The 72,089-nt window shown below is 39.2% G+C and overlaps 2 protein-coding genes and 2 long non-coding RNA genes across 5 annotated transcripts; 3 read left to right on the forward strand and 1 right to left on the reverse strand.

Annotated features, from left to right (window-relative positions):
• The first annotated feature begins 17,547 nt into the window (after nucleotides 1–17,547).
• Nucleotides 17,548–24,617, forward strand: LOC122030164 (chaperone protein ClpC1, chloroplastic-like). The gene is made up of 10 exons (XM_042589333.1): nucleotides 17,548–17,731; nucleotides 19,248–19,817; nucleotides 20,689–20,804; nucleotides 20,882–21,004; nucleotides 21,087–21,272; nucleotides 21,408–21,623; nucleotides 21,702–21,919; nucleotides 22,712–22,787; nucleotides 22,853–22,942; nucleotides 23,163–24,617. The coding sequence occupies exons 1-10, from the start codon at nucleotides 17,563–17,565 to the stop codon at nucleotides 24,339–24,341; spliced, it is 2,943 nt and encodes a 980-aa protein (XP_042445267.1). The 5' UTR covers nucleotides 17,548–17,562; the 3' UTR covers nucleotides 24,342–24,617.
• Nucleotides 24,618–27,024: 2,407 nt separating this feature from the next.
• On the forward strand, nucleotides 27,025–27,555 carry LOC122030059. Its single transcript, XR_006125298.1, has 2 exons — nucleotides 27,025–27,086; nucleotides 27,334–27,555. It is a non-coding gene; the product is annotated as an uncharacterized LOC122030059 (long non-coding RNA).
• A 1,326-nt stretch (nucleotides 27,556–28,881) lies between these two features.
• Nucleotides 28,882–33,204, reverse strand: LOC122030057 (glutamate-1-semialdehyde 2,1-aminomutase, chloroplastic). 2 transcript variants are annotated; one of them, XM_042589212.1, is made up of 4 exons: nucleotides 32,934–33,072; nucleotides 32,239–32,339; nucleotides 30,710–30,883; nucleotides 28,882–30,086 (listed from the first exon to the last, which is right to left on the reverse strand). In XM_042589212.1, the coding sequence occupies exons 3-4, from the start codon at nucleotides 30,875–30,877 to the stop codon at nucleotides 29,019–29,021; spliced, it is 1,236 nt and encodes a 411-aa protein (XP_042445146.1). In that variant the 5' UTR covers nucleotides 30,878–30,883; nucleotides 32,239–32,339; nucleotides 32,934–33,072; the 3' UTR covers nucleotides 28,882–29,018. The 2 variants fall into 2 exon arrangements, with proteins under 2 accessions (XP_042445146.1, XP_042445145.1); XM_042589211.1 differs by lacking the exon at nucleotides 32,239–32,339 and having other exon boundaries at nucleotides 32,934–33,204.
• A 444-nt stretch (nucleotides 33,205–33,648) lies between these two features.
• Nucleotides 33,649–37,135, forward strand: LOC122030058. The gene is made up of 2 exons (XR_006125297.1): nucleotides 33,649–36,535; nucleotides 36,620–37,135. It is a non-coding gene; the product is annotated as an uncharacterized LOC122030058 (long non-coding RNA).
• Nucleotides 37,136–72,089: the final 34,954 nt, after the last annotated feature.

The raw sequence follows: 72,089 nt of genomic DNA on the forward strand, positions 1-72,089 counted from the left end.
TATGTAAAGGTACGAGGTCTTACAGGGTATATAATATATCATCGGATGATTAATACATATGTTGAACAATAGTAATAACTCACCTGGATATAACTTAGGTTCAAGTCTGTCCTAGACAAATCATAGTATAATATCGGGCTGTCTATAATTTAGTAAAGAGAGGGCAGTAAATATACCTCGATATAACATGTAAGACAGGGCGAGAACAAATATTTCAAGAATATTCATAAATAGCCTAATGAAGATATCTATAGTATGTGATTGTATAACAGGTTTGCTAATTTGACGGGAAGAATGTTTTTAGACTCTTCTGCAGGCACTAGGCGACAGAGAAGGTACATCTGGGGTACAAAAAAGATTCCTTAAAAGTTATTTTCTGCAAGTACATGGCTAAGGTCATCTCATTGTTAGCTAGAGCCCTAGAGCCAATCATTTGATGATTGTATTATGGACTTGTTGTATCATATTCTATATAAATAAAGGCATTTGGTTTTTGGTTATTATACTTACTTGTATTGGTGCCAAATAAACTAAGTATAATAACGTCCTTGAGTAGAAGGTTCTTAGCTATATCAATCGATTGGTTGAATCGATAGTGAGATGATATAGGGAACACTACTCTTAATCATTCCTAGTCGAGTATTAACATTCAGGGACAATGTTAATGCAATAAGACTAGCATGTAGGTCAACTCGATGACTTGATCTCACAAGTCATGGATATAGAGATATCAAGTTGACACATGGGTATGCATTGGAGAATGTATACTTAATGACCCGCCATGAGAAAGTATCATGGATCGTTATATGAGTGTCATATACTTTCTCATGTGGCTATTAGTATGACTACTAGTCCTTAGACCTGAAGTCACCATGGTTCCCTACATAAGGAGTTATGTACTTTGGTTTCGTCAAACGTCACCCGTAACTGGGTGGACTATAAAGGCGATTATTGGGTATGTAACAAATTATGCGGAGGGATGTGAGTGATGTAGATGAGATCTATCCCTCCTATATGATGGGAGCGACATCGATATTCTTGATAGAGTGAGACCACGAAGTGCATGGCCATGCCCAAATGAGTCAATATGAGATATTGAGCTCATTTGATTGAGTGAGTCTACTTAGAGTTCCAGATTTAGATTGATTAGAGGATGAGACGGTCTATGCCTCACATTGATCAATCTAGAAGTCTAGGATAGGAGGACACTTATCATATTTTGTGAGGAGTCACAATTAGTAGTCACAAGGTGATGTTGGATCTCAACATTCTTGTAACTTGGGTAGTAATGATGTATTGCTAGATACCGCTCATTACTTATGGTCCTAAATGAGTTTAGGGGCATTGCCAATGTTACAAGAACCTATTGGGTCACACACAAAGAACAAGTGGATGGAGATTAGGTTCATATGATGAACCAAGAGGATTAGATTCATGTGATGAATCAAATTGGATTAAGAGTAATCCTAATTGGGCTAATTGAGTTGGACTCAAGTTGATTCATGTGTTCAATGAGTCTAATTTAGATTATGACTCATTGAATCAATTTAATTAAATGAATTAGATTCATTATATTAAATTGGCTTGAATTAAATGGTTGGATTAGATCAACCATGAGAGATTAATTCATGTTTGACTTGACTTGAGAGGAAGAGGAAGAGTCAAGTTTGACTTGACTATTTGCCACATCATTAGTGATATGGCATTAGGAGGACTAATGATGATGTGCCACATCATCAAAGTGTGCCACCTCATGGGGGTTACAAATCTATTCTCTTTAATGGCCACATTTAATGAGAATGGGGGTTACCTTTTTGGTTTTGAATAAGAATGAATTTTTCATTCACTCACATTCACATCATCTTCTTCCTCAAGCTCTCTTTTTGCTCCTTCTCTTCTCTTGGTCGTGGGTTTCAAGCAAGGGAGAAGAAAGGAGAGTGAGTCTAATCCAAGAAGAAAGGTTAGTGAAAGTCACATAGAGATTTTTTAGAGGAGTGTGTTCTCTTCTTTTCCTTTCTTCTTCTTCCAATCCCATCTGAGAGCATCAAGAATTGCTAGCACACTTGTGGTGTTCTCTTCTCCATCCTTGTGTGTTAGAGAACACATCTTGTTCGTGTGGATACTTCTAGAGGATTGTCTACGTTGACAATCTTGAGATCCGGCACTTCCTTGGACGAGCGGGATTCGAAAAGGGCACGCATCAAGGATAATTTTCTAAACATATAGATCTAAGAGTAGATCTAGTTAGTAAACTCGTATATGTAAATTTTGTTTTATACTCTTCGCACGGATCCGTTGGCTAGGGACTTTCGGGGTTTTCGCGACGCGAAAAAAGCGATTTTCGCGGCCTGAAAAACCCAACACTCATAACAAACTCTAACAAATCGGGGTCCACTTCATGACTACGGAGGTTATATGAAGTGGTATAAAAAGGGAAATCCTCTTCGTTGGCCAGGTATGCTCACGCTCACCACACGCACAGCGATCCACTACAAACCCTAATTTCAATCACTGTTCATCTTCTTCCTTCCTTCCACACCAAGAGAGATCACTGACTTGAGCGTCGGAGGGCCTAGCCAGGGACTCCCACCCCGGTCTTAGGTCACTGACGATAGTGTTGGTTGGTCTCTTGTGCGCAGGAAGCCGGGAAAGCTCCAAATCTCAGTGTTCTTCGGTGGATCCCTCCTTCCACCCGGGAGTCTTCGCATCAGGAGGGTATTCGATGACTTTATCCTTCCGAATCCGCTTTGGTTTTTTCGGATCGGAAGTTCTCAGGTGTTCTTCTCCCTCAACAGTAAGTTCTCTCCCCAGCTTTCCGTTTTGTCAAGCTTCTCAGACAGGATCAATCAGCATTACTCTCGGCTTATATATTCGTCAATCAGCTTTATTTGTCATATACTTGGTTTTAGAGCTACCGCTCAACCGGTATTTGTTGTAGACTCAAGTTTATAGTCACCACTCAACTGTTGATGAAGACTAGGGTTTATAGTTGCAGCTCGACTATTGACGTGGATAGGGGTTTACAGTCGTCGCTAGACTGTTGGCGTAAACAAGGATTTATAGTCACCGCTCGACTATTGACGTAGATAGGAGTTTATAATTGTCACTCAACTGTTGGTAAATACTAGGGCTTATAGTCACCGCTCGGCTTTTAACTTGGTCGATCGGCACAAGAGTTTTAGATACTTGTGAATTTTATTCATCATTCACCTACATTTATATGACATACTCTGATGCAATATTTTTAGATTTAACCACGCACCTCTCACTTGACCCTTTAAGGCTGGAGATGGTTTGTGCTCTAGGATCGATCGAGCTTTCTTCCTTCCTCGTCCTGCAGGTAGTAGGCTCCCGAGTGGAGCTTCTGCATAACTTTAAAATATCCTCCCCATGGAGCCTCCAATTTGGAGACATCACCGACTAACTTCACTCTTCTCCACACTAGGTCACTAACCTGGAATGACCTCGGAATCACCCTCCGGTTGTAATTCTGCTTCATGCACTGCCAGTACACCATGAGCCGGATGACAGCCTTCTCCCGCACCTCGTCTACCAAGTCGAGTTCCATGAGTCTCTACTCGGAGTTTCTATCATCATAGAGTTACACCTGGTTAGATTCTACTCCAACTTCCACTGGAACCACCGCTTCACCCCCCATACACCAGTTGAAATGGTGAGATGTCGGTCGCCTCCCTTGGTGTAGTACGATGAGCCCACAAGACACTAGGGAGTTCATCAACCCGGCTACCTCCAGCATTAAGCCGAGCCCATAAACCTCCGAGGATCTCCCAGTTAGTAACTTTCGCTTTTTCGTTGCTATGGGGGTAGGCCACTTGTAAGTACCCCAGGGTTATTTTAATGTGATCAACCAAGTTAAGGTATGTTCTGTGTATTTGATCTTTATGTCTAATTATGCAGGAGCTTAGGAACACAAAAAGTCGAGCGGAAGACATAGCTAGCGAGAAGGATGATGGTACGGTAAAGGCAATAGCGGGCTCAGTGCATCCGAGGGACAAGGTGTTACGGAAGAGTACACCGGTGGATGAGAATAACGTGCACGGCGTTCGAGGGACGAGAAGACGAGGAGGAAGCCTGCTCTAGGAGAATGTCGAAAGATGGGTCCCAGTGAGCCTAATTCCGGATGGACGAAATTACCTAAGCGATCAAAGCAGCGAAAGAAGCAAGTGGGAGCTGCTAGAGGCTCCTTCAACCTGGTTGAAGGCGCCTCTGAGCCTCTCTGTGGAAGGCGACTTCCATGGCTGGAAGGCGCCTTCGATGAAGAGTATGAAGGCGCCTTCCAGCCCTTGAAGGCGCCTTCGCTAGCCGTTGGCCGAGGATAATATTTTATCCTTGGCAAATAAAATCTATCCAATGGAAGGCGCCTTGGACATTTTTGGAGGCACCTTTAAGCTATGGATAAGATTTTCTAGAGACTATAAAAAGAGCCCTGGACATAGAAAATAAAGAACAACTTGAATTACAACTCTTGTACTATTTCCTAGTCTATTTCTTGAGCTGTCAACGTCTGTAAGAGACTTCTCTGCCTATAACGAAGGAGATTTTTTTAGCGTTGTTCATTGCCTTGGATTAACAACTATCTAGGTTGTAACCAAGTAAACCTCTGGTCCTCTTACTTCTTTCTTTAAGTTGTTTAGTTCAATTTTATTATTATTGTTTTAATAGTGCTACTAATCAAGTCCAAAATCGAGAAGGGGTTTTGTTTTTTTTCTTACAGGCAATTCACCCCCTCTTGTCGGTCTTGTTGCACCAACAAGTAGTAACAGATCCCAACCACTTCAGAAGGACTAACCGCCGACTGAAGTGTAAAGACGATGGCCGGACCTAGCATCAATCCCCCAATATTTGAGAGGGAGTTCAAGTTCTGGAAATACAAAATGAAGGTCTTCTTTAAAACAGACTTTGACAACATTTTAAGTATCAAAAACGATTTTGAAGTATCCAAAACAACAGACAAAAAAGAACTCGAGGAATATCAATGAAGCAAACAACAAAGAAATGAATTCATGGCCAATGGTAAGGCTGAATTTCATTTACTTAATGTTCTACTTGTGTAGGAACTCGAAAAAATTGGTGACTATACATGTGAAAAAGAACTTTAGGAAAAGTTCTTGGAACACCATGAAGCGTCAAGAAAAGAAGAAGTCAACCCTTCGATGGACATCGCTTCAGAGGAATTTGAGACCGAAGAGAACAATAACATAGAGCTAATATCATATACCAACCTAAAAACGATGATGAAATTAGCTTAGAGATAAGCATAGATGAAGGGGGAGAATCTTCAGATGAAAGTTGCAATGAAGGGGGAGTATTAGACCACGAGGTAAGTAAGATACACACGCTTTCACCTGAAAAATCTTTCCAATTTATTAAAATGCTTTCAAAGAATATAGTACAATTAGAAAAAGAAAATAATAAGAATTAAACTTAACAAATTCATGCCCATTAGAAATATTTGATAACTTGAAATAAGAAAAAGATAAACTAGAAGAACAAATAAAATCTTTGAAAAAACACTATGCATGCCTAAGTTCAAATATCTTTCAAAAATTAATGTTTAGAAATTATGGTAGGCTAAATTGGTATATTAGACATCATCAGGGGCAAATTAGAAAATTTTCAAAAATTCATGTACCCCCAAATTTTTAATAAATCTAGTAGGTAGGAACCTATATTAGGTTCCAAAATCCTTTTTAGATTAAATTCTAAAAATTTTCATAGAAATTGTCTAAATTAGAAATGTCAAGTTGGAATCTTTTTCTATGCAAATTTTTTTTTGAAAATGGCTGAAAACTATTTCTGAAAAATATTGTCCTACTAGTAATGCTTGTAGTGTACCTTTAGAAATTTCTTTTCAAAACTGTTTAACTGTCTATTATATTTTTTTTTCCTTTTTTTTATGTGATCAAAGAGAGAGAAATAAGTACAAGTTAAGAGGAGAAAGGGGGAGTTAGATAAGTTTCAAATTATTTTTTCCATTTTAAACAAATTGCATCATTTTAGTTATATTATTACATTTTTTACCTTAATTTAACTTGGATTAATGCACATCAAAAAGGGAGAGATTTTAAGTACCCCAGGGTTGTTTTAATGTAATCAACCAAGTTAAGGTAGGTCCTGTGTATTTGATCCTTGTGTCTAAGTATGCAGGAGCTTAGGAACACAAGAAGTCGAGCGGAAGGCACAACTAGCAAGAAGGGTGGCACGGGAAAGGAGCCGACGGGCTCGGTGCATCCGATGGATGAGGTGCTGTGGAAGAGTACACTGGTGGATGAGAAGAACGTGCATAGCGTTCGAGGGACGAGAAGCCAGGGAGGAAGCCTACTCGAGGAGAAGGTCGAAAGATGGGTCCCAGTGAGCCCAATTCTGGATGGATGAAATCACTCAGGTGATTGAAGCAGTGGAAGAAGCAAGTGGGAGCTGCTGAGCTGCTAGAGGCGCCTTCAATAGGGTTGAAGGCACATCCGTGCCTTTCTGTGGAAGGCACCTTCGATGAATAGTACGAAGGCGCCTTCTAGCCCTTGAAGGCGTCTTCGCTAGCTGTTGGCCAAGGATAATGTTTTATCCTCGGCAGATAAAATTCTATCCAATGGAAGGCGCCTTGGACCTCTTTGGAGGCACCTTCAAGCTACGTATAAGATTTTATAGAGGCTATAAAAAGAGCCCTGGACCTAGGAAATAAAGAACAACTTGAACTACAACTCTTGTACTATTACCTAGTCTAATTCTTGAGCTGTCAACATCTGTAAGAGGCTTCTCCACTTATAACGAAGGAGATTTTTTTAGTGATGTTCACTGCCTTAGATTAACAACCATGTAGGTTGTAATCAAGTAAACCTCTGATCCAAGTAAACCTCTGGTCTTCTTACTTCTTTTTTTAAGTTGTTTAGTTCAATTTTATTATTTTTGTTTTAATAGTGCTACTAATCAAGTCCAAAGATCATGAAGGAGTTTTGTTTTCTTCTTACAGGCAATTCACCCCTCTTGCTGGTCCCGCTGCACCAACACCACTGAGGTGAAGGTTTGCTCGATGTCATATCCTTCACACCACTCCTTGAGCCTCCGTCTGGCAAACTCCCTCTAGTTGTTCGAGACGAGCCGGCGAGGGATGCCGAACCGGCACAAGATATTCTGTCATATAAACTTGATGACCATGTGTGCAGTTATCTTATCTAGCAGCTCGACCTCCATCCACTTCGAAAAATAATCTATGGTGACAAGTAGAAATCAACGCTGACCAGTTGCCATTGGGAATGGTCCAACTATATCCATGCCACATTAGTCGAACGGACAAGCCACCGTGGATGCCTTCATCTTCTCAGTCGGTCGGTGCTGGATGTTGTGATATTTTTGACACAACAGGTAGGTGGCTACTGTCTGAGTGACATCATCTTGCAGCGTGGGCTAAAAATATACCATTAATAGGATCTTTCGAGCCAGCGATCAGCTGCCCGGATAACTTCCGCAAGAGCCCTGATGAACTTCTTGAAGGATGTATCCCACATCCTCTAGTCAGATACACTTGAGCAGCAGCCTTGAGAAAGCTCTTTTGTATAACTAGTCTCTAATTAGAGTGAACTATCTGGCCCTCATTTTCAACAGGCAAGTTTCTTCCTGGTCAGCTAGAGTACTACCCGATCAAAGGAACTTTATTAATGGGGTCCTCCGGTCGCTTGGAAAGGTTATCCTATCCATCCTGTCGATGTGCGCCACCAGTGAAACTTGCTCGATTGGCTGCTCTATCACAATCAGCCACAATGAATGGGCTAATTTAGTCAACTCATCCACGACCAAGTTGTCCGCTCGGGGGATCTTCTATATAAAGACTTCTTGGAAACAAACTTTCAACTTCTTGAAGTTTTAGCGTACATCTTGAGTCAAGAGTTGCTATTTCGAACGTCCCCAAGAGCTCTGGGCCGCTAGCTGAGAATCCGAATGGATGAGTACTCTAGTGGCCCCTACATGTTGAGCTGCTTGTAAGCTGGTTACCAAGGCTTCATATTCAGCTTCATTATTTATCACCCGATAGTCTAGCTGTATGGGCAACTGCATCTTGTTCTCTCGAGGCGAAATCAAGAGAATGCTGATTTCGCTACCTTGATGAGTGGATGAATCATCTACATATATTTTCTAAGTTGTGTCTGGTTCGACATTCTGGACCTCGGTTACGAAATTAGCTAAGGCCTGAGCCTTGATCACCATTCGAGATTGATATTATATGTCGAATTCACTCAGCTTGATTGTCCATTTAATTAGTCGTTTGGAAGCCTTTGGGTTAAGAAGGACTCTTCCCAAGGTGTTGTTGGTCAACACAACAATTGGATGTAAAAGGAAGTACGGACAGAGTCTCCGAGCTGCGAGTACTAACGCATATGCTAATTTTTCGAGATAGGTGTAACAAGACTCTATATCTTTTAATATATGACTTAGAAAATATACAGGTTGTTACTCATGGTCATTCTACCTTATCAATGTCGAGCCAACCGCATACTCGGTGGATGACAAGTAGATCCAGAGTGGCTTGCAAGCGCTTGGCTTGGCCAATACAGGCAAGGAGTTAAGGTACTCCTTGAGCTCCTTCAGTGTCTTGTTGCACTCTGAGTCCCATTGGAATTTTATCGCTCGGTGCTGCACCTTAAAGAATGGATGACTTCGGTCGGATGACTTAGAGATGAACCTTGACAGCACGGTGATCCGTCTGATCAGCCATTGGGCCTCCTTCAAGCTGCGAGGTGGGGGCATGTCTTGTAGCACCTTTACCTTGCTCGGATTCACCTTAATCCCCCCACTCAGTGATGATGTATCCGAGGAAGTGGTAGCTCTTCGCTCCAAACATACACTTGCTTGGGTTCAGCTTTATCCCATATGCCCTTAAAGTTTAGCATGTTTTTCGATATCTACACAAAGATCAGTAGCTCAGAAGGATTTTATTAATATGTCATCGACATATACCTCCATGTTACAGTCGATCTATCGACAGAACACCTTATTCATCAGCCTCTGGCAAGTGGCGTCGACATTCTTCAATCCGAATGGCATGACATTGTAGCAATAAGTTCCATCGGCCGTAATAAAGTTGACCTTCTCTTGATCCTCTCGGGCGAGCGACACTTGGTGGTATCCTTGGTACACATCGAGTATGCAGATCAGATCGGAGCCCGCCATGGAATCCACCATTTAGTCTATCCTAGGCAGCGGATAGAAGTCCTTCGAGCATAACTTATTCAGATTGCGAAAGTCGATACAGATCCACCACTTGTTGCCCGGCTTGGAGGTTAGCACGATATTAGTAAACTAGCTCAGGAATTGAATTTCATGAATGTGATCGACCTCTAGTAATTTTTCTATCTCCGTTCGGATGATTTAATTATGCTCCACGCTGAAATCCCTCTTCCTCTGCTTCACCAGTCGAGCATCCGATCGGACATGAAACTCGTGCTGAGCCACGCTCGGCAAGATGCCCGAGAGCTCATGTGTTGACCAAACGAACACATCATGATTTCGCTTAATGCTGACGACTAGCTATACCTTCTTCTCGCTTTCCAGGTCGGCGGCGATAAACGTAGTTGCCTCCGACCGGTTGGGGTGGATCTGAATCTCCTTTTCTTCATAGACTAGCATAGGGGGTTCTTCCATGATAGCATTCACCTCCAAGCGTGGGTTCTTCCGTGCGACCCTTGATTCAAATTTGACCATCTCGACGTAGCATTGCCAAGCAACCAATTGATCGCCTTTGACTTTGCCTACCTCGTTATCAACTAGAAACTTGATCTTCTGACAGAAGGTGGACACCACCGCTCGGAACTCATTGAGGGCTGATCAGCCTAATATGACATTGTAGGCAGACGGTGTGTCCAGCACAATGAAGATCGTGATCATGGTCCTCTTAAGCGGCTCCTCTCTGAGCGAAATAGCCAGCCGTGTCTGGCCGATCAACAACACTTTATTGCCTGTGAATCAATAAAGTGGGGTCACCATTGGCTGCAACTTGCTCCGGTCATTTTGCAACTAGTCGAAAGCCTTCTTTAGTATGATATTCACCAAGCTTCCTGTATCAATAAACGTTTAGTGAATAGTATAATTACCTATTACCGCTCGGATAATCAGGACGTCGTCATGAGGGATCTCCATCCTTCTAAGTCTTGGGGGCTGAAGCTGATCTTAGGTCCTTCGGCCTTATCCTTTCTACATCTAACAACGTGTATCTCCAGTTGTCGAGCGTGAGACTTCCTTGCTCAGTTGGAATCACCGTCGGTCGGCCTACCGATGGTCATTCTAATTTCTCCCCAGTGATGTTGCTCCTATTTTCTTCCTCTCGAGCCGAGGGTATGTTCCGCTCAGTAGAAGCTCTAGTGGGACTCGTGTTGTTCCTCCGCTGGGGCTGATGATGGCATAGTTTGGTAGTCATTCTTTCTTCATCCCTTCGCCCAGTTGATCGGCTCCTGTAGCCTCGATCAGGAGATGGTGATCAATGGTGATATCCCCGTGGGATCGGTCTATTGGCTATTGGTGTCAGGTCGTAGCAGTCGCGTGTGTTGTGTGTCGTCGACTGGTGGAAGGAGCAGAATAGTGACGCTCATACCTTGTCTTTTGTAGCTTTTGGGTGATCGACTACCACATACTGCACAACATGCATCCTGGCCTTCTAGTGTGGTTGTGCTCCTCCCAATTGAGGCCCCTTGGGGGGTTGATAGCCACTCTATAGTCGTCGCTCGGGCGCTGCTATGGGATCAACATGCGCCTCCTTTCTTCTAGCCGCTTGGGTTTCCTCCACGTTTATTTATTCTGTGGTCCTCCTAAGCATGTGTTCGAAATCCCTTTGCAGCTTCTGGATGAGTGACTGAAAGAACTCCCCTTCGGTGAACCTTGGGTGAAGGCGCTCACTAATACTTCTGAGGAGACCGATGAAATATCCATGGCCACTTAGTTGAAGCGCTGGATGTATGCCCTCAATGCCTCCCTGGGCTCTTGCTTCAATGAGAATAGATTGACGCTCGTCTTCTGGTGGCGGCGACTACTGGTGAAGTGGTGTAAGAACGCCGCTCGGAAGTCTTTGAAACTATAGATCGATCCGCTCAGCAATCGCCTAAACCATCGTTGCGTTGATCCGGAGATTGTGGTGAGGAAGACCCGACACTTCACCCTATCGGTGTACTAATAAAGTGTGATCGCGTTGTCAAACTTGGTCAAGTGGTCGTCTGGATCGGTCGTTCCGTTGTATTCCCTGATCGTCAGCGGGGTGTAGTGTCTTGGCAAAGGATCGCCCAAAATTCTCTAAGAGAATTGTTGATTGATCCACTATGACGAATCATCGTTCCTTGGTGCTTTCCCTTTCCATGCATCTCGAACGGGTGCGTCATCTGAGGAAGATCCCCGGTCCTTGTCCACTCGGCACTATTCTTCTGATGGAGTCCGGAACAGTGCTCGATGAAAGGGGATTGGCACATTGGGTACCTCTCTATATGTGCTTATCGACTTCTTATTCTGTCCTCGAACAGATATGTGATCCGCTCGGTCTCCATATCTCGCATGATGACCCACTGCCGATGCCACGGGTTCATGCTCTTGGCATTCAAACAACGCCTATTATTGTTGCTCCACTAATTTTGCTGTTCGGGCTTGTATTAGCATGTCGAGCTCCTCCTTTATCAGCGTCGCCGTGGTATGTTGTCTAGCGTCCTCCATCTTCTCGTTTCAGATGCAGACTACATTCCCACATACGGCGCTAATATGATCATGTCCGAAAACGGGAAGGTGGCTGGCTGGGGATGTGACAGTTGCATTGACCGGATGTAGACCGCGCCTTGCTCTACAAAACAAGCAATATTAGTGTCGAGCCAGAGAAGGAGTCCTTGGCGTTGGTCCTCCGATACTTAAGTCAATCACCAGAATTGTAGGAAAAAGCGGAGCAACAGTAGCACAAGCGCAAATAATAAATAATGCGTACCTCCGCCAGTGTATATCCCCCCTTTATATAGAGCCCTAGTGGGTGACATGCACACTCATCAAGGTATGTGTTAGAGTATATACTAAAAGCCTAGCTTTTATAAACATTTATTTTTAAAATAAAAGAATCACATTGGTCAATGTCTTCATTTATTTGTTAAATGTAATTGTTCAATTAATTTATATAGTAGATAACATCGAGTGTGGTGTCACACTCAGAAGATCATGTTGTCGGTTCTTTATAAATTATAAACAGTTGCTCACCACTAAGATGGAAAGGAACAAACCATCAGAATAGTTGTAGAGTAATTAAGTATTAGTTTATCTTAACTAATAAATTACACTGATACACTTTAAGTGTATTGAGTAGGACCATTTAGGTAAGTTCTTTTTGTACTGACTTAGTAAAAGAACTAGACCTTAGTTATTATGGAAGTGTGTGCTCTTAATCCTAATATAATAACAAGCACATATATTTAATATTTATTTCTTTGACTTATTAAAGGGTGAGGTTTAGCTCGATAAATCAATATGCCCGATAAGTTGGAAAATGATATTACTTATAGTGTGTGTTGTTGATTATAGAAGGAATCTATGTCCTAGTTATCTAGGTTGAGAATGTCCCCAAGAGGAGCTCATAAGGATTACCATGTTAAACCCTGCAGGTGGACTTAGTCTGACATGACAATGAAGTTGAGTGGTACTACTCTTGGAGCTAGATATTAATTAAGTAAGTTGTCAGTAACTTACTTAATTAGTGGACGTTTGTAATCTTAAACACAGGGAGACTAACACACTAATGATAAGAAGGAGCCCATAATGTAATTTGGGATTGGTGCGGTAGTGTGGTAATAACTCTCTAGTGGAATGAGTTATTATCGATGAACTTGAGTTGTGTGTTCGGGGCGAACACGGGATACTCAAGTTCATCAGAAGGCCAAAACCAATTTCTCCTCTAGGTCCCTGTCGTAGCCTCATTATAGCCTCAAGTCCATCCAAATGTAAGGCTCTTCTTAGTGTCCAAGAAGTGGGCCGGTCCAATGCTTGGTGACCAAGCAAGGGCCGACCACATCCTCTTTATAGGGGCCGACTCTATTGCTTGGTGACCAAGCATGTAGGGGCCGGCCAAGATTAATTCAAATAGGAGGATTGTTTTTAATTTTTAAAATCTTCTCTTTGTAGAAAACTATAAGTTTTAAAAGAGAGATTTTAATTTTTAAAACTTTCCTTATTTGAATTAGGCCACATGTTTTAATAGAGAGTTTTAAAAGTTTTAAAACTTACCTTTTTTTAACCATCCTCATGGTTTAAGAAAAAAAAGAAGATAAGTTTTAAAATTAAAATTTTCTATCACCATGTTAAAAAAGGAAATTTTATAAGAGAAGTTTTAAATTTTAAAATATGGTTTTAATTTTTAGAACGTTCCTTTTTTAACTCCTACTTTAGGAAAGAGAGCTTGTAAAATTTTATAAAAATTTTTCTTGTAAAATTTTATTAAAAAATAAAGATTCTTTTCCTCTTATGGGGGTCGGTCATCCTTGCTTGGTGCCCAAGCAAGGTGGTCGGCCATGTTTAAAAAATAAAATCATCATCAATTAATTTTGGTGATTGATTTAATCAAGAGGAAAGAAAAGGAAAATTAAAAGGGAAAAGGAAAAGCTAGAGGAAGATTTTAATTTTTGTAAAAATTCTTCCCTTATTTGCCTTGGGCAAGTAATATAAAAGAAGGGGTGAGGGGGCTTCATGAGACACAACTCTTATTCTTTTGCTTAGAGATCTCAAGTGGTCTACCCCTCTCTCTCCCTTCTCTTTTTCCTTTTGCTCTCTTCTCCTTGGTGGTGTTGGTGGCCAGATTTTAGAAGAAGAGGAAGAAGATCTTGGGTGGTGTTCATCTTGGAGGATCGTCACCCACACGACGTCCAAGGCGAGGCGAGGAATATGGCAGAAGATCTCGAGGTCATTAGCTTACAAAGAGAAGGTATAACTAGTAATTTTCTTCTGTATCATACTAGTTATTTTCTTTATAAGAATTCTAAATACAAGAGGCAATTAGATCTAATTTTTTGAATTTATTTTTCGAGTTTGTGTTTTCTTCTTTTTCGAATTTGTGATTCGATTGTTCTTTTTGGTTAACCTAGAGTTATTTAAGGAAATAAATATTAGCTTTCCTTAAAAGACTTTGCCTAGGCGGTGGTGGTTTCTCCCATATCCAAGAAGGTCATGTGCCTCGCCATGTAGTCCTGGAAGCCAATTTTGAAAATTAATATTTATGGAATTAAAAACTTAGGTAGATTTGAATCAATAGTGTTAAGTTCCGCTTGCGATTCAAATCTAAACCATTAAGAACAGATAAGTTAAATTTAGAATCAATGATGTTAAGTTCCGTCTGTGATTCCTAATTTAACTTCTAAAGAACACAATAGGTTATTTAAGGAAAGGTTCGACACTTGTACAAATTTTTTTGTACAGTGGAACCGGTACGTTTTTCTAGGACTAACCAATAGTATGGACATGTTCTCCAATATTTCCTATGAAATGACCTATCAGAAAAGTGTCTCTGACACCATACCTTAACAAGGCGTGCATATCCCTGACAAAACAATAGAAGTTTCCGTCGTACGATCTGCCTGTTGACCATACCTTGTGTCAGCAACACTATCTCTCAAAAGGATATTGAGAGATGTGATAATAATCCTGCTACTCAACCGAGAGGGGGTAGCTGTTCAGCTGGGGACTCCTCCGCTCGATCGATTTCTGTTGTTCTTCTTTATGGCGATTGAGTATAGTAGAGATCAGACAAGTGCTCCGGCCTCCTGATGTCTTACATCTCCGCATTGAGCATCTAGCGATCTACCATATTGTTCCGAGCTAGACAAGTGGTCAGCTCGACCAAACTTGTTGTTGGTCCGACATTGTCTGTCCGATCGACCTTTGTAGTCGACTTCTACTCGATCTTCGTAGGTGAGCCTTTTGACACTTTGGTGTTGACTATCTTGACTTTGATCTCCACCTAGACAATTAACCTATAGTGGACGGGTCCTTTTTATCATCGCATCAGATGTCAAATGCACCAACACCATGGACATGATATACAACGGTTAAGATATAGTAGTATTAAAAAGAGTGTCATAATTTGATCCTCTAATAAGACATGTGTTGAAGCTGAATTTAATTGGATGGCCATGGGCCAAAATATCTATGGATAGAAAAAGTCCATATGTTTATCTTTATAAGCGAAGTATTGATTCGGCTTTGGACGATTTCATAGGAACAATGATGACCATGAGAGTCCACTGTCGAAAAACTTATTATAAGATTAATTAGATCGTAATACTTAGATACATGAATTATTTAAAAAAAAAAACTGAATCATGCTTTAGAGTTTCATGGCACCTTTGGCAACTCACCCTAGCTCCTCCTATCCTCCTGCCCTGCTATTTGGGGAAATACGAAGTGGCATCTACAGCAGTGTGAGACGAGAGAGGTGCGGCTGTGCTTTAACGACGAGGTCCCAAGCTAAGCCTTCCTCATTAATGGCATATCAGACAAACAAGTAGACAAAGTTGAAAAGATGAGAGAGAGAGACTACTGGGCATGCCAAATGCTGCAGGGTGGGAATAAATTGGAGAGAGAAAAGGATGAGGCAGCCCAAGACTCTCGTGACTGCATCTTCACTACTATTATTTGGATCCATCGGTTTCCTTCGCCTTCATGCAAACTCACAGGCCCACAGCTGCCTCCTCCTCGCTGCTTAATTATTCCTCCACATAATCTGCCTTTGTCGTTGTCCTTCGCATTGCTACATGCACACTGTCTTGTACACTTGTAGTGCTGGATTTGGTTGAGCATTTGTGTGATTTTCAGGACTCAGTTTGCCTGCGTCCGTAGAACAAGGTTGAAATTACCTAAATCATTCTCAGCTGACATTGCTGCGTAATTACCAAATTCTGATTTTGTCACATAGAAATAGAAGGACTAGGATAGGTTAAAGAGTGATTAAGTTAATTTCATATGCCCACCCCCACACGCATGGACGACAGCCCAAAACAGAGCCAGTTCTGCCGTAGTTAATGGTCATAAACGATTGCAGACAGTGGATGGAGGAGGGGTTGATCTGATGTCTGACAGGTAAACTGTCTGCATCTTTTTACAGCATCGACATTCGAATCAGGATCACAGTAAAGATATGAATTCTACGAGAAGAGACGAGTACGAGAATTTGTGCATTAACTGAAGAACAGATGGTAAATAATTTATCACGAATTTATCACGCGGCAGGTTGGTTGAAAATTGAAGAAGCTGCAACTGAAACAATCACTGGATTGATGGAGTATGTAATTTTCTGATATTCATGTTTCCAAAACAACAGGTTCATTTTTCAATTGAACCGATGCATGGTTCAGGGAAAAAAAAAATGGCAAGCCCTCGGAGAGTACTCTATTCCTCTATTGAATGGTTACACTGAAAAAATTAATCAATCATGTCGCTTCCATTTCATGAAAACTTCTTGTACAGCATAATAAATGGAGTAATGGAGGTCGTAATTAGTGGTATGGATTCCTTGTACTTCACTGACTTTCACAGTGCTGAAATGAAGAGTCATGAAAATAGGCGCAGCAAGTTTCTTCCCATTCCCATAAGCAAATCAATTTCTTCTATCTAGAATCTTTCAACAGGACAATCTCCAGGTTGAGTTGATTCTTATCAGTCTAAATGTCTCAACCAACAAGCTCATTGAAATACTTTCTTAAATTACGCCAAAGGGATGACTGACTACACTTGAAAGATCGGTCCAGGAAACTTGGCGGACTGAATTCGACAACACACATTTGAGCACAGCTGCACAGGGAATATTGTCAGTGCCATCTCCAAATTAGAGGGTTAAGTAAGAAAGCTTAGGGTGTGTTTGGTACACGTGTTTTTTATTTTTATTTTCTGAAAAATACTTATTTTTTGAAAAAAGAAAATGATTTTTTATCATTCTCTGTTTTTCTAGAAAACACTATTTATTATTTTAGAAAATAGGCATGAAAAATATAAATCAAACATCATTTTTCAGAAAACACATATTTTTCAAAAAAATGAAAAATAAAAAATACGTACCAAACATACCTTTATTCTTCCTACAATTGAACATACGCCAAACCCCATCACAAGAGCAATGTCTATTCAACAAATATTGGATAGTGTAGGACGGACCTTACATGAATATAAGCCCAATCCGTTCCAGCCCAATCCATACTCAATTTCTTCGAGGTTGATGCTCGGCCGCCCCGGCATAGCAACGCTGCGCATCCTCGTCCACGTCGCTCTTTAAAATCGCGACTTTCAAAGGATTTCGGACAGTTTTCTAGTAAAATTCAAAATCATTCCAGCGTCTGATGAGTTTCCTGCGCGAATCCTAAAGATCTCGAATTATCCGTCCGCCTAAAAATATCCATAAACCATCCACACTCTTCTATTTACCTGGTCCTGAACCACCCACGCAGGAGAGCGCGGATCCTCTGGTCCGCGATGACTAACGGGCCCAACGATATGTGAAACGGAAGGAAGGTGAGAAAACGAGTAGCGGAGTCTCATGTATCTATAGAACTTGCTATGTCTCAGAGAGATAAGTCTTGCTTCTCCTCATCCCCTTCCTTCCCCGTCTCCCGTTTCGTTCCCTTTATTTATTTAACTATTGGCCGAGAGGCCCAAAATCTGGCTCTTGTTCTTCACCGCCTCTGCAACGGAGCTTCGGCTTTCTCTCATCTTCTACTGTTCGGAGGTAGCTCTTCGCTTCTCTGTTTCCTTTTTGGAGTTTGTACTAATTCTTCTCTCAATCGTCGCTATCCAAGCTTTGAATCCCTATCGTGTCTATTCTACGTCGGAAATTTTGGGTATTTTTAGGGGATTTCTCCCCTTTTATATATTTTGCTACGACATCCTGTTATTAGTGTACTTTTATGTGCTTGATCTGATTGTTAATTGCAGATCTAGTATTTGATTTGGTAGCTAGGTTTTTGGCTTGTGAGTAGTTTGTCTCGTGAGATGTAGCTCACGAGTGAGAGACTTTTTGAGATGCGCATGATTGTTGTCGTCTCTTTTTGATGGTGTATTAATCATTCATTCAATTTCAAGTGGCTTCTTAGTGTGTGAGATTCGAGTTTGATGTAACTTGAGACACTACCTTCTTCGAACCTGGAGAGTTCTTTATGCTTGGAGGGAGAGATTCAAGTTTGGTGTTTTGACGTACTATGAGAGATTACGTATCTGTCTTCATTAGTGGGATAATTCTTTAATAGATCAGGCTGCGTATGTTTTGAGCTACCATTGCCGATGAATAACCTTCTAGCCTGCTTCTATATACATTTCTATTTAACATCTGATGATAACTGGATAGGAAATGCACGAGGACCACCTTCACGCATGATCATGTGAAGGGGCGCCATTTTATTCACATATGATCATGTATAGGGGTTCCTTTTTATTCACACACTGATTCTAAAGTAGATTCATGCTAAATTTTTAAAATACTCTTTTCCTTCTAAATTGGTAGCACTTAAAACGAAACTTGATAGCACTTATGATGTAATTTGGGAGCATCTACAATTTAATTTGGTAGCACATAAAATAAAACTTTATAACATCTAGGATACAATTTGACACTGCCTTCAATAAAACTTGGTAGCACCTATAATATAATTAACACTTGGGATATAATTTAGTAGCACCTACAATTATATTTGGCAGTACCTTCAGATTGTGATTGTAAATGCTTTAAGCTTCATGCAAGAATGTACTTTAGGATTCGTGTGCAACAAAAGAGATCCCTTCATAAAGGGGGCCTTCATGTCTGTTCTATCCTATATATATATATATATATAGGGAAGGGATATGTTGCACGCCAGGCGTCCGCACCCGATGTGCGCACGTGACTTTTTCCTATATATATATATATATATATATATATATATATATATATATATATTATCTTCAAGACATTGGATAATGTATATGAGGACAAAGTAGTAACATTCTTTTTTTTAGCATCTAACTGTTGTTTTATTGTCTCAAACATGCTACAAGTTTGGCCTGTTTAAAACTTGATCATGTCCTCTCCCTACCTTTCTATTTGATGACAATGCGGGATACACATTTGAGAGTATCCTGTTCTATTGGATTTTACAATCTCTCTTACCTATGGATTTCAAGCATAGAGTTTAAGTGTTGTATATCAATCTCTTGACATGGTTCTGTGTTAATGTGTATATCAATCTATTGGATTTGTCTCTTGTTTGAAGGACAGATGGCCGGTTCTTTGGTTCAATCTGCAATTCTTCCCACTGTTGCAGTGAACAGAGGACAAAGTCAGCTGCGAGGCTCTGGAAAAGCTAAAAGAGGTGCCATGATGCTGTGCCATCAAAAAACACCCGTACTTCAATTGCAGGGTTTCTCAGGCTTAAGAAGAGTAGATAACCTAGGCACTTCTTCAAGATGCAATCATGATTTTTGTTCAGTTGTTTCAAGATATATATCTTATCCCCGGGGGAAAACCAGTCGAGGAGTTGCCAAAGCTATGTTTGAACGTTTTACAGAGAAGGCAATTAAAGTAATAATGCTTGCTCAAGAAGAAGCAAGACGTCTAGGTCATAATTTTGTCGGAACAGAACAAATACTGTTGGGCCTTATTGGTGAAGGAACAGGTATCGCTGCAAAAGTTTTAAAATCAATGGGAATTAATCTTAAAGATGCCAGGGTGGAGGTGGAAAAGATCATAGGAAGGGGAAGTGGATTTGTAGCTGTTGAGATACCTTTTACACCTCGTGCAAAGCGTGTTTTAGAACTCTCATTAGAGGAAGCTCGGCAGCTTGGTAATTTCAGAGAACTCTCAATCATAGATTTTTATTTGAGACTTTACTTCCAAAACTTGCTTTTTCTTGAATTTAAGTGCTTCTGTTTAAAGAATTATATTAATTTTACCAACCTGCTTGTTTGGAGCTTGTTTCAAGATATATATCACTCGTTTGGTATCTTGAATTTGTTGTAAATTTCATGCAACTTTAGATGTTCTAGTAATTTAGTTATTGGAGACAAATCATGGAAGCACTATACTGCTAAGTGCTAACATTTTCGGAAGTAGAATAACTATCATTTCATCATAGCTGTGAAGAACTAACAACAACAACAACTAAGTTTACCCATTAGGTGGGGTCGGCTAGCTGTGAAGAACTAACAAGATTGAAAATTTTAGCATGTTTTGTATCTCATTTGCACCAACTGCATTTGGTTCTTGGAAACATTTCCTAGTTCCATTGTCAAAAGAGAAATAAAAGGAACATGGATATTGAAAATCAAAAATAGAAAAAAAGGCATTCTCCTCAAAACTTTGTCTTAAATTGCTTGATCTTTACCCCGAGAAAATTTACTATCAAAAAGTGTTGGGAAGTGAACTTTGAAAATGTGAACACAATTTTTCTGTTTCTGTGAACGAACTGTCTGTAGAAACATGGAAGCTCTAATATAACTACTTTATCCCTAAACTCTAGCTTTGGCATGATTAAACATTAACTTCACAATAATTGTTCATAAGTGATCATTGATTCTCAGGTGCCTGACTTTTCCTAATTTATCAACCTGCTGCATGAATAATGTTATTAGTTAATGCTCTTCTGCTTTCTTCTTGCTTATTCCTTTTTCCTTATATTTTGGGTTTTTGACTTGGAGTTCATTGCCTATATTCAGGACATAACTACATTGGATCAGAACATTTACTTCTTGGGCTTCTTAGAGAGGGCGAAGGTGTAGCTGCACGTGTGCTTGAGAGTCTTGGAGCTGATCCTAGCAACATCCGTACCCAGGTATACTGTTGATTAACTTTGTTTCATATTAATATAACCCCAACAATGATCTAACTTTGATCTTCATCATGGAATAGGTCATTCGAATGGTAGGAGAAAGCACTGAAGCTGTCGGTGCAGGGGTAGGTGGTGGAAGCAGTGGCAATAAGATGCCTACACTTGAGGAGTATGGGACTAATTTGACAAAGTTGGCAGAGGAGGTGATCTTGGGATCCTTCAGCAAATGCTTGTTTATTATTATCATAAAACACAAAACATCTGATCAACTTGATAACCGTACAGGGAAAGTTAGATCCATGTGTTGGCAGGCAACCACAAATAGAACGAGTTACACAAATTTTGGGCAGGCGTACAAAGAATAACCCCTGCCTAATTGGGGAGCCTGGTGTTGGGAAGACGGCCATTGCAGAAGGACTTGCTCAGCGCATAGCCAATGGTGATGTTCCAGAAACAATTGAAGGGAAAAAGGTGTTTAATTATTTATCAGTCATTGTGAAGTTTTATTACGTGGTTGCAATCACATAGTAACCTGGAAAATCTTAGTGAATTTATAAGATTGAATTTCTCTATCATTTTAAATTTATTTTTAGCATTATAATCTAGGTGATTACCCTTGATATGGGTCTTCTTGTTGCTGGTACTAAATATCGTGGAGAGTTTGAAGAAAGGCTAAAAAAGTTGATGGAAGAAATTAAACAAAGTGATGAAATAATACTATTCATTGATGAAGTCCATACATTAATTGGAGCAGGAGCAGCAGAAGGTGCCATAGATGCTGCTAATATCTTAAAGCCAGCTCTTGCAAGAGGTGAATTGCAGGTATTTCTGTTGCTCAAATTTTCCTATCCCAAAAAATATTAAATTCTCATCTGTAACTTGTTACCAACTTTGTTTCAGTGCATTGGAGCCACAACACTTGATGAATACAGGAAACACATTGAGAAGGATCCTGCTTTGGAAAGGCGTTTTCAGCCTGTAAAAGTTCCAGAACCAACAGTGGATGAAACAATACTGATTCTTAGAGGGCTACGGGAAAGATATGAGATTCACCACAAACTTCGTTACACTGATGAGGCTTTAGTTGCTGCTGCTCAATTGTCCTATCAGTACATTAGGTTTGTGAATTATATTTTAATACCTCTTTTCTATTTTACCACCCTAATAATCCTTGCCTCTATTTGATACAGTCTTCAATTGAATTGTTTAGTACCCACGACTTTGCAAGTTCTTATGATTTTCTTTTCTTGTTTTCTTTACTTCTTAAACAATCTATGTCCCATCATTGTCAAGTTTTTAATTCTACAAGGAATTGTCTGAGGTATTGCTTTCTTTTTACAAATGTATTCATTCCTGATCTTTCTGAGGTATACCGGTGCAATCTATTTGAAGGCATGTGAATTTCAGTGCTAATGTATATACTATCATGTATTTTCATGCTGGGTAATTGAGAATTAGTATAGAAAGTGCAGTAGGGAGATTTCTGCCATCAGACATATTATAAATTATCTACAATCACAGTATCATACTAAACATGTAACTGAGTTTGGGCCATGTAAGTGTGCTTTACCAAGTTCCAGAATTAGCATTCTACCACTCTGGCAATTTTGCCATTATCTTCTATGCTCTTCATAATATATCAATGCTTATTCCTTATCTCTTTTTTAAACGATTTTGTTTAACTATGGTACTTATAGTATTTGCTTTCAAAAGTTGTTGTTCATCATGACTAATGTTTAAATCATAATGTTTTTTTATTTTATTGAGTTTGGTGAAGTGTTTGTTTTTTATTTTTCTTGATTTACATGGAAAACAAAAAATTCTACATATCACGTTCTTAGTATGACCTCGTATGACCTCTAAAGTTATTGATAGTTGTATATTACTTATATATTCTGCTATGGCTTCAGTGATCGTTTCCTACCGGATAAAGCAATTGACTTGATTGATGAAGCTGGATCTCGTGTTAGGCTTCGCCATGCACAGGTGACTCGGTACATTTTCTAGCTTGGTGTTTTATATATTGCTTCAAGTTAATATTTCTTTGACAGCTTCCTGAGGAGGCCAGGGAACTTGACAAAGAGCTTAGGCAGATCACCAAAGAAAAGAATGATGCAGTCCGTGGTCAAGATTTTGAAAAGGTAAATCTACTTCAATCAAAGTTTGAATACGGAGATGGTGGCCTGGATGATCTGTTTCTAAGCATATATCATCCATTGGGTGATCTCCAACTCACATAGTCATTCTTTCTGACCAAATTACTTTCATACACTGTTTTATTTTGTGCATATCCTGTAGGTGTTCCTAATACCTAGATTTCTGAATCTAAATTACTCCTATATTTCGGCAATTCTTTTACAGGCAGGGGAATTACGTGATAGGGAGATGGAACTGAAGGCTCAGATCTCAGCTCTGATTGATAAGGGCAAAGAACTAAGCAAAGCAGAGAGTGAGGCGGGTGATGGTGGTCCTATTGTAACAGAATCGGACATCCAACACATTGTATCTTCATGGACTGGAATTCCTGTTGAGAAAGTCTCTAGTGATGAGTCTGATCGCCTCCTTAAGATGGAAGAAACTCTCCATAAACGTATTATTGGGCAGGATGAGGCTGTTCAAGCCATAAGCCGTGCCATTCGTAGAGCTCGTGTGGGTCTTAAGAATCCCAATCGCCCAATTGCTAGCTTCATATTTTCTGGTCCGACTGGAGTAGGAAAATCAGAATTGGCAAAGGCGCTAGCTGCTTATTATTTTGGCTCTGAGGAAGCTATGATCCGGCTTGACATGAGTGAATTTATGGAGAGACACACGGTTTCAAAGCTCATTGGTTCACCCCCTGGTTATGTTGGTTACACTGAGGGTGGTCAACTTACTGAAGCAGTTCGGCGCCGCCCTTATACTGTCGTCCTCTTTGATGAGATAGAGAAAGCTCACCCCGATGTCTTCAACATGATGCTCCAGATTCTAGAAGATGGGAGGTTGACAGACAGCAAAGGGCGGACAGTGGACTTCAAGAACACCCTCCTAATCATGACCTCTAATGTTGGGAGCAGTGTAATCGAAAAGGGAGGACGTAGAATTGGATTCGACCTTGACTATGATGAAAAAGATAGCAGCTACAACCGAATCAAAAGCCTTGTGACAGAGGAGTTGAAGCAATACTTCCGTCCAGAATTCCTTAATCGGCTTGATGAAATGATAGTCTTCCGACAGTTAACCAAACTGGAAGTCAAGGAGATTGCTGATATAATGCTCAAGGAGGTCTTTGACAGGTTGAAAGCCAAGGATATCGAACTACAAGTGACAGAGAGATTCAAGGATAGGGTGGTGGATGAAGGTTACAACCCAAGTTACGGTGCCAGGCCACTGAGAAGAGCCATAATGAGGCTCCTGGAGGATAGCTTGGCTGAGAAAATGTTGGCTGGGGAGATCAAGGATGGAGACTCAGCTATTGTGGATGTTGATTCTGAAGGAAATGTTACTGTTCTAAATGGTGGGAGCGGCTTGCCTGAATCAGTTCCTCCAGCTATTCCTGTATAGAGCCTAAATTCTACGAATCAGTTGGATGCTGATGTAGCGAGGGCAGGCAAAGAGCTGCTGCGGCTCAATTAGGTAACGTGATCCTTTTTTACTGTATTCAGCTCCATTCATGTCCTCGGAGTATTAAAAAGGATATTAAGCCTGTAGAATAGCAAGAATTTAATGATAGGACTGAGAATGAGACGTATGGTCAGTAGTCAATATTGCAAGTGGCATTTTGATGTTGGCTTGGTGACTTCTGTTCTAAGGTTAATTTACGTGGTTCTCTTGTTAGTATTTTGTAGCTGTGAATCAGATGTATTTGTAAAATGTATAAGATTGCAACAAATAATGAAGTCTGTTAGGGCTTCAATCGTAGCTTGGACTTGGAACTTTGAGTGGGTGCCTAGCCTGAGTTTGGTAGGGGTTTACAGTTGAATTGGGATGAGGGTTCAGTTAGTTTAGCTGTCTCATGCAACTCGTTCAAGGTGGGTAGGATGTGGCTGGTTAGAGGGGTATGCTGGGCTAAGTGAGTTTCAAAGAATGATAGAGCTAACTTTGTTAGAGCTATTTTACAGAATTTGCCTTTGGAAGGGGCGGCTCCTGTGTTGGAGCTAACTAATAACGTGCTGATACCTCACTGATTGATCTATGTTTGTTAATTTTATGCGAAAACGAAACCCAAAACATCTTCGTAGCACTATTAATAAGCAATAGATAGCTGCTGCTCCGGACCAACAAAACCTCAGTGTTGCATGTGAAACAGCGAGTCATTAGGGCTATAAATGAGCTGAGCTTTGGAATGTTCAAGTTTATTTGATAAGGTAATCGAGTCTGAATTAAATTTAAAATGAACTAAGCTTTTAAAATGATTGTTCAAGTTTGGCTTGTTTATTTTTTATGAATTTGAGTTTGTTTAAAGCTTGGCTTGTTTAAATGTTATTGGGTTCTCAATTTAAGTTTGGTTCGAGCTTGATTTGTTTAAATGTTATCGAGTTCTTAATTCAAGCTTGTTTGATTATTTGAAAATTTTAGTTGTTTGATTAGTTATTGAGCTTAATAATTTAAGTTTATTTTATTTTATTATTTGTTTATCATAGTGAAAAGAGTTTTATTAATGAATATGATTCGTGAATATTGTTCACGAACGTTATTTACGAATATTGTTTATGAACGTTATTTATGAATGTTAACGAGTTGAATTCAAATTCATATGTATTTAAGTTTATTTATTTAATTTAACGAATTATTTAAGTTTATTTGTTAATTAATTTTATGTATATTGAGCGAACCTAAATAAATTTTTATAAAGTTGAACATTAAATTTATTTAAACAAAACGTTTTGTTCATGGGTCATAATAGGGGAATGTAAACAAAATTTCCTTTTAAATGAAAATAAAATATTACCCAAATGGACCGGATTGGTTTGCGTTAACCACAACATGCATGTCTAGCATAACTTAAGCAGTGGGTTTAGCGGTGGGTTTAGTTAAGTTATTGATTATGATAATCAAGTAATTGGATTATGAGAAATAAAATATAATTAATATTATTTGATTTAACATTTGAAATACTCATTTTAAAAAAATAAAAAAACTTTCACATCAAGTAAAATCTTACATTTCTAAATAATCATATTATATCTCTCATTTACTTACATAATGGATATATTTTATTATCTAGGAATTATTATTATTTGAATTAAATAGAATTAAATAATATAATCTTACCTAGATAATTAAAATTATCAACCATAACTTTTGGACTAAAGATGTTCTAAGTGGGGTTAATGCTTAGCATGAGCCATTTGGGTATGACACCGAATGGGTCAACCCAACAAGTTGCATCCATTAATGCTAAATTCAAATTAATATTTCTATTGGACCTTTAACCATAGCACTCAAGATTTAATTTTTTTTAATAGATATGAATTGGTAGCATATAAATACTATCACCATTTCCTCCCATAAATCTTAGATTTTTAGGAATTTTTAGAGTATTTTTACGTAATTTTTGGAGGTCGTTTAGTAGGGTTACAAAAAGAAAGAAGTTTAAAAAAAAAACGTTGAAGGTGAGATTCGAACTCACGACCTCGGCTCGGACTGACCCAAGCAAAACCAACCCAACCAGCTGAGCTACACGGTTTTTGTTAACATTATATGGAGAGAAATAGATTTAAGCTATAGTCGGAACAAATAAAATAAAAGAGAAGAAAAATAAGTTTGTAGAAGCAGGGGTTCGAACCCAGCTCCTCGGCCCAAGCAGAAACCGGCCCAACCAGCTGAGCTACGCGGGTTTTGTTAACCAGGTATGTAGCGAAATATATTTAAGCTATAGTTGGAACGTTTAAAATAAATTGGAATTAAAAGTGCGCGGCTGAGGGTTCGAAGCCAAGACCTGTGGCTTCGAGCAAAACCCAACTGACCAGCTGCGCTAGCGGTTGGTGTTAATCAAATATGCAGCGACATATATATAATCTATAGTTATAATCGAAACCCTAGTTTTAAAAGGATCTAATTCCTTTTCTCCCGAGCCGAAAACCCTTTTCTTCTTCTCACGCGACGGCGCGACTCTTCTGCTCGGGCGAAAACGCAGCGGCGTTAGGGCTTCGATCCGGCGGCCGACGAGCACCTTTCTTCGAGAGCTCTTCACACATTCGTGACCGGCTCGTCGAGGGGAGCACGCAGACACGAAGAGATCGAAGAAATTTCAAGTCTCTGCAAGCCCTAGAAGCCGATCTCGGCTGTAAGTCCAAGAAATCCAAGGTGAGTTGCTTCTCACCTGCAGTAGGAGTGGTTTCCTTCGATTGGTTTTTGAAAGAGTTTTTGTCTTTGAAGATTTCTGCAGTGATTTGAGGATTTAAATTTCTACACGAATTTTGTGTTTTGTACTACTTCTTCTAGGTAGTTTGGGATTCCAGATTAAGAACGTGAAGGATTAGGCATGTGGATTAGACTCCTCAGCCTTATGATTTGAATTTCATGTTTAGATAATTAACTGTTGTTACCTTAGTGGGCAGAATCGATTGGATCAACTTGTTGCCTTACAGATTTCGGGTTTGTTTCATGCTACAGCAAATTCCATGAGTAGGTGGCTGCAAAACCCTAGTCTCGGTTGTAATTAGATCAACCTTTTTAGAGAGCTTTTCAGTTATTAAGTTGATAGAGATTGTATTAGTTGTTTCCTTTGTCTATGTTGATTAATTGAGTCTATTCCGCATTGTTAGTTGAGTTATTTCCTATTGTTGGAGCTATATAGTTTTCTATTGCTAGAATAGTTTCTTTTTAGTGTCGTGTTATTATTTCTGCGTGGTTGTGAAAAATATGTTCCAGCCGCCTGTGGCTGTGTATATAGTGTTTGTATCCCAGTTTGGGGTCACCGGTACAGGGGAGACTCTGCCGAAATTTTTCGGTAGGGTTTTCCTAGAGATTTTTAATAAACCGGTTAAGTAGAGTAGTAGATAAGTAACGGTCACTCTTAGAGAGTAGTAGTAGTAGTAAGAAGGGTGGTCGTTACAGTTGGTATCAGAGCCAGTTACTATACTCCAACATTTTTTCCTATAAATTTCAAATACATTAATATATCCCATAAACATATTACTATACCCCGTAAATATTTTTTTCCATTTTAATTTTTTTTAATTGAATACTACAACTTAATTAAAAAGTCGGAATCCTAAGGTAAATTTTTAACTTGAACATTATAATTCAATTGGGAAACCTAAATTCTAGAGGTACGATTAAATTTTTTTCGTTTTTAATTTTTTTTAACTGAACACTATAATACAATGGGAAGGATTGAACCTAGAGGTACAATTTTAAAATTTTTTAGGTTGAACATTATAATCCAATTGAAAAGTCTAAATCCTAAGGGTATGTCTAAATTTTTTTCATTTTTAATTAGATTATAGTGTTCCATTAAAAGGAAAATGAAAAATGAAGAATGAAAAAATTTAAATATTTATTGAGTTAGTATTACATTTATCGGCGATAATAATTATATATATATATATATATAATTTCATTTCTTCCTGATAAACCCTTACTAAATCTATCACTTATTGTAAGAATTCAAAAAAATAAAAAAATTCACTTTTAATATATCTATTATTTTCACACCCCTATTAAATTCTTTAATGAATAAATATATTACGCATTAGAATTTTTCCCATTAAAACTTATTTAAAATCTAATATCAATTTTAAATTAATTCGTTAATGAATTAATATATGACAGTATGGTGACGTAATATTCATAAAATGATAAATGGCAGCATTATCGAATGCAATAATCATAAAAACAAGATTATTTAATTTAGTGGAATATGATAAAATTTTATTGGTTCAACTCATCAAATTGAACGAAACCAAATGATTTTGTAGATAAAATTCACTTCACTTTTAAAAAGTTCAGACAGAATTTAGAATCGACTCAATTCTAGCAAGCTAAAGTTTTTTACATTATTTTCTGGGAACTTATAATGATCACTTGAACAAGAACACGTGTATTTATTTGTTGCAAAAGAATACTTCGAATGCACTACGCAGCACAGACATTACCATTCCTCAAAACCAAAAGAGATTCTAATTCACAACAAGAACAGTTTGATATAACTCCGAGAATACATACAAAATCAACTACCAAAAAGTTGAACAAAGATAATAAAAGAGTGCTAGCCACTCGAGGTACATTAGTCATTCAAATCCTCTTAAGTACCCTCTCAGCTGCCTCAATTGTTTGCTCGATATCTTTATGAGTATGAGCTAAGCTTGTAAATCCTGCTTCAAACTGTGAGGGTGCAAGATATACGCCTTCCTCTAGCATGCCCCTGTGAAACCTTGCAAACTTAGCAGCGTCGCTCTTTTTTGCATCCTCAAAATTGTGAACTGGCCCTGCATTGAAGAAGAACCCGAACATTCCATGAATATAGCCACCATACATTTCATGCCCAGCTCTCTCCCCAGCATCTAGAATTCCATTGGTAAGATCAGAGGTGATTTTATCTAGATACTCGTATGTCCCTGGTTCCATTAACCTCTTGAGAGTGTGAATGCCTGCAGTCATAGCCAACGGGTTGCCGCTAAGAGTTCCTGCTTGATACATCGGCCCTGCAGGAGCCACCATCTGCATGATATCTTTCCTTCCTCCATAAGCTCCAACTGGAAGACCACCACCAATCACTTTTCCAAGAGTGGTCAGATCAGGAGTTATGCCAAAATATTCTTGAGCCCCACCATAAGCTAGACGGAACCCTGTCATCACCTCATCAAATATCAGGAGAGCACCATTTTGTTCTGTGATTTCACGGAGGCCATTCAAGAATTCTGGTTTTGGAGGGATAAAACCAGCATTTCCCACAACTGGTTCGAGGATGACAGCAGCAATCTCACCTTTGTGGGTTTCAAATAGTTTCTTTACAGTTTCAAGGTCATTGTAAGGAGAGGTTAGTGTATCCATTGTGGCTCCCGAGGGAACACCAGGGGAGTCAGGGAGGCCAAGAGTGGCAACCCCACTACCAGCTTTAACAAGGAATGCGTTGGCATGCCCGTGATAGCAGCCTTCAAATTTGATGAGCTTTTCCCGGCCAGTGAATGCACGGGCAAGGCGGAGAACACCCATGCAAGCTTCTGTGCCTGAGTTAACAAATCGGACCATTTCAACACTAGGCACTGCCGAGATGACCATCTCAGCCAGGACATTCTCTAATATACAGGGAGCACCAAAGCTTGTGCCTTTCTTCAGGGTCTCAATCAATGCAGCATTCACCTAAGTGGACAAACCAAAAGACAAGCAGGCATTAAGATCAATATAGTTGCGTAAAACTTCACCACACCACTAGCATACTTGCTCAGCATCAGCTTTTAAGCAAATGAAGAAACTATGCTGCCCATACTAACTGATACACCAATTAAAGAATCAGTTATATTTGATTTACACAAAAATAAAATGAAGTTAATGACCAAAGCTAGCCGTCATCAACAGGATCCTACAAAAGGTGCAAGTAACTTTAGCCTACCTGCCCAAGAGTTACTATGTTTACAAACGGTGCGAGTAACTTTAGCCCACCTACTTAAGAGTCGTCATGTCCATAGAAACAAAATGCAAAACAAAGTAACTAAAAGAATGCAATTTCAATCATTCAAACAAGTAAACTTCAGGAAACCAAATACCCACTGAAAACCTAGTAGTGTTATTCCATTTTTTGATGTGGTGACTAGCATTCAAAGATGATCTAAACTTGGATTTCCTTGTATGAAACATGTTTGCTATATTCTCAAAATATTTAATAGGCGGTTTAAACCTCACAATGAGATAACAGTTGAATTTGCTTGAAAAGAAAGAAAAACATCAGAATTCAAGAGCCATGCAATGTAGAAAATGAAAGGTACCTTGTCATCTGCATGCCCGATAATAGCAGGACCCCAAGAACCAACATAGTCTATGTATTCATTTCCATCTACATCCCACATGCGAGAACCTTTAACAGAATCAAAGACAATTGGTTGCCCACCAACTGATTTGAAGGCTCGAACAGGTGAATTTACACCTCCAGGCATCAATTCCTGACAAAGTTTTCTTCTATTAGTTCACTTTATAACTAACAAGAATATTATCTGACAAACGGCAGCAAACCACTAGTTAGCCAGTGACATTAACAGAGCATTTCACAACTACCCACAAGGCCACGATAATATATTAAGCACTTAATCAACAATTGGAATATGATTTCCCCAGAAATATGTTCAGTGTGGAATTTCATTATAATGCTAAAAATGCCCATGTACTCAGAGGAACATGTGTAAATGATTTTCAAGACTATGGAAGGATAAAGTATCACTTATCAATGGAATTATTTAGTCAATTAATTGAAAGTGAACACCCATTGTGGATGGAGTTGTTTTTACATCCCACTGACCAGGGTTTGGTTCTAGGTATAACTTTAATTTTTTTCAAGTCAAACCAAAGTGAAATGGAGATTGTGGATGGAGTTGATATCTCACTTACTAACCAGGGTTTGAATCTAGGAATACGTTGAATTTTCAAGTCAAACCTAAGTGATTGTAACACCCAGGTTAGTTCATTAGTAGTAGAAGGGGCTACTTTTGTTGGTGCATAGGCCAAGATGAATTTTATACCGTCAACTTGAGCTTAAGTATGTTGGCTATCTGGTAAGATATATAGAGTTGAATGGATACTTTCCCTCACCAAGCTGAAAATTAACAACAAAAAGATGGGTCAAGAAGATACAAAAAATCATAAACATTTGCCAGTCATTGCTCAAGCCAATTGTGAAAAAGAGAGAAAACTAGTTTATTAGCCTTAAATTTTTTCTACATAAATGTGCCTTCAATATTTTGGTTACTATCTAACCTATCTTATTGGCTTAAATCTTGCCATGACAAAAAAGTAGACAAGGTAGAATGTGAAACATACAAAATTATGATATTCCCATCAAATATCCACAACTAGAACAAGCTTTGTATCCAACTAGTTGTGAACTAGCTATGTGTATCTTATTCATCTATTGAGCTTTATTAGAGCAGCAGTAATACTAAGTCAAAAAGTTTAATATTCCAAACAGTACGTTTCATTCTCACCCTGATAAAATTCATACATGATCTTTCATGTTCTCAATTATATAATGAAGAGGAACATATAAGTTGTAAAAAAGTCAACTGCATAACTTCAAGAGTCCAGCTTACAAGTCCAGATAATGTACGGAAGGTTAGTGCAGATCATAATTTCAGTTCTAAGGCCCAACAAGTTGTCAAACTTATAGCAAAAAAGAGATCCCTTGGATCTAATAGGATCAGATCATATATAGTAATCCAAGTAGTTGCCTCAGATGTTGCAAGACAAAGTTATGGCATTGACAATAATGATTTCAATAAGGATGATGGTTGTTCAAGTACTTTACATTGTGTTCCTTGAGAGACGAAATCACTGGCCATTAATGTATCTTCATGAAGTCTAGAAGGAACTTGATACATGAGGTTAGCAAGTGAAGTGATACCTCAACTGTATAAAATTTTCAATATTAACTTGGAAAATTAAAAACATATAATAAACAAACCAGAAAAAAATATCTAGTGACTAAAGGTGGGTAAATTTTGCTGTCACCGAGAAAATTATGCTAGCTTAAATATGTTATAAATATAAAAATATCTTTGAATGTAAGAAAACACTCAACTGTTGAAGGTCAACAGTAATGCATGAAAACAAATTACCTTTGGTTACTCCAAGATTCACAACTAAATTACAGCCAACACTTTGGTACAATATTTCAGTTACAAGTTATTTATTATCATGCGAGTAAATGGAGATTCTTAAGCATTGAGATGATCCATAAAATGCCAGTTGACCAGCTGCGATCAATTCACTCTATGGTTCAAACTATGCTAAATCAACTGATTATATGGTCAACACCCTTTAATATTGTGCTGAGAAGATGAAGGACAAACAATATCTCAGTAAATTTAAATCCAGACTCTATTCAAGGAATTCCGCTGCAAATAGGCCAATTAATTATAGATAGATTCAAAAGAAGGGAAAAGGAACAAGAAGAGATTTAATAATCTGGTTCCCAAACGGCGGCGTGATGGAAAGGCTAACCTTGGCGGCATTGAATATTTCCTCAGATTTCTGGAGCGTGTAGTTCTTCTTCTCGACGGAGACGGCGTTCCGAATGGTGAAGGCAAGGCGGGTAGCAGCGCGCGAGGGTTTCACCGACGACGGCAGGAGGGCAGCTTTGGACGACCTCCATGAGACCCCAACGCCTGCGACGCTCGCCATGGTTTTCGCTCTCGCTCGACGGGGTGCGAGGGGATAAGCTGCTTGATTGGCGTTTACTTCAACAGCGTCGGCGGGCCATTGTAGTAGCCCAAGCTTTTTGACTGATTGAAACGAGGATAAGCACGACACGTCCTTATCCGTCCGATCAACTCCAAATTACAGAAGTTGTTTAAGGTCTACTTGTTTTTTAGCTTACCTTATTTCATTTATATGTTCTCTAAGACTTTTATATTTTTAAATTTATTTGATTTGATTTGATTGATTAATAAGTTTTGATTGTTTGTTAAGGTTAGAATTTATCTATTTATAATTTTAATTAAAAATTTATTATAAGCATAGTTAATAAGTTTTTTTTTAAAACATTAACCAGTTAAGCTTTAACTTCTTCATTCAATTTAATAGTTGTTCAAGCTAATTTTTTTGTTTATTTTTTTTCTGAAATAAATTTTATCCTCATTTTAACCCAACACTTTTACAGGTGTTATTGAAATATCTTTTATAACTTACTAATATCATTTTATTATTATACTTTCATAAATATTATTAACTTATTCCTCTATTGTTGCCAATAAAAATGGCTTGAATAGATAACACTTATAATAGATAAAATGATAATATTAAACTCTAAGGATATCTAAATGAAAAAGGTAAAAGATGAAGAGCAAAACTATCATGGGCATTTTAGAAAACAATGATACTAAAGAAAAGGGAAAATCTAAAGAAGAAAATGATAACAAGTTTTTCTTTGAAGTGATTATATAAAGAAGTGATTATAAATATAAGAGGAGGCTAAATCACTATTAAATAGTTAATGGACTTATGGGCTCGACCTAATTGGTAATGAATGGATTCAACCCTATAATTTAGTTGCTTATAAGAGGGAGCCTTGAAGAGGGGCAGCGGAAGAAAGAAAAAAAAAAAAAAAGAGAAGAAAACGGAGAGATCTCGACGGCAACCAAGAAAGGAGGGGGAGAGGTCTCAGCGACAAGTAAGAGGAGAAGAGGAGGCTTCAACCTTGGAGGGAAGAACGAGCCAACATCAAGGCTCCAAGCACAAGGACACCTCTTAAACCCCACTTTTGTTTTCCCCATTCAATCGATAGTATTGGTGTTTACTGGAATCTTTCATGGAAATATGTGGAAACATGTCTTGTTAAATGACAATGTGGTGCCTTGAAGTTCCTGAAGTTTTCCTTTAAATCTTGTTGTCCTTGTCGAGTATTGTTGTTGGAAACTGCAGGGGGTGTTGTTGCGTTCTAGGACTCCTTAAGATGAAGTCATTCATGCAGATCTTGGGGTGCTTGTCGAGTATTGTTGCTGGATAACTACAGGGGAGGTTGACGTGTTTTAGGATCCTTTAAGGTGAAGACTTTCCTTTAGAGCTTGTTGTCCTTGTTGAGTATTGTTACTGGAAACTGCAGGGGGTGTTGCTGCATTCTAGGACTCCTTAGGATGAAGTCGTTTTTGCAGATCTTGGGGTTCTTATCGAGTATTGTTGTTGGATAACTGCAAGGGAGGTTGCTGCGTTTTGAGATCCTTTAGGATGAAGACTTTCCTTTAGAGCTTGTTGTCCTTGTCAAGAATTGTTGCTAGAAAACTACAAGGGAGGTTGTTGGGTTTTGGATTCTTTAGGATGAAGTCCAGGAGGTTTAAAGAGGGCTGGGATGCGAGAATTACCCTTGGCGGGGAGAGAGTTGAATCACAAGGTGGGGTAGGAGGAGACCTAAGTGTAGCAAATTTTCCTTTTTGAGGAATACCTGGAGTTATAGGCAGCAGGTTCTTTTCAAGGGGGATTGGGAGCTACAAGTAGCATATTTTTGGAGGATTACCTGGATTATTTGTAATAGAATTTGAGAAGTTGTTGAAGGGATGTGGGGGTATAGCAGATTTTGACAAGTGGTTGGTCACTTGATGCTTGAGGAGGTCTAGGAGTGTGGATGTTTATTTAGCTTTATGTAGTTAACGATATTCATGTTTATTGAGTTTCACGTAGTTAGTGATATGTATGCTTATTTGAGCTTCATGTAGATTAATGGTATGATTGTTTAATTAGCTTTATGTAGTGAATGATAATCATGCTTATTTAGCTTTATTTACTTAAAGATATCCAGCTTATCGAGCCCATGTAGTTAATGATATATGTGTTTATTTTAGCCTCATGTAGATTAATGGTATGATTGTTGAATTAGCTTTATGTAGTAAATGATAATCATGCTTATTTAGCTTCATTTACTTAAAAGTATTTATGCTTATCAAGCCCATGTAGTTGATTATATACATGTTTGTTTGAGCCTTATGTAGATAAATGATATGAATGCTTATTTAATGATAAATGACAATGATGATGAAGATTAATGGAAATTCTGTGAGGGCCAAGGCCCCAGAGGGACCCCGTTTACGGGACAAGGCCCTAGAGAGACCTCGGTACCATATTCCCATATTTGGCCAGGGTCCAGTGACCAAAGTTGTTGATGCTCTGCTACCGGGTACCATGATTCATAGATTAATCAATCAAACAAAGGATAAAAGATAACTAATATATCTACACCCAAGAATGATATGATAAATGCTAAAGGGTAATGCTATATAATGTGATGATTAAAAAAATACACATAATGTTGTGTGATACTCATAGTTTTACATTATGGAAAATTCTTATATGCTTGCTTACTTTTTCCTTTGACAATAAATTCTAAATAAAGGTAGATTTAATTATACATGCAACGGGTTATGGAATTTTTGCTATTATGGTTGGACCCTTATCTACTTGATGCTAAAGGGCATTTGGATACATTATTTTATTATTATAACTCGATGTTTCTATTCTCTTTTGTATCCAATTATATATTTTTAGTGTATTTCATATAGTTGTATTGTTGTTAGTCTCCATTTTAATTCTTATATATTTTATGTATATTTTGAATATTATTTGATTATACTATATTTTACAGGAATTGAGGGAGACAACAATTGAGAGAAGAAATGTGAGTTGAACAAATCATGGTGTAGGTCAATTGCCAAATGGGTAGAATGGATCAAAGAACAAGAAGGCAATTTAGAAGCCTAATTGCAAAACTCCAAAGAGAAACCCTTACTTTATTGGAAATGAACTGGACCAGTTTGATTCAGTGATTGGTCTGGTTCAGTGGAGCTTAAAAGGTGAATTAGCACAGTGCATAACTCGGCTAAGGTTTTCTTCTCTCGTTACTATGCACATCAAGCGCAATTTCTCTCTTCGACGCCCCCTTTCGATTTCTCCCGAGCAAAGCGACGAAGAAGACGACGGTGCTTTCGGCTGATTTATAGTGACGACAACCCTAGGAAGTGCCGGAGGTAATCGTCTGACGTAGTTTTTTATTCCCCTCGCATCCCAGTCAAGTTCCCTGCTAGACACAGTGAAGAAGGCAGCGACATTCCGACGGGGTGAGATTTTGTTCTTTTCCGACACCATTTCATCTTCCTGCACCAGCAGTAGGTTTTTAGTTCTTGGCATTCTTCTTCCTCCAGAGCTCAAAGCTTCCCTGTTGGACACAGTGAAGAAGAAAACAACTTAGATTACCAGTAGCCCTTTTTCCACCATTGATCAGAGGCAGGCCTTCAATCCAGTGAATCCATCAGTGATAAGTGGAGGCAGTCCTCCGGTGTCACCAGATTTCTATCCCAGCAGACACCCTTTTAGAGGTGGTCCTCCGAGGGATATCGCGCTTCCACCGTCATTGATTACATCTTCGACTAGGAGTGTCAGCCGTTCATTGGATTCAGGGGATTTTCGATTGGCAGCGGTCTTCTTCCTCAGTGGTTCTGTTAGTGACAGGCAGAGCACTTCTTGTATTTGATTGTGGAGAATTGGATTGATTAATTAGGTTTTATTTGTTGTTTATGTTTGATGTCATAGTTATGTTCTTATGTATGTTTGATTGTTCATCATTGCACTTGAATTGCATGTACTACGCTTAAATACTTTCATGGACATAACGTGTTCGATGACTTATTTCAACTTTATGTTAAGTTTAATTTGATACATTTTATTTTGTTTAATTCTTGCTTTTTCTTGTTCTTTCAATTTCTTTAAGTTCTAGTTTTGATTGAATGCAATTAGGATATATTAGCTTAGGTTTCATTACATGCATTAGGTTTCGTTCTATACATAGTTTCGTTGATGCTTTACTTTTATTTTCTGCAATTGTAGTTAGGTTAGACTTAGCTTTCATTACTTGCATTGCCTTTCATTCACTAGATTAGGTTTTATTTAATGTTTTGCTATTTCATTCCTTAGTTTCATTATGTTGATGGTGAAACTCATAACGTAGAGTGATAATGCATTGTGGATTAATTGTTAGCACTTAGTTAAATTTCATTCTGTCATTGGATTAGTTTCCTACTTGCTTTACTTTTCACTTGTTAGATTTAGAATTAAAACCCAAACCCCTATTTCCATATAAAAAATCCCAAAAATAAGAATAACATATAATCCTAGATTACCATCCTATCGTTGCATTGTTTGGGAGATGACCTAAGTCATTGCTATACTGCATTAGTATAGTTAGAGGGAACTTAAATTCTTTTGATATCGTTTCACGATAAAATGATCATTATCAGACGCCCCACCACCGGGTACCATGGTTAACAAATTAATCTATCGAACAAACGATAAAGGATAACTGATGCATCTCCACCCAAGAATGATATATGGTAAATACTAAAGGGTAATGCTATATAATGTGATGATTAAAGGATACATATAATATTGTGCAATACTCATAGTTTTATGTTTTATGGAAAATGCTTATATGCATACTTGTTTCTTTGACAATAAATTCTAAGTAAAGGTATATTTAATGATGCATGCAATTGGTTATGAAATTTTTACTATTATGGTTTGGATGTGCTGAGTTCGACTCGCTAGGTTTGGTTTGTGGCAGGTAAAGAAACAGATGAAGTTGGAGGCTCAGACCCTTGATCAGACTGGGCTAGATGTACACTCCTGAGGATCTTGCGATTTCGCACAAAGAATAAATAACAATGCTTATAATTTAGAGAGAATAAAATAGTATTGAATTCAGACCTCTAGGATGATGGACTGGTTTATTAATTGTAGACAGATTTCTTATTTGATTGAAATATTATATAGTGTATGGAATGTAAACACAAAAAAAACTAGGGCCGTTATAGTTGGTATCACATCAAAGATCTTGTAAGGGATGTGTACCGCCAGTTACGGGAGTCCAAGAGCCGAGCCCCAAGTTTGTGAGTTATTATCGCTTTTAATTATATATGCTAAATTTAAATGCTTTTGTGATATAAAAGATAGTCGTTAACTGTTTCAAATGAGTGTAAGATGGTTATGAATAGGATTGGATGATATGTACAGATATGCCTCCAAGACGAGTCTATCAAAGGTGTGGGGAAGGCGATCGTGATGGAGGAGAAAGTGAGGAGGAGAGACATGCTGTGCCCGACCCCCCATCTCCGCTATCAGATGTGGCTACTCGTATACTGGAAGGAATGGCTTGACTCCTGGAGCAGCATACTAGCAATGCCCGTAGGGGATGACAAGCGGATGTGTATGTGCAATTCAAGAGGATGGACCCTAAGGATTTTGCTAGTACTACCGACCCCTTTGTTGCTGAGGGGTGGATCTGATCCCTGAAGGTGATTTTCTGATACATGAATATGGTTGACACTAGCAGGGTTCGATGTGTCATATATCTGCTGAAGGATGATGCTTCTCTTTGGTGGGAGGGAGCTGAAAAAGAGGTTAATTAGAATACCCTGGCCTAGGAGGAGTTCAAGAGGATCTTATATGAAAAGTACTTCACCACTGACGTTAGATCAAGACTAAAGAGGGAGTTTATGAGTCTCCAATAGGGAGACCTATCTGTTGCCGAGTTTGTCAAGAAGTTTGATAGCGGATGTCATTTTGTGCCCCTAGTCGCAAATGATGCTACTAAAAAATTGAGGTACTTTTTGGATGGTCTCAAGCCTACCATCTGCCGAGACGTCCTACTGGCCGATCCGACTGAATATAATGACGTTGTCACTAAAGCCTTTAGAGCTGAGCAGTCTTGAAAGATATTGAGTGAGAGGTGCAGAGGAAGAGGCCCCCTCCACCACAGCAACAACAGCAGAATAAGAAATCATATATAGGACCACAGAAAGGACAGGGGCAACCGAAGCCTCAAGGGAAATTAAAGCAACAACCACAGGGAGCAGCAAACCCAACAACAGAGGAGAAGCCGTTGTGCCAGGAGTGCAACCGCCAGTACTATGGCAAGTGTCTGTGGGATACCTACAAGTGCTTCAAATGCGGAGGAGATGGGCACAAAGCTAAAGAATGCCCAAAGCTACGAGAACCTGTGACCAGATGAGCATTTGTGATGCATGCCATGGAAGCAGAGCCAGACACTATGCTTATTACAGGTAATCCAACTAATTTAATGTACTTATTGCTTATTGCATAAAATGATAAGCATGAGTGATGGGATTAGTTGAGGTAATCTAAACTTGGTGATTTAGGATTGCATGGCTCGAATTCTTACATGACCTGGGATGGAATCTCGAATAAGAGGATTATGTGTTGGTGTAATCATACCCTGATAGTTTCAATGTGTTGACAATTATTTAAGTTTAGGTTAATACGTTGGATTTAACATAAGTTACGAGGTTGCAGGAGAAGCCCTTACAAGTCAGAAGACTGGATGCGAGGCAAGGGAAGTCCAAGGAGGTCGAGGACTGGATTCTTGGCAAGCGAAGTCCTTATAGGTCGGAAGATCGAGTGTGAGGAAAGGGAAGTCCAAGGAGGTCGAGGACCGGATTTTTGGCAAGCGAAGTCCTTGTAAGTCGGAAGACTGGATGCAAGACAAGAGAAGTCCAAGGAGGTCGAGGATCGGATTCTTAGCATGAAGACCCGGAGATGAGGAAGCTCCAGGCACAAAGTCCAGGAACAAGAGGTTCGAGGTATTTGAAATGATTTGGAATTGTGTAAAAATTAAATTGTGAGCTAAAATGTGTATCAATCAATTAATCGATTGAGAAGCATTTGCCGAGAACAGAATGCTCCTGGATCGATCAAGCGATCGATTGTCGGTAACCAATCGATCAGCCGATCGATTGAAGAGGGTGTTACGCAAATGCACAAAATTCTCCTGGATCGATCAGGCGATTGATTAAAGAGGATTTTATGTAAATGCATAGAATGTTCCTGGATCGATTAGCCAATCGATTAACAAGGCTTTTACGCGGAAGCATAGTGCTCCTACATCGATCAACCAATCGATTGAGGTAATCAATCGATCAACCGATCAATTGGGATTCAAATAAAATAATCTACACTATTGATTTGGAGTTGGTGAAGCCCAACGGATATATCAGAATCAATTGGAGATTTACTTGAATCGATTCACGGTAGCATTTTTGTGAGAAATGACTATATTTTTGAAGACATAAAAAGCTTCTCACTGTTGAAAAATGCTAAGAACTCTTGCAAATATTGTTCTATTACTCTCAAGTGTTCAAGATCTCTCAAGTGCTCAAGATCAACTCAAGCTCTCCTCTCGCTAGATTTTCAAGCTACGCACCAAGAAGAAAAAGCTATTTCAAAGTTTGTAATCTTCTCCTCTTCTTTCTTGTTGTGAGCTATTTCTTTTGAGAAAGAGAGAGCTGTAAATCTTGTAAGCTGTCTCCACCTTCGACATAGCTCCAAGAAGGAGAGTTTCCATAGTGGAAGGATGACTGTGGTGGTGTGGATCCTTGGACTAGTCACATCTTCAAGAAGGAGGTGGATACCAAGTAAATATAAGGATTTAGCATTGATCTCAAGTCTCCATTGTGCAAAATCAAGTTAACCAAGAAATCGAAGTGAGCCATTTACCGCCCCCCTAGCTCAAGCGGTCCTAACAAGTGGTATCAGAGTTTGGTGGCTTTTGAGGATTCACCTCCAAGGAAGCACAAGTTTAGAGCTACAATATGTCAATTGAAAGAGGACAACACTTCACGACCACCATTCTATGAAGGCAACAACTTTGTGTTGGTGCAAGATGCATCAGAATCAGACCTAAGTTTTGATGTTGTCAAAGGTTCAAGTTAAGTCTTGTTGTGATTTAACAAGTTGACTAAGTGTACAAGCTGTTTACTCAATCGGGAAAGCTCTAGTCATGACTAGGCAGGAAAGACCAAATGGGTTGAGAGAACTCGACACTTGGCAGGAAAGCTCGATAGGTTTAGAGGACCGAAGATCGAGAGAAAGTTCTGGTGGGTCGATCCAATTGTAAGTGACAAAGTCCAAACAAGTTTGGAGAACCAAGGTTTGACAGGTAGGTTGAGGTAGACAATAAGAGGAGTGACAGTGAGGTCATGTTCCAGGAAAGAACAAACCCTAGGTCACTAATCCAACTGAAAAACTGAGAAGGTTTCCAAGTTGAGATCAAGATAGTATTACTATCTTTTACTACTCATGTATCTCACTATATTACTGTGCTAACCTTTATTTTATATGGAATTGTCTAACTTTGTTTTGCAGGAAATGACTTGATCGGTCGACCAAATCGAAGGATCGATCGACCAAACAAGACTAACTCAAACCAAAGACTAGTTCAGACCAAAGCAATGCATAGTCTGATCAAATCTTGATTGATCGGTCGAACCATGATGATGTGACATATATCATATCGATCAGAAGCAAAGATAGAAGTTTGGCTAATCGGTCGACCGAATAGGAGGACGATCAATTGAAAGATCTCTCATTAATGGAGCATTAAGTGCGAATCTCAGCGAACAAGGAAGGTCCAATGTTTGGTCAACTGAACATGGTGATTAGTTGACCGAACCATTAAACATCATTAATACTCGAAGATTGGATCTCAGTGAAGAAGGAAGGGAGCGGGTTCAATCAACCAAACCCGAGGATCAGTCGATTGAACGATGATGATTTTTATAAAAAGGAGCTCGAGGTCCGAGGTAGGTATCAATCCTTCTTTAGTTCATCTCTGTGCAAAGCGGCTTGTCCTACTACTCTACGCTTCATCTTCAAGCAAGCTGCTGCTTCTTTCAAGTGCTGACCGAGCTTCATCCTCTATTTTTGTTAGTATATTTTAAGCTTGCATTGTACTTAACTTGAAAGAAGAAAGTAGTTTGTTACCATCTTCTACTTGCATTTGTACGCATTGTTTCTTTCCAAAGATTTTGAAAAGAAGAATCATAGTGAATTACCCAACGGTGCGGTCAAGGATCACGGGTCTTAGAGTAGGAATCGACGTAGGCTCCAAACCAAGTAATCACCTGATTCGTCTGTTTTATTGTACTATTTTTCGCTATTGATTTTATGATACGAAAAGAAAGATTTTTTTTTATGAGTAATATTCACCCTCCCTTCTATCACATTCTTCAATCCTTCACTTTTTTTTACTGGAAGAGCCGCATGGAGTACTATCTTATAACTGAAATTGATATGTGGTTCTCGATCACGGAGGGATTCACTATGCCAATCGAGGATGGAAAAGTTCTTGAATCATCAAAATGGACAGTTGAACAAAAGATGAAGACTCAAGCAAATGTTAAGGCGATCGTGACTCTTCAATATGGGTTGAGCTCAAAGCAACTCAATAAGGTTGGACCCTTCAAGAGTGCCAAGGATTTGTGGGATAAGCTCATTGAGCTAAATGAAGGCACCAATGATTCAAGGATTGTAAAGAGAGATCTCCTAATAAATCAACTTCAGAATTTCACAATGAAGGATGGAGAAATGGTAAGCTCACTACATGGGAGATTCAAGGAACTCCTAAATGATCTTCATTCAGTTGGAGAAAGTGTGGAGAATCAGGATCTTATAAGGTATGCACTAAAATCTTTCCCAAGACATTCATTATGGTCATTCATGGTGGATGCCTATAAAGTTTCAAGGGATTTTTCAATAGTAAAGTTAGATGAATTATTTTGTGAACTGGAATTGCATAAACAAGCTAACGTAAGCCATAAAGAGAAAGGTATAACATTGATTGCAGGTGAAAAGAGAACGAAGAAGCATAAAGAAAAGAAGGAGAAGGAGTCATCTTCAGAGTCTGAGCAAGATAGTAATAATGATAGTGATGAAGAGCTATCATCAAGTGAATTGGCAAATTTTGTTCGAAGAATGATGAGACACAAAAGTTTAACAAGAAAGATGTCAAGAAGATCTTCAATGATGACAAAAGAAAAGGTAAATCTCTTGTGGATTCAAAGTCTAAAACTGATGTAATTTGCAATGAATGTAAGAAGAAGGGGCACTATAAAATGGAGTGTCCAAAATTGAAGAAGCAAGAAGAAAAGATTAAGAAAAAGAAGAAAGTCTTGAAAGCCATATGGGATAAATGATCTTCAAGCTCATCGGAAGAAGATGAAAGAAAGAGCTCAAGGAACGTGGCACTCATGGCCTTAAGTCATATGGAAGATAGCGAAGGTGAAGACCGTCCTAGGGAGAAGGAGGAATCTTTAAGTGAGTCATCATCTAGTGAAGATGAGGTAATTTCTCCCAAGTTTGATAAGATGTATGCTACCATTGCATGTTTAACTAATACTCTAGTAAAATCAAAACATAAGGTTAAAAAGTTACAAAATGAATTGAGATCATTTAAGAATGAAATTGTGCCATGTGAAAGTTGCATGTATCATGAAAATGACATGATTAAATTAGATGACCTTAAGAATGACAATGCATCTTTGAAATTGTAAGTTAATGATCTTAGAGGCACTTTAGAAAAGTTTACTTCAAGTTCTAAATATTTGAACATGATTCTAGGAGCTCAAATGGGTGTTTACAACAAAGCATATTTGGGCTTTAAATCACAACATAGAATCAAATTCATGTCTTTAGTTAATAGAAACCATATTTCAAGGGTTAAAGTTATGCAAGCTTGGGTACCCAAGTAATTTATTATTGATGCTACCAGACCCAAAATTTGGGTACCAAAATATTTGGTTTATCGTGTTTGAATAGACATGCACCGAGGGGGAGCATCCAACAATATGATTTATAGATAGTGGATGCTCCAGGCATATGACGAGAGATTCATCAAAATTCTCATCATTTAGACACAAAAGTAAATGTATCATTTCTTTTGGTAATAGTGATGAATTAAAAGTAATAGGAATTGGAGATATTAGAATTTCTAAAAAATTTATGATAAAAAATGTTTTATTAGTGAAAGGCATGACTTTTAATCTTCTAAGTATTAGTCAACTATGTGATTCAGGTTATAGAGTTGAGTTTACCTCATCTCAATGCCTAATCAAGCATAGAAAACTAAATACCATGATGCTCATAGGTCATAGAAAAGAGAATGTTTATCAAGTTGAACTATTTGGTGCTACTAATGTGGTTGCTAAGTGTCTCATGTCTAAAGAAGAGGAGACTTGGCTTTGGCACCGCATACTTGCTCACACCAACATGAGGAACATCAAAAGGCTCTCAAAGAAAGAGTTGGTGCAAGGATTGCCAAAGTAGAAGTTTTAAAAGGATAAAATGTGTGATGCATGTCAAATGGGTAAGCAAATCAAAGCTGCCCATAAAGGAAAAAATGTTGTAAATACTTCAAATACATTGGAACTCATTCGCATGGATTTGTTTGATAATAGTAGATATGTTTCTTTAAATGGTAAGAGGTATTTCTTTGTAATTGTAGATGATTATACTAGATATATATGAGTATTTTTCTTGAAACATAAGGATCAAATTTTAGATACCTTGATTGCTTTTTGTAAAAGGGTAGGAAATGAAAAGAATCACAAGATAAACAAAATAAGAAATGATCATGGAGATGAATTTGAAAATAGTAGGTTCACAAGTTTTTATATGGAAAAATGTATAAACATGAATTTTCCACCCTTAGGACTCCTCAACAAAATGGAGTTGTTGAGAGGAAAAATAGGATTTTACAAGAGGTTGCTAAGAGCATGTTAAATGAATATTCACTTCATAGCTACCTATGAGCCGAAGTAATTAATATGGCTTGTTATGTACAAAATTGAATATTAATACATAGATTTCTAAGAAAAACACCTCATGAGTTGTGGTTTGGTAAACCACCTACAATTAAACATCTTAGAGTGTTTAGATGTAAGGTTTACATTCTAAACACTAAAGATCAATTAGGAAAATTCTTCGCTAAGGTGGATGAGGGTATTCTTGTAGATTACTCAAGTCATAAATAAACATATAGAATTTACAATAAAAGAACTAAATTAGTTGAAGAATCATTAAATGTTGTGTTTGAAGAAAATCCTACATCAAATCCTATTAGACCAAATAATGAAGAATTACAATTTGAGTTAGAGAAATTAACATTAAATGAAGGAAATGATCAAGGGGGAAAAAAACCAAGAGAGTGATAGTGAGATAATTGAAACTTTACCATTTGAACCCAAAATTACAACAAATCAAGAATCAAGACTTACTAGGATTCATGTAAAACATCCCTTAAATCAAGTAGTAGGAGATATCACACAAGAAGTGAAACTCGATCTTATTTTAGAAATGAAGGAAGTCAAGTAGCCCTAATATCTCAAATTGAACCAAAAACCATTGATGATTCCTTGCTTGATCCAGATTAGATTTTAGCAATGCAAGATGAATTATCTCAATTTGAGAGAAGTCAAGTTTGGGATTTAGTTCCTAGGCCTAAAGAAAAATCAATTATTGATACAAAATTGGTCTTTAGGAATAAACTTGATGATAAGGGAGTAGTTGTAAGAAACAAAACTAGATTGGTTGCTAGAGGCTTCAATCAAGTAGAAAGGCTGGATTATGATGAAACTTATGCACTCATAGCTAGATTGTAGTCTATTAGTACGATGTTGGTATTTGCAGCATATAAGGAATTTTAATTGTATCAAATTGATGTAAAATCAGTATTTTTAAATGATTTTATAAAGGAAGAGGTATATGTTGAGCAACATGTAGGATCGATGACGTGCTAGAGGGGGGTGAATAGAAGTCATGGCTTTTTCACTCATTTCAGAAAATACAAAGTAAACGCAGCGGAAGATATAAAGAAACAAGAGATTAATCGCTAACACTTCTGGTTATTTGGTTGGGAGCCTGTGGCGACTTCTACTCCAAGGCTCGCGATCGTTGATCGCTTTCGTTGGGCAATCACTATACATCCAAAACAAGTACAAGTATGAAGCTTTATAAATATTGAAATACAACTTGTTACCGACAACTGCGAGATCAGTCTTCTGGCTTGGTAGTCATCGGAGCAGCGTTTAGATGTTGTTGAAGTGTTCCGGAGCAGCACACAAGAGCGTAAGTTGTTCTGAATTCATTGTTCTCGAAGTGTTGGTCGAGACCCCTTTTTATAACCACCTCAGACCTGATCCAAATCCACTGATCTCGGGATCAGGTTTGACCCGACTCTGATCGGTCGATTGATCCCCTAGATCGGTCAATCGATCCTACCCGAATTAGCCCGACTTTTCATCCAGGTTCTGCTGCTCGAATAGAAGTCTTCGTTCAGTCGACCAATCCCGCTATTCTGTCGACTGATCCCCAGCTCATTTGGTCTGATTAACTTGGTTTGACCACATAGATGCCTATCCACTGTTCGATCGACTGAACCCCAAGTTTGGTCTACCGATCCCTTGGTCAAACTCGATCAGCTTGCTGGAAATCTGATCCTTTTGTTTGAGGGTTCGGCCGACCAATCCGAACGTTAAATCGACAGATCAAGGCTGAATCTAACCCTATAAAAAGTGTTAGTCTCCTGCAAATAGAGTTAGACAAATAGCAAATAAAGCAATATGAAAGAATAACTTTTGATAGCCTCCAGGATATCCGGTTCTAGCTTTCGAATGTCCTCCGAAAACCCTAGGTAGAATCGAGGCCTACTATTCCCTCAACGGGGAATGCGTCCTCACCTATTCCTCTCAGGAGAGTTTACCTTTTGTCAGACCGGTCCTCCAGACCGACTAGACTTTTGCTCAGCACCCGAGACTTTAGGTCTTCATGCTAGATGTTCGCTCCACGACCTGTCCAAACTTTCACCTGGTCCGCGACCACCAAGATTTTCACCTAGAGTCCCTAACTCTAGGATTTCGCCTAAAGTGCTATACCCGCCATTACTTTTCACCTAGGGTTACCACCCCCTAGGATTTTTCACCTGCCTAGTATCCACTAGGACTTCTGCCTAAGTACACTTAAAACTTTCCTGCAAGTTCAATCACACTTGTTAGATAACAAGACAACTTAACTTTGAACTCTTTACCATTATCAAAACACAGGTTTGATCATCTGGTACTTCCTGCACCAACAATCTCCCCCTTTTTGATTATGACAACATAATTTAAAGTTAAGTAAAATATACAGCAATAATTAGAAGATGCAATAATTAAGAAATGTAGCATTTAAGAGGTTCATTCATAATTGGAATAAGTTAAGAGATTCATTCAGAATTTGTAAGCTCCCCTTTTAATCATTTAACTTTCAAGTTAAGAGATTCATTCAGAATTTGTTAGCTCCCCTTTTAATCATTTAACTTTCAAGTTAAGAGATTCATTCAGAATTTGTTAGCTCCCCTTTTAATCACTTAACTTTAGAATATTCTATCTTCTCTCCCCTTTTTATATATATCAAAAATAATATAAAGAGAGTGAACAAGAGAATTCAAAAAGATAGTTTTTTAGTCTTTTAAGCTCCCCCTGAAGGGTAGCACTTACTAGTTTTTAAAAAGATTTTCTTAAAAAAAAAAAAGCATAGCTCGATACTTAACTTTTAAAAGTTTTTTAAAAAAACTTAGCTCAATACTTAGCTTTTAAAAGATTTTCTTTTAAAAAACTTAGCTAGATACTTATCTTTTTTTTAAAAAAAAATAACAAAAACTTAGTTAAATACTTAGCTTAAAAAAATTTGATAAAAACTTAGTTAAGTACTTACCTTTAAAAAGCTTTTGATAAAAACTTAGTTAAGTACTTAGATTTTAAAAAGATTTTCATAAAAAAACTTAGTTAAGTACTTAGCTTTAAAAAGATTTTGATAAAAAACTTAGTTAAAAGAAAACTTAGTTAAATTTAAGTTTTGAAAAGAATTCCTTGTAATAATACTTAGCTAAGAAAATGATTTCTTTGAAAAATACTTAGCTAAGTTAAAAATGCTATATCAAGTACTTTGCTTTTTGAAAAGATTTTTAAAACACTTAGTTAAGTACATAAAAACTTAGTTAAAAATATTTTTTTAAAAACGTAGTTTTCTAGCTAGAAATATTTGAACTTCTTTTTTCAAATAAAGTATTAAAGTTGCTTTTCAAAAATAGTTAAGACAAAAAAAATTAAATTTCCTTTTTGAAAAATACTTTGATTTGAAATCTTGAAAAAGAATACTATTACTTTGAGAAAACATTTAAGAAAAATTAATGTCACTCCCCCTTTAAGAATAATAGTTAAGAAATCTTGAACTTTTTTTCATTCTCCTTTAATTAATACAAAAAAAATGAATGATTTAAGTTTTAGGGTCCTAAAGTTCAAGCATGAGAGGGTAAAATTTTTAAAACATACATCTACCTTCCTTTATTAAACTGTATAACCTTTAGCTACTAGTTGTTTACCATAAGATTGTAGCTTTCACTTGGCTAGTCAAGTTAAGTAAGTGTTCCAGTTAGTTTGACTAAAATGAATAACTTAACTTGATCAATTTAACTTGGTATATATTGCTCAAACTTATGTCGATGCACAGATATAGCATTCTGAAGTCCAGGCAGTACCCTATGCATCTCACACCATTCTAAGTATCTTTTATACACAAGCAAGATAATCCTAGTATGCTTGTGAGATACTTTGGTTGAAACCTATGAGTGCATACTTTCTAGAGGTAAATGTTGGTGCAACCTTAGGTCATAGTTGACCTGGTTGACCTGACTCGAGTTGACCTGACTCGAGTTGTGTTTTGATGTTTGACGATGTTTGACGAGAAGAGAGTTGTATTCTTGATGTTTGACAAGAATAAGTGTTTGGGAGATTGTAAGTGCAACCTTAGGTCAAGGTTGACCTGGTTGACCTGATTCGGGAAAAGTCCAAGCAGGGAACTTGGCACGCGAAAAGTCCAAGTATGGAGACTTGGCACTGGAAAAGTCCAAGTACGGAGACTTGGCACGGGGAAAAGTCCAAGCAGGTAGCTTGACACGCGGAAAGTCCAAGTATGGAAACTTGGCACGGGGAAAGTCCAAACAGGGAGTTTGGCACGGGGAAAAGTCCTGGTGAGTGAAGCCAGGCAGTCGGAGAAGTCCTGGTGAAGCCAGGCAGTCGGGAAATCCTGGTGAGTGAAGCCAGGTGAAAATCCTAGTGAGTGAAGCTAGGTGAAAGTGGAAGTCCTGGTGAGTGAAGCCAGGCAGATTGGAAATCCTGGTGAGTGAAGCCAGGTGAAAACCCTAGTGAGTGAAGCTAGGTGAAAGTCCTGGTGAGTGAAGCCGGGCAAGGGAAAATCCAGATGGATCAAGGGTGATCAGGACATCTGGTGTTGAGAAGGTCAAGTAGGTCAAGGGAGTGACCGGATACTTGACACAAAGAGGAAAGTCCAAGTGGGTCAAAGGGATTGACCGGACACTTGGTAGGGAGTCTTAGCAGGTCAAGGGAGTGACCGGATGCTAAGCATGATGTACCAATAGGTCAAGGTTGACCGAATGTTGGTTTGGGAGACTTGGGACTTGGTTTGGGCAAAAACCAAGCTATGGATCGGTCACCAGACCGATCCAGTGATACGCTTGTGTATTTGATCGGTCTGCTGACCGATCAGATAACAAACAGAAGGCACGCATCGATTCTGTGAGCTTACTGATCGGTCTGGGGACCGATCAGCATGGAGCCTGATCGGTCTGCAAGACCGATCAGGCGATATCCTGATCGGTCTGCCGACCGATCAGGTGACGATCTTGAGGAGTGCGAGGAACCGCACTCAATAAGCCCTAATCGGTCAGCAGACCGATCAGGCCATACCCTGATTGGTCCCCACGACCGATCAGAGCACGATCAGTAGCTAGCGGAGTTCGGGAGAAAGCGCTGATCGATCTATGGACCGATCAGGCACACTCCTGATCGGTCTGTGGACCGATCAGGGCACTAGCCGTTGCGACGCAACGGCTATATTCCTTCGTGTTTTTCTTCGCAGGTATAAAAGAAGCTACAGGGCTTCGTTGCTGAAGGGGCTTCCTCCTTAGAACTTCTGTTCTTGTGCTCTAGAGCTTCTGCTCTTACCTGCTATCAGAGCTTTGCTGAGCTCCTCGCAGCTGAAGCTTCGCGTGAGCTTCTCGACTGGATTCTCGTCAGCTGCTGCTGGTGTGAAGCTGCTGCTTCATCACTCCAGTCAACAAGAAAGGCAAGCAAGTGTTTCATTTCATTTTTTGCTTTCTTGTATCTGTTGTACTCCTATCTTGCTTGTGCAAGAAACATTGTGGCGAGGTTTCTCCACCCAGAAGGAGTATATTGTATTAGCCGGTTCTCCGGGGACTCATCCACCGACGGATTGGTAGGCTTCGTCCACCTTACGGACACGCCGAGGAGTAGGAGTTCATCTCCGAACCTCGTTACATTCATCGAGTTTGAGGTTTGATCTTCTCACCATTTCCTTTCTACTGTTTTATTTCCGCTGCTAACTCGATTTGTAGAAAGAAAGCGAATTTGGGGTCGGCTATTCACACCCCCCTCTCTAGCCTCCGTACGAAGGATCCTAACAAGTGGTATCAGAGCGAGGCGCGCTCTTCGTCGGATTAACACCCGTGGAAGCACAAGCTAGAGAATGGATCGACTCGGAGAAGACATTACGTTTCCACCCTTCTACGAGTGCTGCGACTTCGCGTATTGGAAGGTAAGAATGAGGTATTTTCTTATGTCTAACCTTGAAAATTGGAGTTGTGTTCAATTAGGTTTCAAGCCTCCGATGGACAAGAAAGGAGAAACCCTAGAGAAGAAGGAGTGGACCAAGGAGCAAATCCACCAATCAACCATCAATGATGAGGTAACAAAAATCATTGAATTCTCTTTACCTAATGATGTTTTGTGTAGGATAGGTGGATATAATGATGCCAAGGAGTTGTGGAATAACTTGGCAAAGTTCCATGAGGAGAACTCCACTTCAAGTCATGAAGAGGAGTCAAGTGAGCCAAGGAGTTCACATCATGGAGGAATGGATTTAGAAGTTGAGGGCTACTCAACATCTAAAGAAGAAGAGGAGAGTTCTTCTTCAAGCTCGGAGCAAGAAGAAGAAGCTTCTACCTCCGGAAGGGATGAAGGAGAGAGCGTTCATCCATCCTCAAACCTAGGTAACTCAAGCATTTTAATTTCTAGCAAATTACACATAATGTGCTTTGAGTGTAGAGAATTTGGGCACTACAAGAGTAAGTGTCCAAAGAGGGTTAGGAAGTCTCCACCGGCGCCAAAGGTCAAGAAAGCCGGAGTCCCGATATGCAAAGGCAAAGAGCACGTGGTGTGCTTTCAATGCAAGCGAAGATTATCGGAGTCAATGTCCGAGGGGGAGGCAATCTCACAAGGACAAGAGACCGAGCACGTCGATAGGGGGAGCTAAGGCAAACCCTAAGGTAACATTTAAGGCACATTCTTGCAATAATAATAAGACTCATGCTAGTAGTTTTATTGCAATTGTCAAGAATGATAAGCATGATAATCTTAGGAATCAATATATGTGCTTAGGTGCCAAACATGTGAGCCTAGATAAGGATAACACTAGGAAAGCCAACCCTAGAATTAACTCATCTAAGGCTAAGGAAAACCTAGGTAGGAATCCCAAATCAACTAGACACATGCCTAGGAATGCCTCAAAGAACAATGAAAAATTAAAACTTGAGGTATTAGAGAAGGAGAATCAAGTCTTGAGGCCAAGACTTGATACTTTGGAAAAGGCTCTTAAGAACTTGGAGAAGTCATCTCTAGGGTTTAAGGGTCAAAAACCAATGTCCAAGGACAAGAAAGGTTTGGGTCACAAACCTAAGTCCCAAGTGGTCAAGCCCACTTATCATAATGTTCCATTCGATTATGGAACAAAATCTAGGGCTAGGAAGACCATCACCAAGGTCACAAGGGGAGTCACCCCTAGAGTTGATCTTGATGAGTCCCAAATGACCAAGGCTTTAAAACCTAAGAGGGTCATTAGGAGGGTTGCTAGGGAAGTTATCCCTAGTGAATATTTAGTGAACCCAATGAGCTCAAATAGGTATTGGGTTCCTAGGAGCATCTTCTCTACCCCATAGATGGGTTAGAGAGTGACAACTCCGATTAGAAGGGTAGTTAACCCAACTTTGAGGAAATTGACGCTCAAGGAGCATTTTCAAGGTTTTTGGGAATCTTTGAAAATGAAATGAAATATTTACTCATTGGAAGAGTAAAATGTGCCATCATGGAAAATGATGATGTTAATTTCAATTGGCACAATTTGGGAAAATCTAGAGAACTCTTGAGGAAAAATGAAACATGCCAAGATTTGAGGATAAATTTGATCTTTAAGTGGAATGAATGAATCTAGAGTTCAAGAAGTGTCAAAATTAGGATTTTGGCATATTAGGGCAATCAAGGGTTAAAGCTTAAGTATTAGCTAAGGCTAAGGATACTTAGATAGGTAATCTAGGTATGTCTTATTCATGCTAAATCTTGCCATGATTGTTTGCCGTCACATGTCATGACATCATATTTAAGTTTATCTTTTGAAATGTCATGATAATGCTTAGGTTAATTTTATGTCATGTTTATTTAAGTTCCAAACTTTATGACATGACATCATGACATTGGCACATGCTTCTATTTATGATATTATTTTATGCCATGTCATCATCTCTTGCATTAATGATCAATTTAAATTGATTTAAGGATAGAAACACAATTTGATATTGAGATCAAATTGGTGTTTAGAAAATGCATGAGAACTTAGCCTAAGATGACCTAAACCCATATCTCACATCAAAATTGACTTGGATGTGTTTGATACACTTTAGATGTGTGTGAGATATTAGGATCATGAGTTAGGATCAAGGTGCATAGTTCTTGTACCTAGATGAGCCTAATTCAAGAAATTGAGGATCATAGGGAAAGCGTATGTACAAGTCATGTACATTTAGCCCTAAGATTGTGGTCCTAAATTAAAGGGTTAAAAATCATTTCAAAATTAATTTGAGAAACCTTGATGAAGCCATTCTAGTGATAACATTCATCATTGAACATTGTGATACAAAGTTTACTTAACTTTGAACTATTTCAAAGTCTTTTGAACTTTGTATCAAGATTGAAAAATGGAAGTTATTTCCATAGAAAACTATTTTTCCTTGATAGTATATGGTATGAGGAATGTATCCTCAAAATTTCATAATTTTTCGAATTTTCTAGAATTTGTTGTGAGTTTCTGAATTTCGGGAGAGAAGAAATCAGAAACCGCCTGATCTGAACTTGGATCGGTCACTGGACCGATCCAGGGAAGGCTGGATCGGTCTGAGGACCGATCCAGAGGGGTCCTGATCGGTCCGGTGACCGATCAGGAGTGCTGAATTTGCTGAATTTCGACTGTGGTCTGAAATTTCAGCTGTGGGAGTTGAGTTTCGGGTTTCTAAAGGTTTGAAACTCTCCAAGACATTGTTGGTGCAATGGTCAAGGGGGAGTTGACCTTTAGGGGGAGTCTTAACTAATTGTCAAGGGGGGAGTTGACTTTTAGGGGGAGTTTTAAAGACTTTTGAGGATCAGTGATATGGGATTGTCACTAAGTTGAGTGTTGAGTTTAGTATCAAGGGGGAAATTAAGGGTTTCAATGAAAGGTATGGGACTTTCATTAGGAAGAAACTCTTGACCTTGATTCCCTCTTTTTGATGTGTGTCAAAAAGGGGGAGAGATGTCCCAAGGGGGAGAGTGTAGGTTTTGGAAGAATGTTCAAGGAAGAACATTGGAAAACCTAAGTTAGGTTATCGGGTTAACCTAACTTGATTTTGGATTTTGTCAAACATCAAAAAGGGGGAGATTGTTGGTGCAACCTTAGGTCATAGTTGACCTGGTTGACCTGACTCGAGTTGACCTGACTCGAGTTGTGTTTTGATGTTTGACGATGTTTGACGAGAAGAGAGTTGTATTCTTGATGTTTGACAAGAATAGGTGTTTGGGAGATTGTAGGTGCAACCTTAGGTCAAGGTTGACTGGTTGACTGATTCGGAAAAGTCCAAGCGGGGAGCTTGGCGAAAAGTCCAAGTATGGAGACTTGGCAAAAGTCCAAGCACGGAGACTTGGCACGGGAAAAGTCTAAGCAGGTAGCACACGGAAAGTCCAAGTATGGAGACTTGGCGGGGAAAGTCCAAGCAGGAGTTTGGCACGGGAAAAGTCCAGTGAGTGAAGCCAGCAGGAGAAGTCCCGGTGAAGCCAGCGGGAAATCACGGTGAGTGAAGCCGGTGAAAATCTAGTGAGTGAAGCTAGGTGAAAGTGGAAGTCCTGGTGAGTGAAGCCAGGCAGACGGAAAAGTCCTGGTGAGTGAAGCCAGGCAGATTGGAAATCCTGGTGAGTGAAGCCGGGCAGATTGGAAATCCTGGTGAGTGAAGCCAGGTGAAAACCCTAGTGAGTGAAGCTAGGTGAAAGTCCTGGTGAGTGAAGCCGGGCAAGGAAAAATCCAGATGGATCAAGGGTGATCAGGACATCTGGTGTTGAGAAGGTCAAGTAGGTCAAGGGAGTGACCGGATACTTGACACAAAGAGGAAAGTCCAAGTGGGTCAAAGGGATTGACCGGACACTTGGTAGGGAGTCTTAGCAGGTCAAGGGAGTGACCGGATGCTAAGCATGATGTACCAACAGGTCAAGGTTGACCGGATGTTGGTTTGGGAGACTTGGGACTTGGTTTGGGCAAAAACCAAGCTCTGGATCGGTCACCAGACCGATCTAGTGATACGCTTGTGTATTTGATTGGTCTGCTGACCGATCAGATAACAAATAGAAGGCACGCATCGATTCTGTGAGCTTACTGATCGGTCTGGGGACCGATCAGCATGGAGCCTGATCGGTCTGCAAGACCGATCAGACGATATCCTGATCGGTCTGCCGACCGATCAGGTGACGATCTTGAGGAGTGCGAGGAACCGCACTCAATAAGCCCTGATCGGTCAGCAGACCGATCAGGCCATACCCTGATTGGTCCCCACGACCGATCAGAGCACGATCAATAGCTAGCGGAGCTCAGGAGAAAGCGCTGATCGATCTATGGACCGATCAGGCACACTCCTGATCGGTCTGTGGACCGATCAGGGCACTAGCCGTTGCGACGCAACGACTATATTCCTTCGTGTTTTTCTTCGCAGGTATAAAAGAAGCTACAGGGCTTCGTTGCTGAAGGGGCTTCCTCCTTAGAACTTCTGTTCTTGTGCTCTAGAGCTTCTGCTCTTACCTGCTATCAGAGCTTTGCTGAGCTCCTCGCAGCTGAAGCTTCGCGTGAGCTTCTCGTCAGCTGCTGCTGGTGTGAAGCTGCTGCTTCATCACTCCAGTCAACAAGAAAGGCAAGCAAGTGTTTCATTTCTTTTTTTGCTTTCTTGTATCTGTTGTACTCCTATCTTGCTTGTGCAAGAAACATTGTGGCGAGGTTTCTCCACCCAGAAGGAGTATATTGTATTAGCCGGTTCTCCGGGGACTCATCCACCGACGGATTGGTAGGCTTCGTCCACCTTACGGACACGCCGAGGAGTAGGAGTTCATCTCCGAACCTCGTTACATCCATCGAGTTTGAGGTTTGATCTTCTCACCGTTTCCTTTCTACTGTTTTATTTCCGCTGCTAACTCGATTTGTAGAAAGAAAGCGAATTTGGGGTCGGCTATTCACACCCCCCTCTCTAGCCTCCGTACGAAGGATCCTAACAGTAAAGTCCTAGACTATTTCCAATCTTTGAAAATACTAGTAAAATTGGGAGTTTTAAAAATGATTTTCCTAGAATTTTAAAACAAGACAATATAGTAGCTTTTTTAAACAGTAAAAATTTTGAAAAATTTTAATCTACTCTACTATGTACATTCTTAATTCTCTTCTAAGTGTACTAAACTTGAATTTAGGTAAGGGTTTTATAAAAATATCAGCTAGGTTTCACTTAGACTCAACATAGTTAAGTATAATGTCACTCTTAGTTACATGATCCCTTACAAACTGATGTTTAACTTCTATGTGTTTAGTCCTGGAGTGGTGTATTGGATTCTTAGTTAGATTTATTAAACTTATGTTATCAATTGAAATTTTTATATTTTTATATTCTAACTGGTAATCTTTTAAGATATGCATCATCCATAGCAGTTGAGATGCACATTCTCCCATGGCTATGTATTCTGCTTCAATAGTGGATAGAGCAACACAGTATTACTTTCTGCTGGACCAGCTTACTAGGCACTGACCTAAAAATTGGCAGCTTTCACTTATACTTTTTCTATCTAACTTACACCCAGCATAGTCTGAGTCTAAGTATCCAATTAAGTTAAATGTGCTAGTCCTAGGGTACCAAAGTTCTACACTTAGGGTCCCCTTAATGTACCTTAGTATCCTTTTTAAATAGGTTAAATGTAACTCTTTTGCTCAAGATTGATATCTAGCATACATATCTACTGTAAATAAAATATCAGGTCAACTTGCAGTTAGGTATAGTAGACTTCCTATTGCACTTCTATAGTATTTTAAGTCTACTAATTTTCCTTCTAAGTCAAAGTCAATTTTAACATTAGTTGTCATTGGGGTACTTATGGTTTTGGAATTTTTCATTCCAAACTTTTTAATTAATTCCTTAGCATATTTGGTTTGAAAGATATGAATTTCTTATTTTGTTTGTTTTATTTGTAAACCTAAGAAGAAATTAAGTTCTCCTACTAGACTCATTTCGAATTCATTTTCCATTAATTTGATAAACTCTTTTAAGAATTTTGTATTTGTTGAACCAAATATTATGTCATCTACATAAATTTGAGTGATAAAACTATCATTTTCTAGGGTTTTAACAAATAGGGTTTGGTCTATTTGACCTTGGTTAAATTCCTTAGATGTCGGATATGTAGATAGTCATTCATATCAAGCCCTAGGTGCTTGTTTTAGTCCATGTAACGCTTTCTTTAACCTAAGAACATGGTTTGGGTGGTCTAGGTCTTCAAATCCTAGGGTTGATTTGCATAAACCTCTTCTTTGATGAACCCATTCAGGAATACGGATTTTACATCCATTTGGTATAACTTAAATTCTTTATGTGTTGCATAAGATAGCAGCATCCTTATGGATTCAAGTCTGGCTATAGGTGCATAGGTTTTATCGTAATCTAACCCTTCTACTTGGATGAACCCCTTAGCTACTAGTCTAGCCTTATTTCTTACTATTTCACCTTTATCATCTAGTTTATTTTTGAATACCCACTTAGTGTCAATTATAGATTTATTTGTGGGTTTAGGTATTAGCTCCCATACTTGATTTCTCTCAAATTGAGCTAACTCCTCTTGTATTGTAATTATCCAATCTAGGTCAGGTAGGGCTTCCTCTATCGTTTTGAGTTCTATCTTAGAAATAAGAGATATTTGGCTTAGATTTCTATAGGATAATCTAGTTTGTTCTCCTAGGGTTGGGGCATCCAAAATTTAATCAAATGGGTGATTGGACCTTATCCTAAATGGTCTTGCGTTAGGGTCAACACTTAGTTCTTCTGATTCACTAGGTTTAGGTCTAAGTTGATTATCTTCTTCATCATCTATTTTTCTTACATTTTGATGATTACTTCCATTGGTTAAATTAGGTAAGTTATTTTCTTCACTAAAAATGACATTCATTGTTTCTTCAATTTTTTGGGTATTTTTGTTATAGACTCTATAGACTCTACTAGTTGTGGAGTACCCTAGAAATATGTCAGTTGTATATTTTGATGTAAATTTACCTAAATAATCCTTAGTGTTTAATATGTGTACTCTACATCCAAAGACTTTTAGATAATTTAGATTAGATATTTTGTTATAGTATATTTCATAAGGGGGTTTATTGTAAAATTTATTAATCAATATTTTGTTGTGAATGTAATATGTTGTGTTTATTACTTCAACCCAAAATTGGTTGCTTAGGTTATATTCATTTAATATGGTTCTCGCAGCTTCTTGTAATGTTATATTTTTTCGTTCTCCTAGTCCATTTTGTTGGGGAGTTCTAGGGCATGAGAACTCATGTTTATATCCATTAATTTTGTAAAATTCAGTAAATTTATAATTTTTGAATTCCCCTCCATGATCACTTCTAATTCTTGTAATTTTAGTATCTTTTTTATTTTCTATTAACTTGCAAAAATTATTAAAGATTTCAAAAGTTTTATCTTTGGTTTTTAGAAATTTTACCTAAGTAAATCTTGAGTAATCATCGTATTGGTTTTTGCTTAGCAACTTGGCTCCGTGTGAATCAAAAAGATCTAAATGTAGGAGCTCAAGTATTAAGTTGGTTCAATTTAGGTTTGTTGGTTTGTGAGTTGGCTTAGTTTGTTTACCTTGTTGGCAAGCTTAACAAACTAAATTTCCTAAGTTTTTTTAGTTTGGGTAAACCTCTAACTAGGATTTTGACTCATTTTTTAAATGAGTCTGATGTAAGTGTGACCCAATCTTTTGTGCCACAGCTTAGTTTCCTCTTGTTGTGTCAGAAGATACTTTAGTGAGGAGGTTGGTAGGTTAATTGTGTAAACATTATTTTTCCTAATTTCCTTAAGTGTAACTTTCGGGTATTCAACATTTCTAATTACACACTCAAAGTTGGAAAAGGTAACTAAATAACCAGAGTCACACAATTGACTTATACTAAGTAAGTTAAAGTTAAATTTATCAACTAATAGGACTTTTCGAATAATAAAATCAGAACTCAGTTTGATATTACCTATTCTGATTACCTTAAGTTTTTCGTTGTTACCGAAAGCAACTGACCCTAAGTCCTTGAGTTTGAGCTTAGTGAACTTCAATCTGTCTCCAGTCATGTGTTTGGAGCATCCACTATCCAACATACATTGGTCCAAATCATTATGTTCCGACACAAAGTATTTGATTTGGATCCAATTTTGACGGATTAAAAGATAGTTTGATTGAATTCAGCTCCTTAATTTTTCATCTCACCCAGTCTAGATTGTCAATCATGTTATACCTATGGATGATTGTGAGATGGTTAATATTTTTTTAAGTTGATTTAGTTTAAGTTTGGTTTAGTTTAATGAAGTTTAGGTAATTTTAATTTAGTTTAATTTTAATTAAGTTTAATTTAGTTAAGTTTAAGTAAGTTTAATTTAGTTCATTTTAATTTAAGTTATAATTAAGTTTAAATAAGTGTAATTTAGTTAAGTTTAAGTAAGTTTAATCTAGTTAATTTTAATTTAAGTTTTAATTAAGTTTAATTTTATTAAGTTTAAGTAAGTTTAATTCAGTTAAGTTTAAGTAAGTTTAATTCAGTTAAGTTTAAGTAAGTTTAATTTAGTTAATTTTAATTTAAGTTTTAATTAAGTTTAAATAAGTTTAATTTAGTTAAGTTATCAACTAATTTAAACCTAGCTCCATCTCACCTTTTCTAGATTTTAAATTAGGGAACCTTATAGGTTTTTGTGAGATGGTTAATTTTACCTTTACTTTAGATTAAGATCTAGGGATTGTTCCACATTTTAGTTAGACTAAAGTTTATCAGTTAGTTAATTAAATATCTATTTCAATAATTGACTTCCAAACTGTGGTGAGACACTAGGCCTTCTTAGGTATTGGATCATCAACCACTTCTAGACAAAGTCTTTTAAATAAATTAAATATTTAATTTCCTTTCTGAAAATTCTAGGTCTAACGAGTCAAGTGTGAATCAAGCCTAAGTCCTTATCTACCCAAGTCTAAGCATGAATAACAAAAAATAGTAAAGCAGACATCAAACAAATTTATCTAATCAATATGGTCTTTCTATTGCCTCCCACTGGATCATAACCTCGATAGGGTCTATTAAGGTAATGGATTTGACCCTTGGGGATCTAATATTGACCAAGTTCAATTTGATTAATCAAGTTAGACTTGGGGATCCATGCTTGGACTATTTTTCTATTTGTTCAGTTAACAAGTGATACATAAGATCTAAACTTGTGGTTAGCCTTGTATCCAAGTCTGGATCGAATTGTATATTCTTTGTTTTCCAAGAATCAAACCATGATTCTTTGAACCAACAGTGAACTATTCCAATGTATCCTTTAATTCCTTGACTTGACTTTTCAGGTTAGAAATTTCTTTCTCAAGCTTTTAAACTTGAGTTGAAGTTCCAATTTGAACTGATTCAGTCAAGGAGCTTGAGTTAGTTACTTCCTTAAGGGTTGTTACTGTAGGACCGTTGGGCCGGCTAGAAGGGGGGGGGGGGGTTGAATAGCCTTGAATAAAACACAACCCTTTCTCGAGCAATTAAGCTAACACTTGAAAAATAGATTAAGCAGAAAATAAAGCATAAAAACGAGGCACCGGATTTGACTTGGTTACAACCGGGGAGGTTGTTAATCCAAGGAAGATGGTTACACTAAGAACTCCTTCAGGCGGAGAAGCCTCGTTTACAGCAGTGTAGGCACAAAAAGAAAGAAGCTAATCAAAGCAGTGGAAGCACACAAGTGTTGTTACAATTTCTGAACTTATGAAAAGCTTCTGGACCAAGGCTATATTTGTAGCCTTGGTCGGGGCGCCTGGAAGGGTTCCGGGCGCCCTGGGAAGATAAAACTTTATCCCCCAACGTTCAGATCGCGTAAATCACGATCTTGGTTAAAATCAGGGTCCGGGCGCCCGGAAGGGTTCCGGGCGCCCCGGAGCCCAAAGTCAACAACCGTTGACTTTTTCATCCGGGACCTCTCCTCTGGTTCAGTCCCGCCTCGGTCCGGTTCTTCTCCTCCGGATCCACTCACTTGGGTGATCTCTGCCATCCGGAAAAGGGCTCACCCGAACCCAACTTCCGGTCTTCTCGAGCGGGCTTCCCTCCGGCTTCTCGTCCCTCGGAATTGCCGCGTGTTTCCTTCTCGTCCGCCAGCGTACTCATCCGCAGTCTTCGTCCCTCGGACTCGCTAGCTGCGTCTCTTGCTCCCCGAGCAATCTTCCGCTCCGGCTTTCGTCCCTCGGAACCACCGCGCGCTTCCTTCTCGTCCGCCGGTGTACTCTTCCGCAGCACCTCGTCCCTCGGACTGCCGTCCTTCTCGCTAGCTGCGTCTTCCGCTCGACTACCTGTGTTCCTAAGCTCCTGCACACTTAGACACAAGGTTAGAAACAAACAGGACCTAACTTAACTTGTTGATCACACCAAAACAATCTTGGGGTTCCAACAATCTCCTCCTTTTTGGTGTGATCAACCCAAGTTAAGCTAGGGTTAAAATAGACATTAAATAACATTAAGTAAATTAACTTAATTTTCAATTTAAGTGCAAAAAGATAGAAAAGATAAAATCAAATTAAATCTATATACCTCCCCCTAGACTTATACTTTCCCTTCTCCCCCTTTGATCACAAAAAAAAATGGGGTTCTAAGAAAAACAATCTAAGGGTTAAAGACTTAGAAAAAAGTATTTAAAAAAATTCCTAAGTTTTTAAGAGATTTAGAGAATTTTTTCTAAATAATTTAAGCTGAGATTTCTAATTTCAAGAACAAGTTCTTAACTTAGGAAAAAATAATTTTTGAGAATATTTCTAAGAAAAAAAAATCCAAAAAAAATTTGAATTTTTTAAAAAAATCTTAACTTACATTTTTAAGTATATATATATATATATATATTTTAAGAATTGACTTAGGAAAAAAAATTTCTAAGCAAGTAAAATTCTAATTTGAAATAAAATGTTTTGAATAACCTTTTTCAAGCACTAATTAATTCTTGTATTAATGCTTCATTAGTAAGTTAATTAAACATTTATTTCAATATTTTGGCTTCCAGGTCGTGGCGAGGCACTAGGCCTTCTTGGTTATTGGAGCAACAACCACTTCAGTAGACAAAGCCTCATAAAGAAATTCTTTGTTTAATTTTCTCACTTAAAGCGCTAATTTTAATTTTAAAATTAATTTAAGCATGACTTCGGAACCCAATATAGGTTCCAGCCTACTGGATTAACTAAAAAGCTTTTAGGGACATATTTTCTTGAAATATTCCTAATTTTTCCCGGGTGATATTTAAAGTACCAATTTAAATTATTAAAGCTTCTAAAATTGGTTTTAGATGAACATGCATAGTTTTTCAAGTTATCTACTTGAATTTTCAAATCATCATTTTCAAGTTTCAATTTTTCATTTGCTATTTTTAATTTATCTAATTCTTCTAAGGGACAAGACTTAGCTAAAATTACTTTTAAATTTTTATGTTTAGTTTTTAATTTGCAGCAATCTTTTGTTAAAAGTTTAACGAACTTAAACATTTTATCGGGAGGAAGAGATCGTACCTGACTTACCTTGTCGATCTCGTTGTCTGTTTCTCCCCCTGAGCTGCTGTTTTCTTCCGACGTGTCTCCCCCTTCATTGATGCTCTCGATGCTCATTTCGGAAGAGCTTGAATCGCAGTCGTCGTCTTGATGACTCGCCATCAGTGCGAGTCCGGAGAATGCTTCGACTTCCGATTCGGACGAGGTATCGTCCCACGTCACCTTCAGGGCCTTTCATTTTTGGATAGGCTTCTTACCCTTTTCTTTGTCTTTGTTCTTCAGCTTGGGGCAGTTGTCCTTGACATGCCCTTCTTCGTCGCAATGGTAGCAGCGGATCGTTCTTTTCTTTCTACCCTGTGGATGGTTAGTTTTTCTAGAATTGTATAACTTCTTAAATCGTCTTACCATCATTACCATTTCTTCGTCGTCGAGAGAAGATTCCGATTCAGGTTCGTCTCTTGAAGTTTTGAGGGCGACGTTGTTCTTTGGCTCCCTCATTCCTGCACATCTTGACTCATGCACTTCAAATGTTGAAAAAAATTCTTCTAATGAAATTTTTTCTAAGTCCTTCGAAATGTAAAAAGCATTTACTAGTGATGCCCATTTTGAATTTCTAGGGAAGGAATTTAAAGCGTACCTGAGCGAATCTCGGTTACTTACATCTTCTCCGAGATTCGAAAGTCCGATGATGAGCTCCTGTATCCTTGAGTGTAGATGTGCAATTGTTTCACCTTCTTCAAGACGAAGGTTGGTGAGCTGGTTGCGAAGTAAGTCCCGTCTCGCAAGCTTGGCTTTGGATGTTCCTTCGTGTAATTCAAGGAACTTCTCCCAAAGCTCCTTTGCCGAGTTGTAGGTGCCGACACGGTTGACTTCTTGTGGCGGAAGTACGGTTAGCAAATGGAATTCTGCTTTCTTGTTTGCCACGTACTCGGCCTGCTCTTTCTTTGTCCATTGATTTTTCGCTTTGCCCTTGGGAGCTTCAAAACCGAGTTCCATTATTAGTAATAAATCAAAATCGGTGCCGAAAAATACCTCCATGTGCTTCTTCCAGCTTGCAAAGTCCCCCTCGAATTTTGGTGGGTGGATGTTAGATCTGACCATCTCGTTGCTTCGTTCGACGGTTAGTCCTCCTGAAGCGTCTCGGCTCTGATATCACTTGTAGGACCGTTGGGCCGGCTAGAAGGGGGGGTTGAATAGCCCTGAATAAAACACAACCCTTTCTCGAGCAATTAAGCTAACACTTGAAAAATAGATTAAGCAGAAAATAAAGCATAAAAACGAGGCACCGGATTTGACTTGGTTACAACCGGGGAGGTTGTTAATCCAAGGAAGATGGTTGCACTAAGAACACCTTCAGGCGGAGAAGCCTCATTTACAGCAGTGTAGGCACAAAAAGAAAGAAGCTAATCAAAGCAGTGGAAGCACACAAGTGTTATTACAATTTCTGAACTTATGAAAAGCTTCTGGACCAAGGCTATATTTATAGCCTTAGTCGGGGCGCCTGGAAGGGTTCCGGACGCCCTGGGGGGATAAAACTTTATCCCCCAACGTTCAGATTGCGTAAATCGTGATCTTGGTCAAAATCAGGGTCCGGGCGCCCGGAAGGGTTCCGGGCGCCCTGGAGGGCTCCGGGCGCCCCGGACTGTTCCGGGAGCCCCGGAGCCCAAAGCCAACAACCGTTGACTTTTTCATCCGGGACCTCTCCTCTGGTTCAGTCCCGCCTCGGTCCGGTTCTTCTCCTCCGGATCCGCTCACTTGGGTGATCTCTGCCATCCGGAAAAGGGCTCACCCGAACCCAACTTCCGGTCTTCTCGAGCGGGCTTCCCTCCGGCTTCTCGTCCCTCGGAATTGCCGCGTGTTTCCTTCTCGTCTGCCAGCGTACTCATCAGCAGTCTTCGTCCCTCGGTCGTCGACCTTCTCGCTAGCTGCGTCTTTTGCTCCCCGAGCAATCTTCCGCTCCGGCTTTCGTCCCTCGGAACCACCGCGCGCTTCCTTCTTGTCCGCCGGTGTACTCTTTCACAGCACCTCGTCCCTCGGACTGCCGTCCTTCTCGCTAGCTGCGTCTTCCGCTCGACTACCTGTGTTCCTAAGCTCCTGCACACTTAGACACAAGGTTAGAAACAAACAGGACCTAACTTAACTTGTTGATCACACCAAAACAACCTTGGGGTTCCAACAGTTACCTCCTTTAGGAGTGACTTGACCCAGAGTTTGGACTTAGCTAACTTTCTTGATAGGTAAGAGATTAAGTTATACAATCTAGTTAAAGAGATACTTACATTGGTTTGGGAACTTTCTCAACCGGATATGGATCCGTGGCTTCGCTCAAACTCAGCTTCTGACTCTGTCTTGGACTCAAATTCAACAACTTGTTCTCGAGCCGGAAGTGCGACGAAACTTGTTTGTTTGAGGTCTTCATCGGAGTCTTCCGATGAGGATTCATCCCACGTTGCTTGTAGCGCCTTCTTTCTTCGTTGCTTCTTTGCTTCCTTCTAATTTGGACAGTTGGCTTTGATGTGGCCCTTCTTGTTGTAGCCATAGCAGGTGACTTCAACCTTCATTTTGGAGATTGGGCTTGGTTGCACCATCTTTAACTAGATAACCTTTTTGATTTCCCATTTTGTGAAGCCCTTCTTTTTCCTGTACAATTTTCATACAAGGTTGATGAGTTCGGCGGTTATCTCGTTGTCGTCCTCTGAGTCTGACTCGTCTTCAGGCTCAGGTTTAGTTCGGGGCTTGACTTTTGGTTCCTTTATTTTGTTTGTACCTGCAACAAGAGCAATACTTTTCTCGACCAAAGGTGTATTAGTCTGCTCATGTTATTCAAATTCTGAGAACAATTCATCTAACCTAATTGAGGAAAGATCCTTAGATACCTTGTAAGCATCTACCATTGATGCCATGAGGTGTTCCTAGGAAATGTATTTAATGCATACCTAATGACATCGCGATTCTCCACCTTCTGGCTAATTGTGTGGAGGTCGTTGAGAAGGTCTTGGATGCGTGCGTGTAGTTGACTCACCGATTCACCATCCTACATTTTTATGTTATATAATTTATTTAAAATTAGATCTCTTTTACTTACCTTAGCATCAGAGGTCCCTTCATGCAGCTCGATTAGCTTCTCCCACAAGTCTTTGGCGCTTGAGAAAGGGCCTACTCGGTTTAGCTCCTCTTTTGTTAGGCCACATTGGAGAGTGCATGTCGCCTTGCCATTGGCTTTGATCTTCTTCATCAAATTTGTGTCCCAGTTCTTGCATGATACTGGTTTTCCAGTGCATGGAAGTACCAGGTCGGTCTGGATAATCATCCACATCTTGACTTGTGTCTGGAGGTAGTACTCCATTCGACCATTCCAGTAGATGAAGTCTTCGCTGGAGAAGAGAGGCGGGCGTGTTGTGCTGTAACCTTCTTGGTGGGACATTTTACGAAATAAATCTTGCACACACAAATGTTGGTACAGTTTTCACTAACGATCTAACTCAGGTTTTGATAAATGACAAATAAGTTAAGTTAGGTATAATTGTGATCTAACCACTTTACCAAGTGTGCAGGAGTTAACCAGATAGGTCAACGGGGCCGACCAGATATCTGGTGAGAAGTCCAGATAGGTCAACGGACCGACCAGATATCTGGCGGGAAGTCTAGCTAGGTCAACAGGTTGACCGGATAGCAGGTGTGAAGTCTAGCTAGGTCAACGGGCTGACTGGATTGCTAGTGCAAAGTTCAGATAGGTCAACGGGTTGATCGAATATTTGGCAGGAAGTATAGTTGGGTTTGCGAACCGGACAACTGGCAAACTGATAAGTAAAGGTAAGCCACGAGAAGAGAGTGACTAAGTGACGGCGCACCCCGGTTAAGGGGACAATAGACGTCGGTCCAGTTTAGGACTATTTTGGATCCCTAAACTGAGATCTTGATTAGTTTTTGGTCCTGGGAGGATAGGAACTAATTACTACCACTTATTATAATTGTGCTAACTTTGTTTTATAGCATAGATGTTTTAGTTATTAGACTAACACATTTTGCAGGGCAAAAAGGAGCAAAAGCCTTCGGATGAACAGTGTTCGAAGGTGTCTTCAAGTAGTGAAGGTGTCTTTGTACTGTTCATGGAAGGCGCCTTCCATGGCTATGGAAGGCGCCTTCCAAGGGATAAAACTTGACCACTTTGACGATAAGCTGCAGCAAACTTCAGGATAAAGTTTATCCCATTGGAGGCGCCTTCCAAGGCTATGGAAGGCGCCCTCAATGCCCTATATAAGGCAGTCTCGAGGAAGCTTCAACAATAACACATATACGAGCTACTACACATCCATTTGAGGTTCCGACTACTCTGGGCTCCTGCTATGACTCTACTATAAAGCTGCTATGTCTAACGACTACTCCGAGGACTCTGATCGCGACCGGTAGATCGACATTGACACATGAACAAGCTACTTATTCCCTAAGTGTCGGTAACATTTTTGTACTTAAATTTTGCAAATGGGAAATGTAGTCTGTTGCACTTCTCTGATCTTCTTTGTACTTGATTCTCTCTTCCGGAGGTACCGGAAGAGGTTTTTAGTGGATTACCCATCGATAGGTCCATGGGACCTAGGTCTTAGAGTAGGAGTCACTGAAAGCTCCGACTAAGTAAAACCGCATGTGTTTTCTTGTGTTGATTTTTTTAATTTCTGCTACGTATACTTTAATTTCAAAACGAGAAAACGAGTTTTCAAAAATCACATGATTCATCCCTGCCTCTCATGTATGTATCGATCCAACAAATGGTATCAGAGCAGATTTTGCTCTGAATTGGTGTAACCACCAATCAAGACAGGGGGATTTACTTTTCCTTAAATTTTAATTTTTCGTATTCAATTTGAATTGGTAAAATTTTACCTATTCAAATAATATTTTCTCGTTCGGTTTTAACTCGAAGGTGGTGCAACACCACACAAGCTCTTCGATATTTTATTATTTCTCAAACTCTGCTAATCTAAGACCAAGTCTTGGTACCCTCTTTAGTCTTGTCTTTTCAGTACTTAAATGACCCAACTTGAAGGATACAGCACCGCTCGTCCTCCCTTGTTCAAAGGAGATGACTTCCCCTACTGGAAGAGGTGAATGGAGGTATATCTAAAGACCAACTTTGACCAATGGTTCAACGTCGTCAAAGGATACAAGGCACTCGTCGATAACTCCGGAATTCCAATAGACCCAGAAAATTAGAATCCAGAAATGAAGAAGAAGGCCTAGATCGACTTCAAGGCCCTTAGCACAACCTAGTGTGGGCTAACGAAGGAGGAGTTGAACTGCGTCGGCCCACACAAGAACACAAAGGAACTATGGGACAAGTTCATAGAACTGCATGAGAAAACCAATGACACAAAGGTAATGAAGAGGGATTTATTTTTAAATAAATTATTTAATGTTAAAATGTAGGAATGTGAGACTGCTAGTCAGCTGCACGCGAGGATAAAGGATATTCTCAACAAACTTCACACAATTGGCTACCAAATGGAGAACCGGGATCTAATAAGGTATGCTCTAAACACATTTCCTTGAAATACACTATGGGATCCATTGTGGATGCCTATAAGATTTTGAGGAATTTGTCCAAGTTAAAATTAGATGAACTTTTTTATGAATTAGAGCAATATAAACAGACTAACACCAAAATCGAGAAAGGTATTACTCTTGTTGCAGGAACGTCGAAAGAAAAATCTAAGACTAAGCCGAAACTTGAAGTCGAGTCTAACCTAGACTCAGATGATGAAGAATACCAAGTAAACTTGGTAAGAAAAATGTTCACAAGGAAAAAAGAAGAACTTAACCAACAAGGACCTGCAGAAGATCAACTCCACCTCTAACTCGAACAACAAGAATGTGACATGCTTTGAATGCAACAAGAAGGGGCACTACAAGACCGATTGTCCGAATCTCAAGAAGAAGAAAGCCCTTAAAGTGACTTGGGATGAATCGTCCGCTGAGGAATCAGACAACGACAAGCCAAGACACACCAACTACCTCGCACTAATGGTGTACGAATCAGAATCGGAGAGTGAATCGGAAGACAGGCTGAACCCGAGTCGAGCCACGAGTCCACACTCGTTTCTGAAGGTTCCGATGAGGTATATTTTGGTTTAAGCAAAAAGTTTTTTAAAATTATTGTCTGTTTAAATAAGAAATTAACTAACTTTGAAAATAAAATAAATGAACTAACAAAATAAAATAGAACACTTAATGAACAATTAAAATCAAATTCAATGACCAAGCCAATTCAACTTGAAATCCCAACTCAAGTTGCAAAACTTGAGGAGGACAATTTCATATTGAAAAGTGAAATAGTTGAACTAAAAGAATTATTGGAGAAATTTATGATTAGATTCAAGTACCTCAACATGATACTTGAGTCATGATATGGGTTAGGTTTTAAGGGTCTTCAGATGAGGAAAGAAAAGGAAGAAAGAGTCAAAGGAGGTAGGCCAATAACGACCGAAACATACTTTCAGAACAAAAGTAGGCCAATATCGGTCGATACATGCCTGCCGTATGAAGGTAAGTCAATATTGGTCGGGACATACCTTCAGAACAAAGGTAAACCAATATCGGTCGATACATGCTTGCCGTATGAAGGTAAGCCAATAACGACCGATACATACTCCAAAGCAAAGATAGACCAATATCGGTCGATACATGCCTGCCGAATGAAGGTAGGCCAATATCGGTCGATACATTCTTGTCGTATGAAGGTAAGCCAATAACGATCGATACATACTCCAAAGCAAAGATAGACCAATATCGGTCGATACATGCCTGCCGAACGAAGGTAGGCCAATATCGGCGATACATGCCTGTCGAACGAAGGTAGGCCAATATCGGTCGATACATGCTTGCCGTGTGAAGGTAAGCCAATAACGACCGATACATACTCCAAAGCAAAGATAGACCAATATCGGTCGATACATGCCTGCCGAACGAAGGTAGGCCAATATCGGTCGATACATGCCTGCCGAACGAAGGTAGGCCAATATCGGTCGATACATGCTTACCGTATGAAGGTAAGCCAATAACGACCGATACATACTCCAGAGTAAAGATAGACCAATATCGGCCGATACATGCCCGCCGAACGAAGGTAGGCCAATATCGGTCGATACATGCCTGCCGAACGAAGGTAGGCCAATATCGGTCGATACATGCTTGCCGTATGAAGGTAAGCCAATAACGACCGATACATACTCCAAAGCAAAGATAGACCAACATCGGTCAAGAGGATTTTTCAAGCAAAGAACCCACATAGTTCCTTCAAGGAATACCTTAGAAACATGTTGAATAAAATATTATTTTTTAACACAAGAAAGATACAAACAGAAGTCACACGAAGAAGAATCATACATGAATATATTGAATAGAATAATTCATGATAGAGAATATATATTTTGGCGGGAAATATGCTTTCAGCTTGTCTTGCAGGCGCTAAACGACAAAGAAGGTACATCTGGGGTACAAAAAAGATTCCTTAAAAATTATCTTCCGCAAGGGCGCAGTTGACGTCATCTCATAACGAACTCTAACAAACCGGGGTCCACTTCATGGCTACGGAGGTTACATGAAGTGGTATAAAAGGGGGAATCCTCTCCGTTGGCTAGGTAAGTTCACATCATTGTGTATTTTCACAACCCTAATTTTCGGGCTATTGTTCATCTTCTTTATTCTTCCTTCCTTGACATCAAGAGAGATCACTAACTTGAGCGTCGGAGGGCCTAGCCAGGGATTCCCACCCCGGTCTTAGGCCACTGACGATAGTGTTGGTTGGTCTCTTGTGCGCAGGGAGCCTCGGGAGCTTAAGAGTTCGACTTTCTCCTATCTGGACTGGGATTTCTTCCTACTTATCAGATTCCCTTCGGTGACTCTGGTTTTCTTCCGATCCGCTTTGGGTTTCTCGGGTCGAGGTTCTATCGGCATTATTCTTCATCAGCACGGTGGGTTTCCCTCTCCTGGATCTCCTTCACGGGTAGCTTCTCAGACAGGATCAAATTTTCGAGGTTCTATCGGCATTATTCTTCATCAGCACGGTGGGTTTCCCTCTCCTGGATCTCCTTCACGGGTAGCTTCTCAGACAGGATCAAATTTGGCGTCGTCTGTGGGAATCGAACCCACTTACTATCAGTCGCGAGGATTTGGATCTCCTCATTAATTCTCATGTTCAGAAAGCCCTACAACAACAGAAGCAACAACTACAAGCTCATACTGGGGCCACTCTGCCGATGGTTCATCATCCGGCGATATCAACTACTGAACCTCGGAAAGGAAAGGAGATAGAAGAAGAAGAACATTTATATTTTCCTCCAGCTACTGTTTCTCCCACCAGGCGTCCACGAGCCTTCCTTCACACTCCCTTAGATCCAGGGGGTAAGAAGCCTGTGTTCCAAGAGTCCTCTGGTGAGGTACCGGACAGAGAAAAGCGTAAAGTCAAAATGATAACTAGTGATAGTTCACCAGAAAAGGTCATCTCCCCATTTTCATAAAGTGTATTAGATGACCCACTTCCTAAGCGATATCAGAATCTTCAAATTAGAGAATATACCGGAACCACAGATCCGGAAGATCACTTGTTGAAATTTGAGAATGCAGCCTTGTTGCAATAATTCTCTGATGGGGTGAAGTGTCGGATGCTCCTCACTACTCTTGGAGGAGCAGCACAACGCTGGTTCAAAAGATTACCTGAAAAGTCTATTAAAAAATTTAAAGATTTCAAGAAAATCTTTCTACATCATTTCTCCAGCAACAAAAGGTATCATAAGACCCCGTGGAGCCTATTCTCAATTAAGCAAACATCTAAAGAATCCATCCGGGCATATATTAAAAGGTTCAATCAGGTAGCTATAGATGTACCTAATGCCACTACTGAAATATTAGTAAGTGCTTTCTCTCAGGGTCTGAATGATAATGATTTCTTTAAAGATTTGGTAAGAAATCCTCCTGTTAATTTTGATTCCTTTATTGAGCGGGCCACTGAGTTCATTAACGTAGAAGAAGCCCAAGCTGCTCGTAAGAAAGAAAGTGTTCCCTCTTCTCCTACTCACGCTAAGGAGAAAGCTCCGACCCCAGTACCCCCACCAAGAGGGCCTAGAATAACTCATCCACCTCATCGACAACCAGATTATCGTCCACAAGCTGTACAGCATGTAGAGATGCAGCCGGAGGCACCAAGGAGATGGTGCACTTATCATAAAACTAGCAGTCATCATACTGATGACTGTTTTGTTTTGAGAAATAGACGAGTCAATAAAGAGCGATATCAGAGACAGAACTATTACCGGCAACCATACCCTAAGCAGCAGAGTCCGCTCAAGCCGGAATATCGCCCGGATGGAACTCGTCAAGAAGCAATACCGGTCCCGGCGGGTACTAGCCAAGTATCCGAGAAAGCACCTTCTGAAACCACAATAACTCGCCAGGAAGAGAATAGAAACAATGCTGCTAGGGGTCAATATCAACATGATTACGGGCGGACCCACTGATGGGGATTCTAACAGAGCCAGAAAAGCACATGCCCGAAGATTGGAGATTCATGCAGTAGGGTGCAGCATGGAAAGAGCGGCCGGTCCTGAAATAAGCTTTGGAC

Source organism: Zingiber officinale, chromosome 10B (genome assembly GCF_018446385.1).
Source record: "Zingiber officinale cultivar Zhangliang chromosome 10B, Zo_v1.1, whole genome shotgun sequence".
Taxonomy (NCBI): Eukaryota; Viridiplantae; Streptophyta; class Magnoliopsida; order Zingiberales; family Zingiberaceae; genus Zingiber; species Zingiber officinale.

Bases quoted from the DNA above. Each gene is read 5' to 3' on its own strand.
- LOC122030164 (XM_042589333.1), top strand. From the start codon at position 17,563: ATGTCTCAGAGAGATAAGTCTTGCTTCTCCTCATCCCCTTCCTTCCCC. The intron at 21,624-21,701 runs GTATTTCTGTTG...ACTTTGTTTCAG, and splicing joins TTGCAAGAGGTGAATTGCAG to TGCATTGGAGCCACAACACT. The intron at 22,788-22,852 runs GTGACTCGGTAC...TTTCTTTGACAG, and splicing joins TTAGGCTTCGCCATGCACAG to CTTCCTGAGGAGGCCAGGGA.
- LOC122030057 (XM_042589211.1), bottom strand. From the start codon at position 33,113: ATGGCGAGCGTCGCAGGCGTTGGGGTCTCATGGAGGTCGTCCAAAGCT. The intron at 30,884-32,933 runs GTTAGCCTTTCC...AAACTTTGTCAG, and splicing joins AAATATTCAATGCCGCCAAG to GAATTGATGCCTGGAGGTGT. The intron at 30,087-30,709 runs GTACCTTTCATT...TTGTCCACTTAG, and splicing joins TCGGGCATGCAGATGACAAG to GTGAATGCTGCATTGATTGA.